The 72,089-nt window shown below is 36.2% G+C and overlaps 1 protein-coding gene across 4 annotated transcripts; it reads right to left on the bottom strand.

Moving 5' to 3' along the window:
* Window positions 1–3,094: 3,094 nt before the first annotated feature.
* U2SURP (U2 snRNP associated SURP domain containing) lies at window positions 3,095–55,101 on the bottom strand. Of its 4 annotated transcripts, none has more exons than XM_002916866.4 (28): window positions 54,782–55,101; window positions 45,981–46,025; window positions 44,443–44,574; window positions 42,444–42,542; window positions 40,360–40,474; window positions 39,758–39,891; window positions 37,332–37,399; window positions 36,655–36,749; window positions 36,536–36,571; window positions 36,362–36,444; window positions 34,514–34,679; window positions 34,119–34,330; window positions 33,145–33,188; window positions 29,957–30,061; window positions 28,793–28,859; window positions 28,555–28,718; window positions 27,083–27,245; window positions 26,579–26,658; window positions 25,580–25,667; window positions 24,494–24,616; window positions 19,607–19,763; window positions 18,774–18,869; window positions 18,032–18,098; window positions 14,156–14,315; window positions 9,561–9,671; window positions 7,131–7,249; window positions 5,662–5,838; window positions 3,095–4,480 (listed from the first exon to the last, which is right to left on the bottom strand). In XM_002916866.4, the coding sequence occupies exons 1-28, from the start codon at window positions 54,824–54,826 to the stop codon at window positions 4,342–4,344; spliced, it is 3,090 nt and encodes a 1,029-aa protein (XP_002916912.1). In that variant the 5' UTR covers window positions 54,827–55,101; the 3' UTR covers window positions 3,095–4,341. The 4 variants fall into 4 exon arrangements, with proteins under 4 accessions (XP_002916912.1, XP_011220166.1, XP_034517761.1 ...); XM_011221864.3 differs by having other exon boundaries at window positions 36,539–36,571; window positions 54,782–54,930; XM_034661870.1 differs by lacking the exon at window positions 5,662–5,838 and having other exon boundaries at window positions 54,782–54,931.
* Window positions 55,102–72,089: the final 16,988 nt, after the last annotated feature.

Raw genomic sequence — 72,089 nt, forward strand, 5'->3', positions numbered from 1 at the left:
TTTTTGTATGTTTGAAATCTTCCCCAATGAAATAAAATGGAACAAACTAACCCTTTGAAAAAGGGGGAACCAATAAGAAAATTTCCTAATCAAAAGAATTATCTATCATGAAAATATTTTATTAGAGTTTAAACATATAAAATGTAACCTCTTAGCTACAACTGATAAATGAGACACATCACTTATTTCACTTGAGAGAAAGCTGCTGAAAACCAGACATGGTTTACTGGGCTTGCATTAGAAAAACTACATGGAGAAAATTACATGAACAGGCTAAAGTTTGCTATGAAAACAATGTATTTTATTAAAGTAATTAAAAGTCAAAAAACAACAACAAAAGGGAAATTCCACAACCTTTGCAACTATATAATCTTTATGTAGAAAAACTATAAAGTGACAGTCTGGAAAGCAGCTCCACAATAAACTTAATCCTTACATCAAGAGTAACTAAATTACGGAATCAGTTCACCCAAAAGAAATTGTCTTGCTGTAAAATATTTCAGCTGAGCTGATTTCAACTATATTATTCTCATTCCTGAAAAACTGTCTTTCCTGATATTTCAAATCACCAGAGATGTAACGTACAAGAGCCTGTTGAAGTAAAAAGATAAAACAAATACTCCAAGCACAATTACATGTGAAAATGAATGAGGGCATTTTATCTATAGAGCTACAAAACTATATAAATAACCAATTATACACATAATCCATTTACACCGAAGCTCCATGAGGTGGTACTGAATAAACACTGAGGCATTGAATTTTCAACAATGGAACATGGCTCACTCTGAACAGCAGCACATTCCCACCTTTTAGTCTAGCATCACACTTCCCCTGGGCTCTGCATTTGTGGATTATCTAAGTCCTGGGAAGTTGATAACAAAAATGAAGAAAAAAAGCCAAAAGGGCAACAAATTAAATACCCCCTACAATCTGTCTAAAACCTGCATGTGAAATAGGAAGAAACCAAGCACTTTGAGAGTTTTTACAGTCACGTGTTCTTTTAAACGTATACTAGTGTCTTCATTACTATCTGAACTGAATTTTCTGTAATTTGCTTTTCCATGAAAGTATAAAAGGAAAACAAAGAAAAAAGCTCTTATTTTGTAAATGTACAGCCTTAGAAAAGTTACAATTTATTTTTTAAAAACCAACCTTCTCTGTGAAGAAAACACACTGCTGTGGTCATCAGAACAGTTTTAAGTCACTTTGGCAATACAGGGATTTATTTGCTCTCATTTCTTAATAATCATAATGATAGGCTATTATCACGGCCACATAACTTTTCAGAATTTATGTGATCACAAAGGCAAATGTGCAGAGAATATGTCTAATAAATTAAACCATGATTGGAACTTCTTAAAAATATTTTCAAGACTATTAAAATTTGGGGAAAAAATACAGACGTCATAAGCAAGTATTTTTTCTAAGATTCTTTAATTGGGATAAAAATCTCAGGGCTACCTCACAGGAATGGTCTGCAATAAAGAAAAATTAGGTCAGTGTCGAGTAATTTCTGCAAACTTTAGCAGAAAAGCCAAGAACATTCTGAGCATCATAAAAGCATTCTTTTGGGTCAGGGCTTTTTGTTGTTTTAGTTCTTTAATCTCTAACTTTTCCACATGTTACAGTTCAGAAATGCCCATATGCTTAACTAATGGTAATAAGGAAATACAATATCAAGAAAAGATATACAAACATGATCCTTTTCAATCATAGGTCTCTCTTTGGTAAGAAATAGACCACCATTTATTTACTTTCTCTCAGTGGAGGAGAAGGAGACTAAATGGTATTAACCTGGTAAGAAATCCCTGTGTATAAATGTTAGGATAGAGGGTAAAGAGTTTAAGCCACGCCCTTTATGAGAAGAGTAGGTAACAGAGGATTTCCTCTTACTGGTAGTTCTGGTAGAGCACAATAACCATCTATTACAGAGCTGGAACAGGGTATTTCCTGTAACTAGAAAGTCACCATATGAACATTTTAGTCAACCTGTAGAAATTCTGCTATCTAATGAAGAGTGTTTTTTAGATGCAAAACATGAATAATATGCTATTTTTAAAAAATGGTGAAGTATCTCCCTCCTTAGAATTCACCAATTTCTGATCCTGTTAAACTTTCATAGGATCCATGAAGAATTCAACAGGCTTACTCTAGGTATTTTCTCATTAAGTAAATTGGAAATAACCATTTGTAATTCCAGGAAANCCCACCCACCCACCCATCCAAAAGGAAGCCAGTCTGATCCTCCTCCATAAGATATTCGTTGTTACCTGGATTCACATTTAAAGAACCGCTAAATTCCATTGCAGTAGGAAAAATACTACAAATAAGCACCCAAAACTGACCTAAGAATTTCTACTCACTCCTCCTTATTCAGGATATTCTTTTTTAAAGAGAGAGAAATAAGCATTCCTTGTAATTTGACTACAAAAATCATTACCTGCCCAATTATTTCTAAGCCTATACTAGATACCAACTAATGATGGAATGCCCAGATCACCAGGAACTCAACATTATCATCTTTGCAAAGAAAGGTAATATATAAAATTCCCTCCCCCCAGGCAATGAACAGGGGAGGAAAAACACATTACCTTAAAAATGGCTATCTCTGTAGGTTTTTAAAAACCTTTAAAAATGGCTGTATCTGTAGGTTTTTAAAAACCAGCACCAAATGTTCATGTTTAATTATTCTGAGCAACATTTAGGAATTAACATTCCCTAACATTATGGACAAACAAAAGAGTGAACAATAAGGGAGTAACTTTCAAGCAACACTGCATGTTGCTAAGAACCATTAAGTCAAATAATCGGACTGGCTCATTTGTAAAGCTGCTATAGGTTTGCCCAGTTTGGAAATAGCACACCTCACTGTCAGCTGATATACCTACTCCCCAAATCATCCGTACAATCCATACAGCTTATTTTAAAACAAGGCAACATTAAATAAAACAACTTGAAAATACAGTTTTAAAAAGGTAACTCAATCCATTAGAATGGTTTTCTATGCTATTAAGGGGGGAAAAAAAAACAACCATCAAACCATTGCATAAAGTATCCAGAAAAACTGAAAGATTCACAAATAGTAGTAGTGTCAGTTCAAGTCTACATAACCCTTTATTACATTATATTGATAGCAATATTATGATCAACATTATACAAGTTTTCTTATTTCTTCCTCATACTGCAGCAATTTTACTCCCATTGTATAACAGATTTTAACTCTGCAAATTGTTTAAATCAACTTTTTGCACCTTGAATTTACAAACCACTAGATGTTAAGTTCCTGAAAACTATTTTACTTTTAAGCTTTACTTAAAGCTAAACCTAAAACTCACTTCTTAAAAAAAAAAACCAAAAAACACAAAACACTAAGGTGCTTTAAACAGAACTTTGTAGAAATATACTGATACCAGTGTTTGAAAGATAACCTACAGAGTGCTATAAAAGGGCAATTATCATACAAAAAACTTCTATGGCCAACTCTTGTTAGAAAATTTATTTTATAAATAAACTTCTTTCATGATCGAAGATGAAATCGAAAGATGGAGATTTAATTTTTCCCTAAAAATAAGTAATTGCTCAGGACATAGGATGAGTACACTGAAATCATATTGCTTCTTTGATAAAAGATAAAATATTTTAGCCAGGCATTCCGTTAACAAAAAAGACCATGCCACCGTTCCCTAGTCTTTTGATCTCTGGGTAGTAGTATTACCCAAGATAACCTCATCGAAGAAGTTGGTTGGCAAACCTACCAAATAGGAGTCTCAGGTCCCTTAATTTGGATAGTCATCTTAGTAAATATAAAACTTTAGCTACTTGAACAATGGAGCTTATAAAGTGCATTAAGTATAAGAAACAAACAGAAGTGCTAAACTCACTTAGTAGGACTTTAAGGGACTTGATGTCACCAATAGGGCAAAAAAACAACATTATAGTTTTCTGTTCATATTTTATTTGAAATCTAATCCAAATTGTCAAAGCTACAAAAGGGGGGAAGACATCTGTATTATTTTTGCTAAGTCACAATCCTAAAACAAAATACTACTACTGCCAGCAGATCCATTATACACATTTCTGATGAAATTCATTAGCACAATAAAAATCTCATCTTGAGAAACAGCCACAACGAAAGTAATTTATACAATATAAAACAATGACAGGTCTACAGATGCAGTTACTCATGAGTTTACACATGCATTCACAAACAAACAAAAAATCCAGGAATGCTCTTTCATTTGATTTTTTGTTGGTTTTTAAAAAAAAAACAAAAACAGACCATTCAGGCACAAAACAAAATTGCATTTCCAATAAGTGACAGCATCTTAAAAATTTATGTCAGTGTTTGTTTTTCTTTGACTTTTTATGAGACCTGTGCGGAGATCGGGACTGGGATCTGGATTTCTTCCCTGACTTTTTAGGGGATCTAGACCGTGATCGCCTAGACCTTTTAGGTGTCCTCGAACCAGATGGTGATCTGAGGAAACAAACAGAAACAATTTATCAAAGTACTCATATGATCAAAATGGACCATCCTTCATTTATCTAAAATGATCTTTAACAGAGCACAATGAAAGTCAGAAATAAAAAAGACTGTAAACTTCCCAAATTTATACTTTGCCTACTTTATACACACACACACACACACACACACACACACACGAACACACTTGCACCTTCTGTGCACAGCTTCAATGATTATCAGTGGTGTGCTTGCTTAAAAAAGACTGACTCCTGAGCCCTACCACTGTGCTATTTAACCAAAATCCCAAGAGGTAAGGACTGGGAATTTGCATTTTTAACAAGCTCCCCAGGTTATGATATTTCCCGAAGTCCGAACCTCTAAATCTACAAGATGAAGTTGAAAATGGCATCTAAGATCATTCACAAAATTTTTAAAACACGACAGTGCTGCAGCCTATCTTCTTGAAGGAAAAAGCACCAAGTACTGTATATCATTCAAGGGAATCATTTAAGACACCGTAATTCTTTAAGTGCAGTTCATGTAGATTACCAAAATAAATACACTTTATATATATCCAAGTGCTACTTAGAAAAGGAAAAACTTATCTTTTACAAAAATTTTACTAAATATGGTCACAAAAATAAATTTTTAGGATATAAAGCAGTTTCAGTTCTCAGGAAAATTCCACTATATAACACCAGATGAATAAAACATTTCTTAACCACTTTTCTGGAACTACAAGGAAAAAAAGTATATAACACACATTTAAATTCCCCACTGAAGAATGGTATTTATTTCCACAAATCTCTACCCAAGAACTTGCTAATAAGATGCAGGGGCAGGAGGGAGGGGGTAATGTATTTTCCTTTCAGCCTTGACAAAAATCAAAGAATATTCTATAGAAACTGAAGAACAGAATGAAAAGTAAAGCAGCTACTCCTAGTCCACAGAACACACTGGATATGTTTGGAATTCTTGGCTGGTCTTTACTTGTTGGAAGCCTTCTTGTGCTTTAGTCATGAGGAGACTGGGGTGGGGAGGTGGGAAGGAATAATCTAAAATGAAAGTATACTTCTCTGGTTTTCTAAAGCCCTTTAAAAAATGGCTGCCAGCCAAATTATTTTGAAAAGCTGGTGAAATGACAAGGAAACTGGCATTTGAAATATTACCAAAAAAAAATAACTTGCATTTACCTTTTGGCCTTTTTGCTAACATCTCTAGGAGAATCTTTGTGAGAAGACCTGGATCGTGAGCTCTCTTTATGAGATCTTTCTGAACGCTCTGATCGCTCCGATTTGGGTGAAGGGGATTTCACTCGTCTACCACTGCTACTGCGAGATGGGCTAGGGGATGTGCTGTGTCGCCTCTTCCTATGGAACAAAGCCCCCAAAATATTCCATAAGTGAGCAAAGGATCAGGTATTCATTTTCCTTCTACTGAATTAGCTATTAATTCCTATCAGTTTACACTAACTTTATTTTCACTAACCTCGTTAATGTTATTTTCCAACAACAATCAAAGCCCTTTATAAAGAACAAGAAAGTCTTAAAGATAGGTTGATCAAAACAAAAACTGAATTCAACTAAATTGGATTTTCTTTTGCTGTAAGAGATTGGGACAATGGATAAAATTTCATTAAGGTCTCTGGTTAGATAACAGTATTTTTTCAATGTTAATCCTCCAATTTTGAAACTTTTATTGTAGTTATATAAGAAAATGGGGCATCATGTTGGCAAGTTACTCTCAAATGGTTGGAAGGAGGGGAAAGGAAGGGGGGAAATTTTAAGCAAAAGTAGAAATATTTCAACATTTGGAGAATGTGGGTGAAGGATATCTGGGAATTCTTTATACTATCTTTGCAACTTTTCTATAAATCTGAAAGTATATCAAAAGAATAAATACAAGTGGTAAATGTAGCATTTAAAAAATTAGTATACCTGTGTTATTTGTAATTATCTGTAGAGTATCTAAGCCAGAATTTTATTTGCATTCACTTGGATATGAAGAAAATCTCAGTTAACTAAAGCAGTTTTCTCTATTAAATGAGAGATTTAGGAACTTTGAAAGTAAAATAAAAAGTAAAAGAGAAATGATTTTGACTAGAATGAAGACTTAAAGTGAGGAGTGAGTCCCTATGGCCTGTGTACACAGACTCCTTTTAGATAGGATTGGGAGATTCAAGTTCCCAAAGGCAGCAGCCTCAGCACAGACGAAAAGCTTACCAGAGACAACAAGGAGGATGTAGCAAGCCTGTTTAGTTATTTAAACCTTAGGTTTGATACCTAATATGGTAACTGAATTCTTGCATTTAACTAAGGCTAAGGTACCATTTGAAACCATGCAATGGGATGATGTCCCAATTAACTAAGCCACGTGCCAACTAACTGCTCCATTTCTCAGTTAATTCTGCCTCCTACAGGCAGGAGCCAAACATGTTCATCATGAAAAAATACTTTTCAAGTTTGCTGGCATCAGTGATAAAAACATTACAAAATGAAACATCATTCCAAAACTTTATTTATTTATTTTGGGGGGGGCACGTAGTAATGTCATTTATTTTTTATTTTCTTTATTATGTTCAGTTAGCCAACATAATAGTACATCACTAGTTTTTGATTTAGTGTTCAAAAAGCAGTATAGGCATTAAATGAGAAATGTATACCTTTCTTTCCTTGTTGGAGTACATTCATCTTTTTCCTTCTTGTCTTTGGATCGAGATTCCAATTTTTCCTTATCCTTTTTATCTCTTTCTCGTTCTCTTTCTAATTCTTTCTCTTTCTCCTGTTTTATTTTTTAAAGAAAGAATATTTAGTCATTAAAAAATATCAATCTGGGTTAATCTCATTTATACAATATTTTAATTACTTTTTAAATCACTACTGAAGGTATAATGCCGTTTTTTAAAAAATACCTACTCTTCCAGAAAAACTAGCTATGTCTTCTACTTATCCCAAGTGATAATAGTAATACCAGTTACTGAGTTCCTATCATAGACCAAACAATTACTAAACAACTTTCCATACACCTTTGCATGTAATACTTCAAAACATCCTTAGGAGTATTAGTATTATCCTCATTCAAGAGATGAAAAATGAGACTCAGGTTAAACCCATCTCCCAGTCACACTGGATGGTGAAGTCAGGACTTAAGTCCAAGCTCTACAGCCAGGGCTCTTAACTACTTCCTCTGTTCCTCTGCTAAAAACAAAACAAAACAAAACAAAAAAAACCCCGAAAAGCCAACAATACACTGGCCTATCTTAAACTACAATAAAATAATCAGTAGCGATCTATAGCAAGTTGATTTAATCTAAAGAGAGCGCTCTCCAAAGCATTACAGGCTGAAAAGGAAAAACAGTTATTCATAATAATCGTCCATCAGAAAATCTTATTAGTAACAAGTACCATTTTTATTGGAAATTTTACACCCTAATTTATAAAAGTACAAGCTGACTAATGACTATACAATTATATAAATCAGAAAGATGACATATCTGCTTATTCCCACTGCTACAATCGCCACTTCTCACTTGAAATTATTTGTTGATAATATAATTAGGGAGTGGCTACAGAAAATGAAACCACAAAGCCAACTTAGCTCTTCATTAACAGGAATTTAATTTCCCTATGATTTGTATGCATCAGGAAAGCTATCTGGTAGCTGATAAAAGCCTATACTAGATGTTGCAAACAGAAATGTTCTGTAAACAACCAGATAGTAGGTATTTTCTGCTCTGTGGGCCACACAGTCTCTGTCCCAGGATTCAACTCTGTCACAATAGTCCAAAAGCCACTATCGATAATACATTAAGTGAAGGCGCATGGCTATGTTCTAATAAGCTTACTTAAAATGAGGTGATGACCTGTGAGGTGATGAGTCTCCTGACCCTCGGTATATACCTTTAAGAAACATCCTCCTCTCTAGTTACAATCATGGAATGCAAAGAGATTAAAATGATATTACATGCATTACAACCATCAGGACCGGTGAGTATCTCAAGGTGTAGTCTTCCATGCAGATCAAATACCTGCGACCGACTCCAAAGGGACTCATGGAGTACAGATACAACTTTTTAAAAATCTTTTCTTTTTTTTTTTTGGAAATGTAACATATAGAGTACAGATTTAAAAAGGTTATGCGGACACCGTCTTCCTCTAGAGATCTGTAGGATATATTTTCCTGATCGATAATTTCATAGGAATCAAACTAGTTAAAATACTTAAAATATTTTAAACAATTTAATCCGATAAAAGAGTACTAGCAGCTATTTTCTCACAATCCTGCAAACTGGACTATCGACCTAGTTTCACGGAGAAAACCAGGCCTCAGTGACTTTCCTAGGAGCACACAGCAAAGGGAGGCATCAGGAACGCACAGGTCTGTACAGCGCCAAAGCTATTTGACTATACTGCTGCTCCCATCATCAGTTCTACGCCATTAATAGCTTTAGTGATTCTCACCTCTGTTCTGGCTTGCTCTTATTTCTCTCTCTCTATATATATAACCTCTTCTGTAATGATAGTCAAGATATAAGTAAAAATTAATAGCAGTCCCAATAAAATTCCTGGGTTCTTTCAACAATTAACATGTGTTCTAAAATTCTCTGTATATTGCTACATATTTTTTACACATAAAGAATACAAGGCTTAGAATTCACTGATGAGGTATTCTACCACTTGGTGTCCTTCTTCGGAAACAATGGAAAAGGAGTCCTAAATGAACTTCCCAAACTAACTTCATCTTTGTCTTTGTGCCACTTCTGAGGGTTGCTGGTGTTTTACAGTCACAAATGTAGAAGCTTCTTAAGGTCTTCCAGTTTTGAAAGCATGCTTTTAGCAGATTTTCTAGTCCACGGGTAGTATATTCAGAATAAAATAGTGTGCTGTTGCCCTAAGACCCTTTTCCAAGTTGAAATAACCGCAAAACATCAAATTTCAAATGTTCCTAATTGTCTACAAGTATTTAGCATTTACACATGAAAGGGTGTAATCTGAGACATACTTTTCCTTAAGTATCCCAATATACCAATAATCTAGGTAGTCAAACAAATAACTCTGGAAAATGTATATTGTTAAATATACTTATTCCTTACTCGTTGAAGAAGTTTATCTCTGTAGTGCTCTACTTGCTCCTGAAAGCTCTGGCCTGGTTTTTTAGGTCTTTTTCCAGATTCCAATTCATCCTGAAACTTCATAACTTTGAGCTGTGAAATAAGACATTTTAAAAATAAATCTTTTCATCACTATAATTTTTCAAGCAGTGCTTTGCTCCTTTAAAAAATTTTTTTCTTTGAAATAAGTGTGTAAAAAGGAAAAAAACAGAAACACAAAGTAGTAACTGACTAGGACTCAGTCAAAATAGAACATCAACATAAAGCTCCCTTATCTGAATGCCACTTGTTAGACGAGCCCAACCATGCGGAATTCAAGTGATCAGGAGTGGGCCCACATGCTCTCTGCACAGCCACATGAAATGACTAAAAAACCCATGAACTATATAGTTCATGCCCTTAAGAACCTACTTATTATCTCAACACAATAATAATGAATATGCCATCTGCGTCCCCAAATGTGAAAGGCAAGGTTGCTAAATGCAACCTACTTCCAACAAGATGGGACAGCAGGCAGAACACAAGATAAATAATTAATTTTTTTTTTAAAGCAGCATTCTTTAAAGTTCACATAGGACCAAACACAGAGCTGCAGAGTTTGAAGGTTTCACTCTATTTCCAGTAAGTGCAATCACTGAACATCAAAATACCAAGAAAAGGTTAAATCACAGTAGAAATATACTTAGGAGTATACTAATAAAAAAAAGATTAGAAAAACTTCCAATTCCATTTCTTGTAATTTATCCATAGGGCCACAAAACTATTTGTACAAAACTATTCAATTCAGCATTGTGTGTGTGCGTGCGTGTGTATATATTAATTACTTTATGTTAATACATATATTGAAACATTATATATTTATAGATGCATTTGTTACATATGTAAATATAATATAAATATATTTTGTTATATAAAGATAGATATACATCTTTACTGAACTAAGGGAGAACGAGTAAGGTGAAATGCATGAGGACCCAGAAGACGTTGGAGGCAGAGGGAGAAAGCACATATGGATCCCCCAGGTGCCAAACCTGTCCACCTCGTTTCACTCACAGAGGGGAAGAAAACACTCTTGCCTAATGGAATTATTGTATATGCAAACATCTTAACCTATTTTATTGAACTTTAATGTCCTTTAAATGGACTAAATGCTACTATAAATGTTTTATATGTATTTGGAAACAAGACTTCATTTGTTTTAGGTTTTTCCCCTCACTACAAATGAGGCTTTCCAGTAGAATGGAAACAAGTTATAACAACTTTCTTCCATGCAAAGTCTTATTTTCACTATTTTTGATTTATGTACCTTTCTTATACATTCCCTGATTTTTGCCCTTTTTCTACCTAATTCCACTTCTATAACCAGGGTCATTTATAATCAGAGATTTGAGGTTCTAACCTCTTTCAAAACTCTTTAAAAAAATCTTTGCATTTTGTTGTTTTAATGAGGACATTTTAAAACATAGACAAAAGGGTAAGAGAGAGGGGGAAAGGGGAAGAAATGTAAATGTCTCACTCTACCACTGTGTGAAGCCTCTATGACTAAAGTGACACTGTTCTACAGAATGCATTTGTGGCAAATCAGTTTAAGAGTTAAGCGCTCAAAGGTCAAACAGACCCAAGTGTTACTTTGGAGAAAGAAAGGCATTCCTAGAGAATCTTTTTAAAAATCATTATAAAATCCTTATAGTTCCTCCTCATGTGGCCTAACTCAGGTACAAGCACAAGTCCAGGGCACCAAGAAAACAGGTGACAAAGAATCCCAACTCAAATGAAAGCAGCCCATGTAACGGCTTGTTTGCCAGCTAGCTATCTCCCTGTTGCCCTGAGACAGTGGCAAGTAGCAACTTCCCACTCAACTATCCACTCTTTCTTCAGGGGTCAGGGCAAAAAAGGGATCTTTCTGCTCCAACAACATAGAAGACACACCCCATACCCCACCACCAACCGACCCATGTGTTCCACATCTCCAACCCTTGTTGGTAGAAGTGGGGATGCCCAAAGAATAGGAAAAGACAACTCCAGCATAGGCCAAGCTCTAAACACGGTATCTGAAAGACTAAGAAACTTCTTCCAGCCAACACCAGTAATACCCTATGCTGGCATGTTTTGTAAGTGCTTTGTGAAGAATGAAGAATGTCAGTATTTTATAACACAAATTCTTTGGTTTTTATTAATCCCATGCTAAAAAATGTTCAGCTATATAAGTAAACCAGTCAAAGACAGACAAATACCATATGATTTCACTCACATGTCGAACCTAAGAAACAAAACAAATGAACAAAGGGAGGGAGAGGGAGGGGTGAAAGAGAGACAAACAAAGAACAGACTCTTAACCATAGAGAACAAACTAACAGTTACCAGAGGGGAGGTGGAAGGGGGAGATGGGTGAAATAGGTGATGGGGATTAAGGAGGGCACTTGTGATGAGCACTGGGTGTTGTATGGAAGGGCTGAATCACTGTATTGTACACCTGAAACTAGCATTACACTGTGTGTTCTCTAACTGGAATTTAAATACAAACTTAAAAAGTGTTCAGCTATAGACATCTTTATGATGATATATTAGGGGAAGAGAGGAGTTTTCAAAAAGAAAAACTACAGTAATATTATAATAATTTATAGCAATATAACAACATATACTATGATAATGTAATAATGACTATATATATCCTTATTGAACTAAGGAAGGACATATAATGTGAAAAGCATGAGAACTTAGAGGATGCTGGAGGCAGAGGTAGAAAGTACGTGGATCCTGGATCAAATTTAGGGGCAGAAAGAGGACAGGAATAAATCTCATGAGCCCTGAGTTCTAGTTCAAATTTGCCACCAGTTGTGAACCTTTATTCCACATGACTAAATCTCAGAGTAAACAATGGAGAAGAATTAGATCAGTCTAAAATGAAGCCAAGATCTAGATTTTAAAATTAGGGACTTGGTTCACAATTTAAATCTCGAAAGGGTAGTAAGTTGTGAGAGGTAGGCACTACATGAACAGGAAAACAATCACTGAGTATCTAACAATGGAGAGGCCAGATTATCAAAGAAGAGCACAGAAGTATGGAAATGTATGTATGTAGATGCATCTCTCTCTCTCTCTCTCTCACACACACACACACACAGATAGTGTGGAAATAATGTTCACAAAAACCATCCAGGTTACCAAAAAGCTAAATTATATGTTTTTCTTCTCTAATTTAAGCCAATAAGGAAACAGAACATTTAAAAACTATTCAACAGTCGGTTTTGGCATTTAAAGGGGGAAACTTCATTATCAAGAAAATATATTTTTATTCAACTCCAGCAAGGCAAAGTTAGGTAAGCTTGGGAGGAGTTCTGAGAATTAAGGGGCATGTGCAGCTTGGAAAAAATCCACAGGTGGAGTACATTCACTGATACATTTTTGCCCCTAAGAAATTTATACAGAATGTATATAAATAAATACATCCCAGGAAAAAGGAATCAACATGTTAACTCTGAAAATCTCTCCTCTCACTTATAATAGACAGTATACTAATTCTGTGTAAGGTTAAAACAAAATATTTTCCCTGTTAACGTTCTGGCTTGGTGATATCCAAGAAAGAGTCGGGCAAAAACTTGGACCATCTCAACAGTGATTAGAGATCTGGAAACAAGGTAACTACTATGGCAGATACTATAAAGTAGTAAGAGAAATAGTACTGACACATAGTAGGCATGCAAAATACTGTTATTTAAATGAACAGATAAAGATTTAAAATACACTCTCATATATACTTTTGAGACTCTAGGCTGACTGCTACACCAAAATTTACTGGGAATGTTTAATCTTCTTGGGGCAAGGAATGAAGGTTCCCATTACAATACCCTCACTTCTATGATACGTCTAACTAGTTTTGGTAATAAAAAAGGCATTAAAAAAGGAGAGGGGATTGAGGGAGGGAAAATTTTGTTTGAGATAGCTTGGACTCATTATCGTAAGTTTTCCCCCTTCTTACTGTTATGTCCCACTTAATGTCTACTCTCCCCATCACAAAAGGATGCATACACTTAAAAATGAGCCCAGTATAATAAAATGTACACATAACTTGAATGTGCCAGAAAATCTCTCACTCTTCCTTGTTACATACTATGTGCGCTCAAATCTTATGGACTTCATAATGCCAAATGTAATCTATTCATTAGAAGAATTGGTATATTCAGAGGACATCCTCTGTGCCAGGCACTGGATTTACGATGATGAACAGAAAACAGACACAGCCCTTTCCCCTTGTATAAATCACAGCCTCGTAGGAAATACAGACATTAAACAAGCAAGCTAAGAAAACAAAAATAAAATAAAACACACACCACGATACATGTAAAATCACAAGAGAAATAAATAGGGAGAAGTAAGCAAACGCAGAAGTTTAAGAAAAGGAGAGCAGTAGAGAAGGGATGCGTGAACTAAGAGGCCTGTGGAAGTTAGCTGGCATGAAGGTTTCCAGGCACAGAGAACACAGCGTGCAAAGGAATGATGCCAAGAGGGAGCCTAGGTCAGTGGAAAAGTGAAAGAAGGCCAGTGAAGTATAGTTTCAACTTCATTGCAATACTAACCTCAATTTCACGAAGTTTAGCTCGTTTTTCCTCACTCATTTCAGAGTACTTAGAGAACTTGGACTCAGTCATTTCTTCTTTGATTGGATTAGAGTACAAATGATGTTCTTCTGATTTGGAACTTTGAGTATCTTCTTCATCTTCACTTTCTTCTTCTTGACTGGAAACAGGCAGAAAATATCATATGTCAAGGCAGAAAAAAATGCTATATTTTTCAGTCTGGCTTTATTTTTCACTGTCTTAGACTGTAAATAATGTTAACAAAACATAAGAGACCAATTCATCACTAAAACATTTCTAGAAAATATTTTATCAAATAATACAATTTTATAAAACTCTTGTTTCTTCCACATAAAAAGTTTGAGCTCAACATAATCACTTTAAAAAATTCTGTGTATGTTATCTGTGTGCCTTTCATTCTGCAACAAACTTTCCTTGCAGTGTTAAGTGAAATGAATAATCAGGCCAATGATTCCCCACATTTTCCAGTTCAGCGTGAGTTCGGGAAGCTTAACGTTAAAAAAACCAAACATATTTATCCTTTCTTCAGCAGAGGCTATACACTAGAAAATACATGAGTTTGTGTCACCCAGTTAACTAGGAAACAATGTAGCATGTAAAGACCTTATCTGATTAGCACATAACCTTGGAATAAAGCAATGTATAAATTTTAAATATTATCACACATGAGTACTCATGTCAGAATTGCTTCTAAAAATTATACTAGTTCTACGTCAAATAAAAAGAAAATGAAAAACTAAGTGACTGCCATGGGTAAGGATACAAAGATGAAAAAAATTTCCTTTCCCTCCAGAATACAGTGGAAACAGGCAAGCAAATATGGGCAAAGTTGGTCCTCACAGCTAGACTCGGACTGACAAAATGTACTTGAAACACAAATGAAGGGCCCCCCCCAAAAAAAAAAAGAAAAAGAAAGTTGTATGCTCTGGGACAGGGCTTTGGTGTGTACATATGCCAAATTTGGGCAAAACACGTCATCCACACACAAACTCAGAATGTTTATGTATATACAAACGAAATTCCTTTTATAAATGAAATTGTGACATTAACATTACTGGCATAGCCTAGAAAATATGCCATTTCCCTTTAATATTTGAACCTTATTTGTTGGGATTTGGGAACTAAATACATTCTACCATAAGCAGGAGTCCTTTCGGTATATATTTAAAACTATTCATAATAATGTAAAAGTAGTTATAATCAAATTCGTTCCAAATAAAAATTATTTGAGAGACTGGCACCAGAACTCACACACTGATGAGAAAAATGTAAGCAAGGGAGATAAAAATGAAGTGCTGGCAATTCAGAATCAGAAACATGGTACTAAGAGAAGACTATGCTCCTAGCTTTGTAATTTCTTACCCAAAGGTCCTTTCCTGAACATTACTAAAATGTTTTACAAACTTCACACTCTCAGAGCCCCACAAATCATTAGTACCACATAAAGGTACAACTCCCTATAATACTTGAAGAAGAAAATAGTAATATCAAACCATTTCTAAAGAAATTGATTCTTTTTGGAGATAAATCTTTTACTTAACACTTCTCATTAATTTGTCAGAAACTTCCTAAATGCAGTTTTTAGTTAATTTTTTTAACCACAAGAATTTCTTGTTTTATGGTGCATAAATTTTTTACAAGTGTTTCAGATGCTTTTAAATGGTTAAACTATATGCACATGTGAATACAGAGGTTTGCTGGGAGATTATTCCAGAAAGGGTCACTCAAAAAGGATGAGACACAATTAAACTGTGGTATCTATGCAATGGAAATTACTTAATCAATTCCAGCCTGTTATTTACAAATTTTCAATAATTCTTTTGCAAATTCAAATATTCCTTAATAAACATCTTTGAACACTTACCTGAATGCTTTCAACTACAGATAAATACAGAGCAGACAACTATATGGGTTGACACAGAATAATGCCCATGACACTTAAGTGAAAAGCAGGGTCAGAGAATAGTATGTGCAGTATTATATAATTTGTTTAAAATAGATACACGTTTTACGTATACAGAGAAGATCCAGACAGCAACACCAAACATTAATCACATTATTTACTTTTAAAGTGGGCTACACTTGATAATATAAAATACATATTCATTTTACAATTGCTATTTTAATTTTTCAGGGCCCGAGCAGTCTAACTGGTTTTGACTTTAGCTCTTAGTTACCAGTTCTAGGTTCAGATCTCATCATAGCTTCATCTCACTCTTTTAAAGAAATGGAAATTCAAGTCTATAAAACCATACGGAATTCATTATAAATTAAATTACTATTGGGAAGTTTTCTACAAAACAATAGTCAGGCTGTATTGTTTTTAATCACCTTTCTGCCATAAAAAATAATTACTAGTTTCAAAATGGCATTTTGGATTCAGCCACTAGAGAGCAGTAGTGAGGCATAAGAAAATTTCAAAGACCAAAAAGTTGTATATGAAAAAATATCTTTTCCTTGCTTTGTACTTTCATAAAGTTATTTTTATCTTATTGTGATTTATTTGGAGCTCTTAAGAAAAATAAGAAAATAAAAATGGTATTTCCAGTGATCCAGGTCTCAATCTATAAACATGATTATTCTGTCAACACTAAAATGTAGTCACATTCCAACATTAACACAAATTATCAAATTTATGCCAAAAAAAAGTTAATACTTTTAGAAACAAAACCACCTGAAGAAATATTTGAGTTCTGCAATGGCCTTTTCTACCCTTCCTTCCCTCTAAATTAAATAATTATCTCATGAATATGCAAAATTAAATAATTTTCTCCGTGATACAATAGTGACAGATATTAATAATGATGTATTATAGACATTAAAAAAAGGTTAAAGCACTATTTTAAAGCAAACTGGACTGTCTCAATTCCTGTACTCCTAAACAGCCCCAGAGAGGTATTTCCACCAGCAAACCACATCTATATTTTGTAAATACTCTGTCATAATCATTGCTGACTTGTTCTGACCATCCCAATGGAAAGACATCATTGCTGCCAAGTTTTCCTCAGCATATCAAACTATGTTCCCACAGATGCTGATCAATCGCATTTCTGAATCCATAAAAAAGCCCAAATTGTGCTGGGACACAAAAAGGACTTTTTCCTATGTTCACTCTTTCCTTTGAGAACCATTAACCAAAAAAAAATTTTTTTAAAGCAGACACCTCTGCTTTGTGTTCTTGAGGTCATCTGTTCTATTTAATAAAATCGACTTCCTCGCAATGATTTGAAAAGGTGTCAAGATCTACGTAAAAACTACCAATACAAACTTGCCAGGAGAAACTGGGAGAAGTGTTCCTATAGTCACATTCAGTGTTAATGCAAAAACAATCTTGGGGTGATTACCAAAGAGCAAAATACAAAATTATAATTTCTCTACATGTTAAAAGACAGCTTTCTTTTCTGCTACTTATTCTTAGTTCTTTTGAGATGTTTACATTTAAATAATAGAATGGCCATCAAGCAATGCTTAGCAATGTACAATTCAAATAAAAAGCAGCATAACTTTCCCATTCACATTTTAAAAATCGCTTTTTGTGGAGCTAAAACAATACCTGATGACAACGATTTGAAATAAATGCAGTTGACCATTCAGTAATTACCAACTGAGAACATACACACCCAGCACAGAAAAATCAACTCAGTAGCAAAGTGAAACCAGATCCATCAAGACCAGAAACCAAAAGCTCTTTATTCACTGGAAAAACAATGACAAACTAAAAATGATCCTCTCAACAAATTTTTTAAGAGTGAAGTTTTCCTCTTCACAATTATTTCAATCAAGCATACCTCTTAATGAAAAAGGGAGTGTATATGCAATAAGAAACTAAGTATGTTTGAAACTTAAGATTCTTACTTTTGATTTTCTTCTTCTTCTGATTCTTCATGCTGGTCAAATAACTCCCATTTAGAAGTTGTTACAGCTGAGTGGAAGGAAAAAAAGGATGTAATTCCACAAGGTAAATTAGCATTTTTGCAGTAACACAGAAGCCCAGCTTTAGAATCGAAAGTTCTTATTACAGAAGTTACCTACAATTATCTATTTTTTAAATAGCCATTTCTATGTGCTAAATTTCTTTCCTCAAACCTATGCTATAATTTTATTTAAATTCATGAGGTGACAAATAACATTATCATTCTTATTTCTGTGCTAGATGGTTAAAAGTTATTTCATTAGAACCTACAAATATTAACAATTACAGATTATACACACTAAGGACACATGTCCAGGTAAGTGCGAAAGCCCGTCTAAACTGCATCTAATAATTAGTTAAGCATTATGGGAAGATCAAAGCCTGGTTTCTCTGAAAGTGACCTCTAAATAGATTCCCAAATAGGTGTACCTTCCCATCTACATTTTCTACTGAAAATGCCTTAACCTGAAAGGTTTTAGTGATTTCTCTGATTACTCTCAAAGCATCCAAACTGAAAGATCTAAGAAAATTATAACAGCAACTATAATGAAAACTTAGCCACTAGATGTAAAATACAGTTAATTCTGGGTCTTAAGGTTGAAACATCATGAAAAACAAAAACACATAAACTAATGATAAGTACTCAATTTTTTAAAGCTTAATATTCACTGTACTTTTACTCACCCTGTGCTTCCAATTCAGATTCATCTACAGCTTCCCACTTTGATGGGGCAACTTTAAATATGGGCTCATTCTTCTTTGAGTCCTCAGTTGCATCCACTATTGAGGAAAGATAAGCCATTAACCCTGACTACTAGGGGATGACTTAAGTAGTTCATGGGTATTCACTATATTATTAAAAAGTAAAATAAAATAAGGCCACACATGGACTAATAATGCTAGTGTCAAAAATTATGACTAATCCAATTCTCTGTGCCTGAGGTCCAATTTTTAAACACACATGTCAATGTAGAATATACAAGTTATTATGATTTCAAGCACATGGAAAAGTTGCGGCAGTAAAAAAAATCTTTATTATCTCTACGTAATTACTGTTTAAACTACACAATTCTTGTACTATTCAATCTTTTCATGTAATTCAAATGTACTAAAGACTGTGTACACTTCCTATTTCCAAAAATGATTTTAGGCATCTAGGAAAACTGAACCCATAAACTATAAATAAAAAGAGAACTGACGAAATGAGGAATCTGGGATTATGAATAAAATTGAGCACAAGATCTTGCCTACAGTTTTCCTGACAATCAAGACAAAAAGAGAAACTTACTAATACTATACGAGGCTGACTATCCCAACAGAGAAATGTGACCAGAAAGAAAACCTTTTTCTTGGCAGAGTCAAATACTGGGTATTTGAATTTTGAAAAGTCAGAAATACACGACAGAAAAAAATTAAAGACTGACACCTTAAACTTTTTCCATATTGGCATGTGTGGAAATTAAAGAGTTTTGGAATCCAACTCATTATTAGATCATCAGTTTGAAATCTGAACTTACAAGGCACTCCATCAAGATCATCATCAAGACTCTTTATAGGGACCCCATCAAGATCATCAATGGGAGTGGCATCAATAGGAATCCCATCCACATCTTCTAGAGGTGCACCATCAAGCTCTTCCTCAATGGGGGCACCATCGAGGTCATCTGGTACATCCTATGGAAACATACATGCTGTTGTAACATTTTCCTTTGCTTACTAGTCATATTGCTACAAGATTAATTTGCAATCCAGTTACAAACCAACCAGCTGGATACCCACATTCCCAGGTAAAATGTGAGGACATAACTAGGATATAATCTATCCTCCTCCTGTCTGACAAAGAAGCAGTCATTCTTTCATTATTTATGAAATATCTACCAAGTGTTTACTGAAGCCAGGTACCATGTAAGGCACTGAGCATACAATGATGAGAAAAAATTAGTTTGTTCCCTTGGTCCCTCCTGTAATAGGGCTTACGAGAATTTTTTTCGGTGGGGAACGCAGACAATTATATAATCGCAATATAGGAAGAACTGTAACTATGTTGACTGCTACAACAAAGAGGTACATCATACTATTCAAGTATGATAAGTAGGTTTCACCTAAAGAGGTCTAGAAGGCTCAATGCAGTTGCTTAAACTGACATCTGAAGGATCTCAGGTAAACAGGAGATGTTTCAGAGACAAGGAGAAATGAATATTTACAAAGGTCTATGGTAGAAAGAAATGTGTATTTCAGAAACTGAAATGAGGACCATGTGCTTGGAACAGGAGGGCCAATTAGGAGGATCTTGTAGGAGTGAAAGTGAAACTATAATTGGATTAGGATTAGTAGAAATGAATATAAAGGATTCACGAAACACTGATGAGGTGAAAAGCAACAGAATCGCAATGAACAGAATCTGTTACCATTGTGGTGCATCTCTTCATGTACTTATTTACTTGTACAGCTACTTTAATAAAATTAAATCATGCTGTATATATTGCTCTATTACTTACTCTTTTCTAATACATTAAGTATCTTTCCATGTCATCAAATAAAACACCAGTCATAAGAAATCAAAAAATACATGGAGACAAATGAAAATGGGGAAAAAAAAAAAACAACAAAAGGGTCCAAAATTTTTGGGGCTTAGCAAAAGCAGTTCTAAGAGCGACATTTCCATCAATACAGGCCTACCTCAAGAAACAAGAAAAATCTCAAACTATCAAACCTTACATGTAAAGGAACTAGAAAAAGAACAAAGCCCAAAGCCAGTAGAAGGAATAATAAAGATGAGCAGAAATAAACAAAATAGAAACTAAAAAAACCAAAAAATAAAACAATAAAAAAAAAATCAAGATAAACAAAATTGATAAACCTTTCGCTAGACTCATCTGGAAAAAAAGAGGATTCAAATAAAATCAGAAATGAAGGAGAAGAAACAACAACCAACACCACAGAAATACAAAGGATTATAAGAGGACACTATGAAAAATCATATGCCAACAAACTTGACAACACAGAAATGGGGAACTTCCTAGAAACATACAATCTTCCAAAACTGGAATCAGCAATCAAAAACCTCCAAACAAAGTCCAGGACCAGATGGCTCTTCAGGTGAACTATCAAACATTTATTTGTGTTTTTTTTTGGGGGGGGGGGACAGGCAGAGGGAGAGGGAGAGAGATAATCCTAAGCAGGTTCCACACTGGGGAGGCTCCACGTGCCTGCTCCACGATGCAGGGTTCAATCTCACAACTCTGAGATCATGATCTGAACAGAAATCAAGAGTCAGACGCTTAACTGACTGAGCCGCCAGGTGCCCCTCTATCAAACATTTAAAAAAGAGTTATTACCTATTCATTCATCTCAAACTATTCCAAAAAAAACAGAAAAGGAAGAAAAACTTTCAAATTCGTTCTACAAGACCAACATTATTCTGATACCAAAATCAAAGACACTAAAAAAGAAGAGCACTACAGCCAATATCCTTGATAAACACAGGTGTAAAATCCTCAATAAAATATTAGCAAACCAAATTCACCAATACATTAAAACAATCTTTCACCACAATCAAGTGGGATTTATTCCTATGACGCCAGGGTGGTTCAATATTAGTCAATGGGATACATCACATTAAAAAGAGAATGGACAAAAACCATATGATTATCTCAGTAGGGGCAGAAAATGCATCTGACAAATACAATATTCATTCATAATAAAAACTCTCAACAAAGTGGGTTTAGAAGGAACATGCCTTAATAAAGGCCATATGTGAAAACCCACAGCTAACATCATACTCAATGGTGAAAAACTGAAGGCTTTTCCTCTAAAATCAGGAATAAGACAAGGATATCCACTCTCAACACTTTTATTCAACGTAGCACTGGAAGTTCTAGCCACAGCAATGAGGTAAGAAAAAAAATAAAAGGCATCCAAATTGGTAGGGAGAAATAAAACTGTCATTATTTGCAGATGACACCATTCTACACATAAAAAGCCCTAAAGACTCCACTAGAAAAATTAGAACAAATGAATGCAGCAAAGTTGCAGGATACAAAATTAATATACAGAAATCTGTTGCATTTCTATACACTAATAATGAAGTAATCAAAAGAGAAATTAAGAAAACAATCCCATTTACAATGGCATCAAAGAGAACAAAAGACCTCGGATTAAATTTAACCAAGGAGGTGAAAGACATATTCTGAAATCTATAAAACACTGATGAAAAAAACTGAAGATGACAAAAACCAATTAAAAGATATTCCATGCTCATGGACTGAAAGAATATTGTTAAAATGTCCATACTACCCAAAGCAATCTACAGATTCAATGCAATCTCCATCAAAATACCAATAGCATTTTTCACAGAACTAGAATAATCCTAAAATTTGTATGGAACCACAAAAGATCTCAAATAGCCAAAGCAAGGAAAGAACAAGGTGGAGGTACCACAATCTCAGATTTCAAGATATACAAAGCTATAGTCATCAAAACAAGATGGTACTGGGGTGCCTGGGTGGCTCAGTCAGTTAAGTGTCTGACTCTTGGTTTTGGTTCAGGTTCCGATCTGGGGGTGGTGGGACTGAGCCTGGCATCAGGCCCCACACTCAGCAGGGAGTCTGCTTGTCCAAGACTCTCCTTCTGCTCCTTCCCCTGCTTGTGCTCTCTGCTAAAATAAATAAATAAAATCTTAAAAAAAAAAAAACCCAAGATGGTACTCACACAAAAATAGACACATAGATCAAAAGAACGGGATAAATACCCAGAAATAAACCCACACCTATATGGTCAATTAATTTATGACAAAAGAGGCAAGAACATATAAAGAGGAAAAGACAAGTCTCTTCAATAAATAATGCTGAGAAAACTGAACAGCTACATGCAACAAAACAAAACTGAACCATTTTTTTACACCACAAAGTCAACTCAAATGGATTAAAGACCTAAATGTAATAAGATCTGAAACCATAAAACTGCATTAAAACATAGGTGGTAATCACTTGGGCACCGGCCTTAGCAACAATTTATGGATATGTCTCCCCAGGCAAGGGAAACAAAAGTGAAAATCAACTACTGGGACTATATTAAAATAAAAAGCTTTTGCACAGAAAAGGAAACCACCAACAAAACAAAGAGGTAAGCTACCAAAGGGAGATGATGTTTGCAATAAGGGGTTAATATCCAAAACACATAAAGAACTTACACAACTCGACAACAAAATAAAACAAATAATCCAATAAACAAATGGGCAAAGAACCTGACAAACATTTTTTCAAAAGACGACACAGAGATTGCCGAGACACATGAAAGGAGGCTCAAAATCACCAATCATCAGGAAAATGCAAATCAAAACCACAAGGAGCTGTATCACCTCACACCAGTCAGAATGGCTAGGATCAAAAGATAAGAAATAACAAGTTTTGGCGAGGATGTGGAGAAAAGGGAACCATCGTGTACTGTTTGTTGGTAAGAATGTAAACTGGTGCAACTACTGTGGAAAACAGTACGGAGATTCCTCAAGAAATTAAAAACAGAAATATTGTATGACCCAGTAATTCCACTGGTAGATATTTACTCAAAGAAAACAAAAACACTAATTTGAAAAAATACACACACCCCTATTTTTATTTCAGCATTATTTACAATAGTCAAGATATGAAGATAACCCAAGTGTCTACTGACAGATGAACTGGTACGATGTGATGTATACACACACACAAATGTTAGTCATCAAAAAGAATGGATTCTTGCCACTTATGACAAAAGAGATGGACCTTGAGGGTATTAAGCTAAGTGAAATATATCAGAGAAAGAAAATACAATCTCATTTATATATGGAATCTAAAAACCAAAACAAACAGACCAAAAAGTAAAAACAACAACAAAAAAAACTCAGACTCTTAAACACAGAGAACTGGTGGTTGCCAGAAGGGAGCAAAATAGGTGAGGGGGATTAAGATGCACAAACATCCAATTATAAAGTAAATAAGTCACAGAGATTAGAAATACCGCATAAGGAACAAAGTCAATAATACTGTCATAACATTGTCTGGTAACTACACTTTATCATGGAGACCATCAAGTAATGTACAGAATTGCTGAATCACTATGCTATACACCTGAAACAAATATAACAATGTATGTCAACTATACTTCAATAATTAAAAAAAAAAAATGCAGGGATTGGGGGAAACGCAGTCACCCAGTTTTCACATAAGGCCACAAAACAGAATTCCTATTATACATCATTTCATCTCCTGGGCTCCCAACAATTCCAGCAACAAAAACCCACAAGTTAGTGGTCAATAGTAGGTATTTTTCAAAGAAATGTTACTCACATTCGTAACATACCACACCCCCACAGCATCCCCAGAAATAAATTCTAAAATAATCACACAAAGACACTGAGTGCCTACCTCTGTTTCCTTTTCTTCAATAATATTTACAAGTCCTAAGAAAATATTTTGTAGTTTGATCAAAAATGGTTCTGGATAAATTGCCCAATCCTCCCATGCTCTGAAGCAGGTCATTACCCGTTGCTAAATAAATAGGAAAAAGACAACAAATGATTATTTAGGGCAATACATTTCAAACTTCATCTCATGAGAATGGCCACCACAATTTGCTGAATTTTCCTTTACACCAACATCCTTGATAGAAAATAACTACCAACATATTTTTAAAAATTCAATGTCACCTAACTAAAAGGGAATGAAATAAAAAATAAATATAATGAAAAAGAAACAGTATCTTTACGTTTAGCTCTTGACTACCTAAAATCAATGTCCCATACCACTAGTAGTACACACAGGCCACATTCTGGGAATAAGAGTTAGAAATTTATGAAAATTGGTATTAAGGTAGTTTTGACCCAAATTCCTTTATGATCCAATGAAGTACTTTCCTGATTCTGGCTAATACTACTTCTCCTTCCCATTACTAAACTTTTCTATAGGGTCTGATTTATGGTCAAAATTAAGATCAAAAAATTTTTAACTGGAGTTGTTTAAATTCCCAGGCTAAAAATTCCCTTAATAGAAGTCTTCCTCCCATGAAAATAGTACCTAGTTATTCCATTACATGCAAGGTATTTTATTTGGCTTTTCTTAACATTGGTCCACAGCTAAGAGGTTATAAAAAAGTAACTGAATATAAACATGAATAATAAAATTATGTTCCTACTCTAGCCAAATTATATATACCATTACAAAACAAGTGATGTTCTGAATGTTTTTTTGTGAAAAGACTAATATTTAGAACATTTAAATAAAACACTTCAAACTAAAACAAACACCCAACAAAGTAACACTACATAATATATTTCAAACTCACAGGCATTTTTGAAACTCAAGATAAAATGCCAGTAAATTTTAAAGCAATAATTTCTGAAAGATGCATGTTATGTCTTATACTTGCCCTATGTACTTTTCTAGCCCTCCAATGTGCTTGCCAGCCCCTACCCTCTGTTTCACACTAGGGAAAAAATAAAACAATAAACATACCTTAAAGTTTTCAGACTGTAAATGGCCTTGAATTGTACGATAGGTAGCATTGAGGTCTGAAAATATCTGACATAACTTTGTTTCAAAACTGAAATTCAAACAATACATATTAACAATAGAATTTATTTAAAAACCCCTACCTACTTCAGCATGCTAGCCAATGAAAACCCCACCTGAACTTAAAAAAAACCAAACCTTATAAATAAATTAATCAAGTAATTCTTTAAAAATCAAGAACTAGGTATCTAAACTCTTAAAACTATAACTAAACTCCTTATTCTGAGTTATTCTCCTGCAAAGAATTAGTTCCCTTGATTAACAAGAAATTTTACATTTAGGATACTTTATGCTACTTAAACTGATCTCTTTGTTTTATAACGGGAAAAGTGACTTGGACAAGGTAAAAAAAACAAAAAACAAAAAACAAAACCCTAATAACAGAGCTAAGATTAGGACCCACATCTCCAAATTTCATTTCAGAGTCAGCTCCTAGAGAAAAGTTTCCCTGATTCATAAACACCAAAAATGAACTCTGTGGAAGAATTATATATTAATTACAAGAGAGCAACATAACTTCCTATTGCCTAGGAAAATAACCACAGTGAACTACAACCAATACAATGATGATCAAAAGAGAACACAGATTCTATAAACAGTAAATGTTCTGTCTTTGGTCTCTTCCTTTATGCTTGCCACTATTTCTATTGTTTCAGTTTATTTACTACATAAGTGGCTAAATACGCAATAAAAATAAAGTTATTTTTTTAACTCTTAATTTGTTCTAGTATAATTTATCAAAAAGCTGATAAGAAAACTCTAAACATTTAGCTTAAAGTGGTTTAATGAATGCAAACCAATTTTTTAGAAAATTCTACAAACTACGAAGAAATACAAATTAATTATTACTGAGACTATTAATTAACAAAACAATCCTCTTTTCTGAATTCCTTACCCTTAATGTTTTATTTCAGGGATATCAGCTTATACCATTATACTTACAATTTTCTATAATATGAAGCATTGGCAACTTTGGCTGAAGAGTTATACAAAACATCAGAAACCAAATATAATCTGGCAATCTAGAATACCAAAAGATAACATAAAAGAGATTAAAGATAAAAACCAGCAGCAAATAATGTATCTAGAAAAAATTTCATATTGAAATTTTTTGCAATCAGTGGCATACAGCTAATGTTTGGCTACAACAATAACAGCTAATTAGAAGAGTTATAAGAAATTCAACATTACCAAAGCCACTACTTTGGCAGGGAGAAAATATGTAACTCATTTACATTTCAAACTGTTGATAATCTATGTATTGATTAACCTAACAAGTTTCCCCAGCAGGAGGAAAATAAGACTGCATGGGAAAGATCTCTTCAGTCAAGTTCTTCATGCAAAAACAAAACAAACAAAAAAACACCAATTTCAATAAAAAAGAAGTCAACTATAATTCCTCTTTTACTTAATTAAATGTTCCATAAAGAGAAATCATTCCCATACCTTTTTGGGGAGGGGTGTCTTTAAGATGGACAGTGACTCAGTAATGCAATCCACTATTTCTTCAGCAGCTTCAGCATTATTAAGACAGAAAACCATTGCATCTCCAATATCATTTTTCCTTGGAGTTAACCCCCTCAGGATTTCTTCTAACTTGTCCCTCTGTCTGAATACAAATGTTTTTAACTTGTAAATATTTATACATACAAATTTCAAATGCTATTATAGTTTCTGCTCACAAACTGATTTCTTTAAAACCAACTCGGACAAAATTCTGAAAACTAAATTGTGTTAAATCTGATTTAAATCCCCCAAATATATTACATTTCTTTGAAGAGCTTACATGGGAGAAGAATATTTTCTCGTGAATAAAGGATCTCAGTGACTTTTAGCTTACAAATAAAGTAAATTTTAAATTATGGGCATTTTTTTTAAGAGTATTTGAGTGTCCCAGTACCATCATCCCATTACAGTGAGGGAATTAAAAAAAAAAAAAAAGCCTTCATGTTTTTCACTCTCTTTTGAAGGAAGTCAGTTACTTTAGCACTTCTGCGTCAGACAAACAGGCTTAAAGCAGGTGGTGGCAAACTTTGTGAGAATCAGAGAGTAAATATTTTAGGCTTTGCAAGTCATACCATCTACCGTCTCTCTCATAGTTACTTGACTCCACTGCTATTAACACCAAAGCAGCCACAGACAACATATGGGGGGAGGGAACATGATTGTGTCCCAATAAAATTTTGTTTACAAACACAGGAGGCAGCCAGATTTAGCCTGTAGGCTGAGTCTGCAGACCTGGGCAAAAGTAATGATGAAAATACATTTGCAGAAGCAAATATGCTTCAAATATATATAGGTCTCCATTAGCAAATGCTCTCACAAACAATGCATCAATGCAACTAGTATTAAGATTTAGACTACTCAGTGGAGTATATAATCCTATGTGCCTAATTTTTCCCATTGAGGTATACAGAGCTTCCTCTTAATAGTTATATTTGTTTCTGCTTCTTAAACCAGACTAACTTCACTGTACTCATACTGACTGAGCACTAAAAAATGTTTTCACGGTGGCCACACATTGCAACTCTTGCGGAAAGACTGCATAATCAACCATGTGACTTCACAAAGCTCTACAGAAATTTTTTCCTCTTTAATGTTGCATTCAGAGAGGCTAGAATTCTAAGGGTCCCAAGGTAATTTCTGTAAGAGTCACAAGTATTCCACTGTTAGAGAATCACTGCTTAAGAGATTATCACTATTTTTAACCAGTAGGAAGAGAGAGGTCAATAGGACACATAATTATACTTGCGGAGATGTTTAAAATTACAAAATACATGAGAAATGTATTTTAAACATTCACAAGTAAAAGAAAAAACATTTTATTTTAGGGTTAACATCTTAGTAATATCATTAATTAAAGCGATTATTAAAGCAACTTTTCTGAACATGTAACAGGAAAAGAAAAAAATTCTTACTCTTCCTTAAGTGCTCCCTTTTTACTAGGCTCCTCTACAAAAGCTTCTGTTTCTTGCTCTTCTGACATCCCATGCAGGTATGGATTTAACGGTGGTGGCCTCCAAAAAGATCCATTTTTGAACATACGAAAATCTTCTGTCCGCCACTTAGTCGGAGAATCTCCCTAATAAATGTCCAGAATGTTATTAGGTGAAATACTTCAAAGTCAAAATTAACAAAGTAATTGATTCCACTTGCCTGCAGAATAGAATAAAGCTTCCACCTATAGTAAACATGGGCCGGTGTCTGGTTTTCAAATAAGAACCTAAAACAAACCAAACAAAAAAATAAATATATTCTTTAACAAAGAAGTGTCTTCACGTAAATATAAACAAATGAGAAATACTATTTGCCTATTTCATTTGAAATAAAACCAAAAGCAAAGATCCCTGAAGAAAAATCCCCACCCACTGCCTTCTGCCATCTATCCCCTTCCTCACCCTAGCCCTCACACTGCCTTTATGACTGACATTAGTACTCAGAAGGTATGCACCTTACTGAGTCTTACAATCAATTTTATTGAATGCTTATATGTCAGATATATCTGGCAATGGATTTTTCCAAGATAGAAATTTCAAAAGCAGTGGTTTTTAAATGACTTAGAAGTGTTAACTGAATGTCTTAGATACTGTTATCTGTTCAGAAGATAAGCAATATTCTATGAAGCTCTATTGTTCTACTATGAAGGACTCTTTCATCGAAAAACATGAAGAGTAGTATTTTCCTCCTAGAGACTGCTAAAAACAATGTTATTTAATTAACTTAAATCAAAATCAGATAGAAAACTGACCTAGGTATATCTAGTCTAACTACTAAAACTACCTTCTCATCCCATTGCAAAAATAACCCCATACTTATAGAACTTTATTCTTGGAAATAAAGCTTCTAGTAAAGAGCTCCAAAAAATAAGTAAAAAGTATTTTTTAAATGCACACCTGAGGATTAAAAAAAAATGTGGTATATACATGCAATGGACTATTACTCAGCTTTAAAAGGTAAGGAAATTCTTACACATGCTTCAACATGGACGAACCCTGAAGACACTATGCTAAATGAAATAAGCGAGTCTCAAAGTACTGAATGATTCGATTCCACTTATATGAGTTGACTAGAGTAAACAAATTTAAAGAGACAGAAAGTAGAATGGTAGCTACCAGAGGCTGGAGGACCCAGGGAATGGGGAGTTATTGTTTAAGGGGTACAATTTCAGTTATGGGAGATGAGAAAATTTCTGGAAATAGACAATGGTAGTGGTTTGCTCAAAAATGTGAATGCACTTGATGCCACTCAACTATACATGTTAAAATGGCAAAACAGTACATTTTCTATTATATGTATATTTTACATAATGTAAATGCACACCTGAACATAGGATTGTTGATTTCTCTGTTCATAATCATAGCTTCAAACATTGGCCCTTCACGTACAACAAACTCTATCATTCGATGTATCAGGGCGAGCAAATTCCTACAACAACAACACAGTTAAAGAAAATGGATTCAGACCTACCACTATATAAAACTATACTTGAACTAAGTTACTATAATTGTGCAGAAAAAGATTATTCTGCTAATACAAAATTTTATACCAAAAAAATAACCTTGAGCATGTTAATGCCTTGTGCATTAAGAGGGAATGGGACAATGGGGATAGGGGAGTGGGAAGGGAAGGAAAGATGAAGGGAGGGTGGGAAACCACAACACAGCTTCATAGCAATAAAGATTTTTTTCTAAATGCCACTTAATTTTTATTTTCCAAATGCAAAACATTAAATTATGAATCACAACTAATTGGAAAGCTGCAAATATATAAAATGAGTAAACTCAGAGCTTACATGTTATCATAGCCATCTAAAAACTTACACACTATCTCAGTTTTAAAAGACAATATGTCTAAACCAAGCACCTTTGTGGTGGTACTGAAATGTTATATACATGACTATATAAAAAATGCAAAACTATTTAACAAGTGTTAAGGCCTGATTCAATAAAAAATCCATCCAACTCTTGTGCTTTTCTGGTACACATATAGCAGATGGAGTTTTTATTGAATCTGACCTTTAATGAGGCAACATCCCTTTGGATTACACTTCAAACTGGTTCACACAACTCATGACATGTATAATTCTGCCTGCGTATTATGACTCAATGAAGCAATTATATTGCCAAAGCCTTAAATGGAGTCCTCTTTCCAAAATATTCCAAAATACGGGACATGGTGAGATGCCTCTCCCATTTTTCATAACAATTACTTTCCAATATTTAAGCCAAGAAGAAACGTGTAACTTTTTAGCACAGTCATTTTATCGGTTGGGCTCATAGAAAATCTTTATTTTTAAAATCTAGGTCCTAAAATCATGTGATTTAAACATTATTTTAGACATTAATTATAGCATCAAGCAAAATGACTCAGCTTATTATAAGCTGCTTTTGATTTCTCACTTCACCAGTCCCCCAGCATACAGAGTAGGCAAATAGAAATTGGGAAAAGCAAAAGGATATTGGCTCTTGGTACAAGGCACACACTAAATTACACCTTTAGCATCCCCAGCTCAAATTAAGTTCATGTAATTGCTGGAATATAAATAAATATATAGTTATAGAATAAGACAGATTTTTTTGGCTCTATAATGCCCTGCTGCAGAGTACATAAACAATAAAATAATTTATCTCATGGTCATTGTAATTATTTTCTCCCATTTCAAACAAACCTACTTAAAGGACACTAAAATCTCTATATAGTGAAAAAAATTAATTTTTTTGACCTCCTCTAGATCAAAAAAATTATATGAAAGTTTAAATCTTTAATAGAGGGGAAACTAAATATTTAAAACTACTAACTCAACCTCAAATTGTTAAAAAACCAAAAGCATCACTTAATTTTGTATCTAAAAATTATTTTTCTTTCACAGAAGTATTAATTACTCTGCAAATATGCAGCTCTTATTATCCAAATGACAATGTATTCTCAGCATCCATATAGTTAATGATATTATTTGGAGGGAATGGAGATAATATAAAGTTAAGATTCAGTTCCAGAACTCCCAATGGTATGTGTCAAATTAAAGTGAAGGGAAATTTAATGTAAATATCATAATATATAAAATCAATTACTGGGGGACAAATACTATACATCCAGAAACTTGTATGAATTAAGTCAAACGCAACTTGACTTGCATATTATAAATGAAAAGTGGTTTAGCAAGTTTAAAACAAAGGATTCACTGTAATGGTGAGTTAAGACTTTTCAACAAAATGTATACTCAAAATTTAGTTTAGAAATAAGCTGAGCCACATGTAAAGCTACTACTGGAATATGCTTTTTGAATACTACAAAAATACTTTCCTGTGAATGCTTTTTTATCAGTGGAAAAATAACCCACTATAGTTTTAAACAGGCTTGTAAACTGATAAAATGTATTTTTTGGAAATTTAAAGCTTAAAAGTTTTAAAATACTTCATGTGATTATTTAAAATCAAAATCTGACAATTAGTTGTTGCTAACTTGAATTCAAGATGATTAAAGAATTGTAATCACACTTTTTCCTTAAAGACTGTGTATTTAACATCATTTTTAAAAGGGTGACTTTTCTATCAGAATGAAACAGTGTAGTACACAAAGATGATATATTTTAAAGTGCATTATTTTATTTTAAAATGGCAATTATCTTACTCTGGGCAACAGTAACAAAAAAAAAAAAACCAAAAAATTGTCTCTCAGTTATAATAAAACCACATTTATTGGAGTCGATCGTACCAATGTCTGGTCAAAAACTGTATACTTTCCCAATCCATCCCATGATGTTTTCCTGGTCCCCCGCTGCCGCAGACAGTTCAGCTGGTGTTGCTCACCAAGGCCAATGTCAAAGAGAATTTGGTATTCTTTTGTGTTCATTTATTATTCAACCAGTGTTGTGTTCCTGTGTTTGGGAAAAGGCTTAGCTTGACTGAGCAAGAGCATACCTAGAGCATGAATTCTTCTGCTTTATTATTATGTTGAAAAAGAAAAAAAAAGGGAAGAAAGGAAAATAAAAGAATTCCAAATACCTTTGTTACCATGAAAAAAAATTTCTAGTATGCTGAGTGTTCATGAAAATAATAGGAATTCCTAATCAATTAGAAAAAAACCGAAGCTATGCCCTTCAGTAAGGAGAACTCAAACTAAGGTTGCATATTAAACAGGAACCAAGAGAAAAAAACAGATTGGGTCAAATTGTAACATAATATACAATTTAAGATACATTTAAAACATCTATTTTCCCCATCACAATAGTCTGAATATTATTAGACTAACAACTCCAGATTAAATCTATCGAACAAATTCTAACTACTAAAGCTATGAAATTCCCTACTTTGGTAACAATAAAAACAAAAAGATAATGACATAAAATTGCAAAGTATACTAAAGTTAGTCACATATCCCCCCAAAAAGTACTGGGAAGGAACCATTGCTCAGTCAAGATATTACCTTTTCCTCAACACCATTTTTTTTTAATTCAGAAGGGGATATTGTCTATATTTAGATCAGTAATAATAAAGAAAAACATGTACCTTTCTGTTGGGATAACCACTTTGACTATGGCTTGCGACAGAGTCTGTATATGAAGTCACATCAGATAATAAACATAGAATATGTGAGTATTGTTAACAAGTAACAAGCAAAAATATACATAATGCATTGAAAACACTACACATCTAATCACAAGTTTTGCAGGCAATCACTGCATTTGAAGTAATTATACACTAAGCAATTACATAAATGCAAATGGATGTGTTCAGTGAACAGTAAATGTTCACCAAATGCAAAGAATCAGAACATTCCTGCCAGAATGCACATCAATGCACTGAAATAGGTACTACACTGAGAATTATCAGATAAAGATTTTAATTTGTGAAATAATTAACTGTTTGCCTCTGACCATATAGTTTGCTACTTTGTTCCCAAGCCTTTAAAACCAGCCCTGTCATTTTAAGTGTAATTATTTCATAAAGAACCAACAAATTCTTATAAACTTGAAATTAAGTTGGTTTTATGTTTAATAAAAAGAAAATACTCACCCTTTGCTTTTACTAGAGTAGTTAACTGCTTTTTTAAAAACCACATATGCTCTCAAATACTCTAATACCTCAGATCTTGAGAACTAAGTTAGCTAGCAGCCATCCAAACAGTTTAACTATTAAGATCTTTCTAACTGAAAAGCCACTTAACCAAATACAAAGTAACACTTTCTCAGAACAAAGTAAATTTAGATACTGCACTTAAGCAACCTGGGTACAACAGTGGACAAAGAGAAAAAAAACTTAAAATCGTCAAAAAAGGAATGGTAGCCACAAATAAAAAATATGACCTAGTATTTCAATACAGGGTTTCCATGGGCTAAGGCAGGGAACACATCTACTTATTTCTTTAAGAGTTGTCAAACAGAATTACACACACATTTTCTATATAATTATTGAAAAGAAATACTACCACAGATTTAGTATTTACAAATTAGATGCGGCCCTATGTACATTTTTTAAATTACCTTCTCAAAATCCTCCTTGTTTTTAGGTGGCGGTAACATTGGAGCATTGGGGTTTTTTAACCTCTCTCTAGGCTGCGCATTAAAAGGCAGTCCTGATGGAGGTGGGGGAAGCGTATGTTCCATCATAGAAGGCGGAATGTATATTGGATGTGGAGGAATAGGCACAGCTTTACCCCAACCTAACTTCATTTCAAAAGACATAATCATCTTTCCTGCAAAAAAAGAAAAGAAAGGTCACCCTGGTAATTCTCGAAAGAAAATAAAAGACTTCCGTTAATTTGAATTAATTTCCATGTTCAACCTTTCCATTTCTGGTCCATTTTTTCCCTAGAGTTTTTATACTTTTCAGAACCAGGAAAAAGTCTGAATTCTGTAGTAGACAATAAAAACTTTACCATTTAAATTTTTTAAAGCTCTTTCAGCATCTCTTCTATTCATAAAGGCCACAAAGCCACAATTTCTCTCTCTTGCTCTTTCTTCATCAGTTCTAGGCCACATAATTTTCACACTGGCTAACGGTCCAAATCTTCCAAATTCCTGACAAAGCATTTCTTCATTCATCTATTAAAAGGCATAAAAATAAATATATAAGGCATAAAAATTTTTCCAGTATGCAGAAAAAAGGGGGGAAAAAGTCTATGTGACAGAAAGCAAATTTTTACAAAATCAACAGTAAGACCTATTAATGCCACAACTTTCCATTCAAGTACTAAGACCCTATATAGGTAAAATCTTGCCCTCGGGAGACATTCACAAATCTTTTCATACCAGAAACACAAATAAGTGGTCAGGGTGAACAGGCTGGGTGGCTAAAGAAAAGTACACCTCTATCTCCCCTGCTGCTCCTTTTGAGATCCTGCATCTGAAATAAGCTGTTCTTCAGCAGTGGTTTATTTAGAAATTTAGCAACAATTTTTAGTCAGCTCTGATTATCAGATTTAAGGCAAGGAAAAGTACATCATGATGATGAAAGAGAAAAAGCACCTAATCACTTTTTCTTTTTCTAGCATCCAATGTAATTCAGAAGAGAGAAAAGAGAAAATGGTAAATACACAATGAGGTCCAAAACATATATAATTTTGGGTGCCTGGGTGGCTCAGTTGGTTGGGTGTCTGCCTTCGGCTCAGGTCATGATACCACGGTCCTGGGATAGAACCCCTTGTTGGGCTCCCTGCTCAGCGGGCTTCTCCCTCTCCCTCTGCCCCTCCCCCCACTGTGCTTGTGTGCTCTCTCTCTCTCATTTGACAGACAGAGAGAGAGAGAGAGAGAAAGAGAGAGAGAGCACAAGCAGGGGGAGTGGCAGAGGGAAAGGGAGAAGCATGCTCCCTGCTGAGCAGAGAGCCCAAGGCGGGGCTAGATCCCAGGACCCCCCAGCCGAAGGCAGACACTTAACTGACTGAGTCACCCAGGTGCCCCATCAAATAAATAAAATCTTTAAAAAAAAAAAAACATGGGGCGCCTGGGTGGCGCAGTCATTAAGCATCTGCCTTTGGCTCAGGGTGTGATCCGGGCATTCTGGGATCGAGCCCCACATCAGGCTCCTCTGCTGGAAGCCTGCTTCTTCCTCTCCCACTCCCCCTGCTTGTGTTCCCTCTCTCGCTGGCTATCTCTATCTCTGTCAAGTAAATAAAAAATCTTTAAAAAAAAACCCATAATTTTTTTAAAAAGCATATTACATATAACAACCACTATATTCTTCATAACACAAGTAACACTGAAGTGATGAAAAGAATTAAAATATAAAAGACAGAAGAACAAATTACTAGTTTGCTATCATGAAGAGAAAATAGAAAAAGCATGTCCACTAAGGAAGCAAGCTATGAATAAGAGGGTAGTCTCAAAAGAACACTGTCCACCATTGGTCACATCCTGATTTGATAAATAATAATATCAGCACACAGTAAGACATTTCAAATTCAGATAGTCAAGTTACAGAAAGAAGAGATAAGCCCTTAAGAATTGTAGCAAGACAATTCAGCCCATACCAGTAAGGCTCAATTTTATAAGATAATTTTATAAGATAGTCTCTAGGTCTTTCAAATTTGCTTACTTCAGATTTTTTACTTTATTTTTTATTGACAAAGTTTTCTTCCATAATTATAAAGAATNTTTATAAGATAGTCTCTAGGTCTTTCAAATTTGCTTACTTCAGATTTTTTACTTTATTTTTTATTGACAAAGCAGTTTTCTTCCATAATTATAAAGAACATAAGCTAACATTCATCTAACTTTTCTAATATTACCTGTGGATTAATGTTTCCAAGATATAAATTAGTAGTGCTTGGATCTCCCACATCATGTGAGCCAGGTGCATAATCGTCAAGAACTAGGACAAAGAGGGGAGAAAAAAATTACAACCTGCAAAATACAAAGTTTGGACAATTTCTACTAATTAAAAAAGCAAAAAACTGTATTACCACCAGATGATCTATTTCTTCTTGAAGGCGCATCCACTTAAAAAGGGGGAAAAGAAAACAATTCTTAGTTTTTAGAATAGTTAATCACAAATATAAACATTAAAATAAATGCCACTTACTGGAACGACGCTGACCATCAGAATCTGACTGAGGTGGCTCAAATCGGCTTAACCTGCCTTTTGTTTTATGTCTCTCATCACGCTCTTCCTGAATTCTGTTGAAAACATTTATAATCACTAATAATGAGGCAAAAGTCACTCATTCACATTAAGAATACAACTTATCCAGGTACTATGTTCATGTAACTTGAAATATTTGTGAGTAATTAAATGCCAGTACTAACAACCAAGAATAGAGAGTCCCTTATAAGCAATAGAGAGTCATTATAAGCAAATTTCTGACATGTCATGCAAGCATTAGAATACAAAGCTCACTTCTAAGGTGAGAAGGAAATTCAACATTAAAACCGCTGATTTTTGTCTTTTCTTGGTTAAGTTTGCTTGCTCCTCACCCCTATCTCAGTGACTACATTGTTTCCACTGCAAACAGGACTCCGGACATTAGATAAGTCAATTGAATTGCATCCGTATTATGCTACCAACCTAGACGCTGGATGAAATGCTCAATCATTTCCAAATATACCCTAAAAAAAAAATCACTATAATATCTAAAACAACCTCATCATTGGTAAGGCAGTTTGTGATAACTAACCGGTACACTACATTCTTCATACCTGCATCTGTAAGTATCAGTTCAATATACCTATGGCAGCCATTCTCCACACTATAAAACTTACTGTTTCAATTCTTCTTTGAAGAGTTCCAAATTGCTTTTTTTCTTTTCTTTCTCCCCTTTCTTCAGTGGCTATGAAGGATATGACAAGTTATACTTCAAACAAAACACGGTCAAACAAAACTAATGGCTCAATAATCAGGTCATTTTAAATAATTTTTATTTTCTTGTCAATTATGTTCTATTATTTAAATTTAAAAAGAATGCTTCTGTTCTCACTGCACTTCCTTCCTGTTCTCTTGAATTAAGAATATAACAATTCGATTATTAAAGCAATTAAAGAAAATGACAAGCAATAGTGTTAAAGTAAAGGAACCACAGACTTTATTTCCCAAAAGCCTGTGCTACTTAGACCTGAATATTATCAGAGGGCAACAGGGAGCAAAACTAATGAACATAACTAACTGCCAAGTAACTGCCATGAGCAACTACCAAAAATATGCACTTCTTCAAAACAGTCACCTTAGGAAGACTATGAATTATTGAAATAATCAGTAACAGCTTTGGAACTCCTCTTTTAAAACTGCTTTTGAAATCCCTCTCTTAAAAGTGCCAAAAAAATTCAATGGGGAAAGATAGCCTTTTCTCACAAATAGTGTGAGAACAACTAAATATCCACATGCAAGAAAAAGTGAAGTTGGACCTCTTCTTCACACCACACACAAAAATTAACTCAAATGACTCACATACCTAAATTAAAGCACTAAAACTACAGAACTCTAACAGAAAAACACAGGAATAAATAAATCTTCGTGATTTTGAATGAGGCAATGGTTTCTTAGATATGACATCAAAAGCATGAGCAAAGTAAAAAAAAAAAAAACTGATAAACTCTACTTCATCACAATTAAAACCTTTTGTGCTTCAAAGGACACTATCAATAAAGGATAAAGACCAGTAAGATGACTGAAATTTTTAAAATAGACAATTTTAGGGGCGCATGAGTGGCTCAGTCGGTTAAGTGGCTGCCTTTGGCTCAGGTATGAATCCCAGAATCCCAGGACTCTGGGATCGAGCCCTACATTGGGCTCCCTGCTAAGCGGATAGCCTGCTTCTCCCTCTCTCTCTGCCTGCCACTCTGCCTACTTGTGCTCTCTCCCTCTCTCTAATCAATCAATCAATCTTAAAAAAAGAGAGAGAGAGACAATTTTAACAAGTGTTGGTAAAAACGTGTAAAAATTAGAACCTTCATATGATGCTGATGGGACTGCAAAATGGTACAACTAATTTGGAAAGAGTTTTGGCAGTTTCTCAAAAGGTTAAACAAATAATCGTCGTATGACCCAGCAATTCCACGTCTAGGTATATATAAGAGAATTGAATATGTAAGTCCACAAATGTTTATAGCAACATTATTCATAATGGCTAAAAAGTGGAGACAACCCAAATATCAAGTAATAGATGGATAAACAATATGTGCTATACCCATAAAATAGAATATTATTCAACTATAAAAATGAATGAAGTACTAGTTTGTGCTGGAATACAGATGAACCTTGAAATATTATGCTAAGTAAAGAAGCCAGAAACAAAAGGCCACATGTTGTATGATTCCATCTGCATGAAATGTCCTAAACAGGCAAATCCAAACAGACAAAAAGTAGATTAGTGGTTGCCAGGGGTAGGGGATGACTAAAAATAGGTATAAAGTTTCTTTCTGGGGTAATAAAAATGTTCTGAAATTAGAGATTAGTGATTGTTGCACAACTGTGAATATACTTTAAAAAATAACTATATACTTTAGAAGAGTAAATTTTATGGTATGAGAATTACATCTCAATAAAATTGCTTTTTTCCATTGCATTGCTTTCAGAGCTATTTTAAAAGTCACACAAGAAAAGTCAGTCTCACCATTCAGTGTAATCATATTTCTTCACCAAGTGTGGCTCCAAATAACATGACCCACCTCTATCTTCCAACCCCCATGAAAAATCCCACCATCAAAAAACTAAAAATCTCCTAACACTGAGAATATTTAAAAGAAGGTACCACTAGCTGACAGTAATTCCAAATTAATTCCAACAACGTTCTAGGCAAAAGATACATTATTGGAATACATATAGTCTTCCAAGGTAACTGCCACTACACATGCTGACATTATTTAAATACCACAGTTCAGAATTGCTTAAAAAGATAATCCCATTATTTTATATTTATGCCTAAAATATACTCAACTTTTTACTAGCAATATACTAGGAATATAATAACGCCAAAGGTTCACTGCTCAAAAAACCTAAAAAGAACACTGTCTACATGTTCTACTCTAATTTATCACCTCTTCTCTAGGAAGATTAAACACCAAAACTCAACAACTATTCCCAAAATAATTAAAAACAAGAAACCAAAGTCCTGCTTACAGTGGAAGTACTGAAATATCATTGGCAGTATCATCTCTGAACATAAAAAGTCACTTATTTGGGTCTGACTTACAGGTTTTTTGGTTTCTATCACAAGAAGAGATGGTGGTCTTTCATTGGATGACTGATTTGGAGGATTTTTTTGATCTGCAAATCTTGAAGACGGCTTATAAATTTTACCTCTTTTTTCATCTGTTTCATGTTCTTCTGAAATTTAAAACAGTAAGATTTAAAACTAATTTTCAAAAATAATTTCATATTATCTGATTTTTTATTTTTTTAAATAAACAGAAATTAGTAAAATGCTTTTAGCACTAAAATATACAACTACTGACAAAATATGAAGTTAAATTCATATTACCATCTTACTTTCAAAAATACTAATTTAATCATTTTATAGTAAAACTATGAAATATATTAAAATTTTCACAAAGTCTTTTGCTGTATTCAACGTTGAAAGGTACAAACTATTTTTAAAACTTATCTGGCTCCAAGTTCTCATTAATACACATCTGGCCATTTATTCTGCTAATTAATAATTAATATCAACACTAGAGGGTGCTGATAGAAAGGAAATATGAAATTCAAAAGACACCAAACATCCTTCATAATTACCTACAGTTATTCTACCAAGACTTTTTGGGTTTGCTTAAGGACAATAATATTCACACTAACCTTTAGCTGCATTAACAACACCTCCACGCACAAATGTCTTCACTTTATTACCATCACTTCCTTCAAAAGCAGCAAGAAATTCCTCATAAATCTCAGCAGCTGCCTTTTCATCTTCCTGAATACACATGAAAATACCATTTCATATAAAAAAAATATTGTACACAGGGCGAAACTCATCAAGGAATAATGTAAACAAAATCTTTCTCTTCTCTAGGAAAAGCAGGTTAGGCAGTCCTAATGGGTAGTATCTAATCTTTAGTAGATATTAGAAACTAATTAACACTGAAACTAAGAAAGACTTCGATCCTCTACTGGCAATTTCTGGAACTAGAAAAGGACACACCAAGTAAGTTTATTTAGAGACATCAAGAGTCAAACTGTATGACAACTATATATTATTATTCTATTAATGTTTCTGATGTTCCCAAAACATGATGATTTAATTCACTGATTATAAATTTCCTTTGCAAGCCAAAGACATGAGTATTAGAAGATGAAGCAGCAATAACTCCACAGCTGGCATTAGAAAAAAAGCTCAAAAGAACCTTGACAATTTCAATTATAACTCTTCACAATGTCCCCAAAACATGTACGCATAAAGGCCAATAGAACAGATCAGAAAATAGAGAAATAAATCCAATAACACTTGGAAATATAGTATTCAATAAAAGGAGCATCTCAAATCAATGGAAGACTAGATCGACTTTTCAATGAATGATGTTGGGATAACTATTTGAAAAAAAGATAGAAATGAACCAATTCTTCACATCATATACCAGGAGAAACTGCAAATGAATCAAATTTAATTTTTTTTTTTAATGAAACTGTTTAAGGGACACCTGGGTGGCTCAATCAGTTAAGTGTCTGCCTTTGGCTTGGGTCATGATCCCAGAGTCCTGGAATGGAGTCCCACATCGGGCCCCTTGCCCAGCGGGGAGTCTGCTTCTCCCTCTCCCTGCTGCTCCCCTCCCACCAACAAATAAATAAAAATCTTAAAAAAGAAGAAGAAGAAGAAGGAGAAGAAACTATTTAAGTATTAGGAAAAAACATGAGGAAATTCCTTTATAAGCTAGGAGGTAAGAAAAACACTGAAAACTAGAAATCATAAGAAAAGACTGATAAATCTGGTTACATAACAATAAACAATTTCTGCATGGAAAAAACGCCAGAAGCAAAATAAAAAGACAATCGACAGACTGGGAAAAAACACTGCACCTTGTGTCACAAAGTGTTAATATACGAAGTTTCTAAAAAATAGAGATAAACTACTAATTTCTAGAAAGATTGGTTTAGATATAAGCAGACAGCTCACAGAAACAAACACAAAAGCTGTTCAACCTTACTTACAAGAAAATGCAAATTTAAAACTACACTGAGATATCATTTTTCAATGAGCAGATAGGCAAAACTTCAAAAATATCCTCTGCTGGCAAGGCTATCGGGAAACCACCTCTCATACACTACTGAGAGAGATGCAAAATATCCCTGCCCTTATAGAGAGCAACTTGACAATATCCAACAGAGCTACATTTACGCATTTACCATTCAACCCAGTAATCTCACTTACAGGAATATATCCCAAAGATAAACTAGCAAAAAAACCACATGCATAACATTATTCGTTAACAGCACTATTTGTAATGGCAAAAGACTAAAACAAAAATACCCTCAACAGAATTTTAGTGAATAACTACTGTATGTCTACACAGCTATTTAAAAAAACAAGGAATATTTCATTATATCTGCAGTAATCTCTGAGATACAATGTTAAGTGTAAAAAGCAAGATGGAGAAAAGTACACCGTATATGGCATATTATTGATCACCTAAGAGAGAGAGGTACAATATATATTAACACACACTTGCTATACAAAAAGAAGAGACCAGAAAATAACCAAATTTTACATAGAAGAAGCAGTGAAACAGGAATACAAACTGGACTCCTCTAAATATAACTTGTGTTACATATTTGACTTGGTGGTGGGAGCTGAGAATACCCCAGTCAAGAACCTTCGAAAAGCATTTCTCTACACACTTATTTAGACACATTTCCAAGGATAACACAAAATACAATTTAAACATTACCTTTTTCTTTAGTTCTTCTTGCTCCTTCTTACTTAAAGTTCGCTTAGCTGTGCTCATTTTTCCAATACTGAATGCTTTAAGTTTGTTTTCTAGAAGAGGCTGTGAAAAGAAAAAGCATACAATGACATAATTCTTAACACTATCTAACTCAACTGGTACAGCTCAACTGATAACCAAGTCTTCAGATTAGATGACTTTTAAAAAGAAATTTCACTCTAAAGCAGAAAAGCTGAGGCTACTCTTCTTAAGCATCAAGTGCCTACCTTGGGCTTGATCCTGATGTAAGTATTCCTTAAAGAATGTCTTCATTTGCTAACTCAAGGTCAATAACAAACAAAAGCCATTTTCTTTAAAAAAGGTAAAAAAGCAGAGAGAGAGATGCCAAGGCTTAGAACTCACTCAACCAACTTCCCCGCACCAAGAATAAAAGCACTTGAGAAAAAGTACAGATGGTTCTGGGTAAAGAAGCAGTGATGGAAAACAGACATTCAAATAGGGAGAAGGCAGCATGTATTTCCAAAGTTCAGTAGCAGGAATTGAAATACCATCTATAACCTCCATTCCAGGTACTACAAATCACATCATTTCCGTCAGTAATTCAGTAAATGGACTCATTCTTCAACAATGCTGATGTTTAGGGGCATAATGATAGTATTTCAGGTTTCAGCACAAGTAAAATCATCTATAGATCTTTAGTTGTTCAGTTATTCATTTAAATGTTAGATTTCGATTCATAAACTTAAAAGAGAGTAGAGTCTATTAAATACAACCTAAAATATTAATCTGTAATTGAAATCCGAAGGTTTTGCTCTTGCCTACCAAAATGAGAAGTTAACCAATTACAAATCAGACTTTACCAATCCCCTGGTTATAAATAGGCTTGCCCCTGAGAGAAGCAGAATAGAAGAGTAACACTGCTACAAATTATTTTAAAGTTACATTAAAATCACTTTGAAAAAATAAAAGTTTATAATTCAAAAGTCAAAATGAGGTTTCAGGAATAGATTCAAAGTAAATTTTTTTTCCTGAAGTAGAAAGAAAAATTGTCATCATTCAGCTATCTTTGGTTTTAATTTTAAAAGTTTAAACAAACGGTAAAATTACATATAAATTCAATGAAAAACATAATTTTACAAAACAAAATCAAAAGGGCTCAAATTTTATTTATATCCTAAGAGCTAAACTTACACACCAAAAAGAAAAATGGTTAAGGAAATTATGGAATGTTTACACAAAGAAATATAATCATCCATTAAAAGTTTCACAGAATTTTTGCTAATTAAAAAAATTAGAACTGAAAAGAGTATTTTAAAATATATTCCTGTAATATGGATCTCAGCAAAATAAAAATATATTTATGCTTAGAATATTAAACAATAAAAATAGTGTTATCAATGTTAATATTGGCTGCTGTCTTTATTATATTTCCAAATTTAATTTTTATTAATTTATTAATTTCACAAATTTAATCACAACAAAACTGTATGAAATAGAAAAAAGACTAAAAGAGCATGAGAACGCTTTGCAGATACACATCGTAAAGAAGCTTCTTCTCTGGGTTCTCATACCGCCCCGGGCACTACACTAATTAGAGTAAATAGTACCTGTCCCTGTTTACTTCCCATGGTGAGGCTATAAGCTCTCTAAGAGCAAGAACTGTGTTTTACCCATCTATTTATTTCCAGTGACTGGCATGTGGTACTTGGTTCAGTAAATGTTTGGTACAAGGGAAGAACAATAAATCTGACCATTAACCATTTTATATCCAAAACACTCCTTGGTTTTATAAATAAAATTTCAAATTTTAAATGAATCCTATCTCACACACAAGCTTTAAAAAATTTCCTTACATGAACTTGAGTTTATCATTAACCCAAATATAAAAAAGAATGCTATTTTCAAATAGTACATGATGAAAGAATAAGTACAAAACCAAAATATTCAACCACCAAATTTGATCAAGGACAGATTAAAATTTCTTATCTTTATCAACACTTACTCTTGAGAGATTCTGATGAGGAGAATCACAAAGGCTTTCACGGGCACTCTCATTCCTATAATTATGTTTTCTTGGGCTCTTAGGTCGTGTCCGACTTGGCATGTCACTATCTGAGGGTCCAGATGCATCCATCTTCAGGAAAAGTAAAACAAGTTTTTAAAATCACATATGTAGTACCAAAACTACAAACAACCCAAATGTCCAACTAGTGACAAATTTCACTACATACTATCAAAATTCTCATCCCTTAATATCACCAATGATTTCATCAGAAAAGTCCTTCAGTACTGGGAAAGTTTTCAATAATTCTAACTTGTACCTGAAAGCTCAAATTTTATATCAGTAACAAATAATTGTTTTCTTTGAAGTAATAGGTCTGTTTCCTTTATTTTTAAGAGAATATATCTGCCAAACATCCAAGTCTGATTAGCCACAGTTTGTCAGTTGTTCCTTCAAGTAAAAACAGTATTCCATCAAAAAAGGAGCCAGTTTTCATTTCTCAACTTAATCAGACAAGTACCTTTCTTCAAGACAAACATACCTTGAGAAGAGGTAGTGCCTTATGTGTACTTCCCATTTCATCACACAAAACATTAAAAAGACCCATACACAAGGACAAAATTTAATATTAATAATTTTTTGTTTCATCAAGAAGCAATAAATATTTGCTTCATCAGGAAGATTCTTAAATGAAACTAGCATATTTTTACTTTTACTGTGCCAGGTGGGGAAGAATACAATGACTAATACATTTTGACAACACTGGCTTGATTCATGTTAGATGTCAACAGTTTACCCATCAATTGCCTTTGCACCATTAATGCAAAGGTCAAAACGATGAAAAAGGCAAATGTCTCTGTATTATTATAAAATAGATGAATTCACAAAACCCATGAAAAATTCTCAGTAATCCACAAGGGTTTGAGCACTGCTATAATGACACGTAAAGGAATGTTTATTGAAGAATTCAAAATATCAAAAAGTTCTACACAACAAGTATATGCCCATCAACAGAGAAATAGCTTTAAAAAATCATGTGTACTTTCCCCTATGGAATATTACACTACCAGCAGAAAGACTGTATTAGAGCTCTAACTGTTGACTTGCAGGGATTTCCAAAAGGTATCTCGTGCAGTGAAAAAAGAACAAGTGTGTATAACTCAAATCACAGTCAATGTACAAGTATACACATCTGCATATGTACAGAACTTTATAAGCACAATAAAAAAATAAAGATACATACATACTTGGCTTCTAATATGGTCTGAGGGGGCCAACTTAACACAAATAGAACACAAAAAAAAGAGAGCACCTAGCTAAAAACATGAAAGAAAATAAACACATACAATATAATAAAAATATTAAAGAAAAAAGACAAGCGGTGCCTAGCTGGCTCAGTCTGTGGAGCGTGCACCTCTTGATCCAGGGGGATATGAGCTGGAGCCCCACACTGGGTGTAGAGATTATTTAAATAAATAAATGCTTTAAAAAAAGAGGAAGAAGAAAGAAAAAAGACAAAGACTGCCTTTTATACTCACATGTGCATCTGAAGATCCAGATGAATGAACATCTGATGATCTGGTCTGCAATTAATAAAAAGTCAGTATTTAAATGATCTGAAAATGTATTATGCTAACAAAACAAGTATGTCTCAAGTTATACAGACTTAATCTTCCCAAACTTGCAGCAATTTCTCCTCAGCTAATAAAACCAAAGGAAATCTAGAACTTACAAAAAGACTGTGATCCAAAATAAATGTGCAAGTCAATTCTTTAAAATTCAGAATGCATATGTGCCAAAATATGATACAAATGAGTGGCATATATTTGAGACATAAACTTTTTAAACTGTAGACTGGAAACCTAACCACTATTTTTACAAGAGAATTTTAATGCAAAAGCTCTTCCCAAATCATAAGATACACTGTTTACTGTCACAACACTGACGGAGCAGCAACTTCTTGCTATACAGCAAAGAAACGTGCCCTCCTTCCTCCAACTACCCAGTCACATAAGCAGCAGATTCGCCACACATAAGAAACTCCACACATAAACCCTTAATATAAAAGGTACAAATGCTACCGGAGAAATAGTTCAAGAAAAAGAAAACACTTTCATCAAATCCACTGCTGGCCACCATTTACAACTTGTTTAAAAGGAGGCTGCTTCTATTTCAGCATATCACTACTGCTGACTGTTGGACAGAAGAAGTTCAGTCTTCAAATAATGGCACTTTCCAACAATGTCAACTGTTAAAATTTCATCCTATTTTTTCTTAACTGATCTACAGATCACGTTACATATGGCATACAATATTTTGTTTTTTCACTACGCAGACAAAGCAGCCAAGCTGCAAGACTATTAACTAAATAACATGTGGTATCTGTCTGAAATTTTTACTTGGAGTCCCAGAATCAAACTCTGTCATTGAGTTGTTTTTATTTTGCAAGGTATTGGGTAGTGAGATTTTACTTATTTTTATGTATAGTCAAATGTTAAAAGTGAAACCAAGAATCTTAACACCATAAATACTAGACCCTAGCTCCGAGTTCTAGATTTCAAATAAAATGCACAAGACATTGTATTAATTTTTAAGAGAAAACTAAAGATTTGTAAGATATACAAAAGAGCAAACACAGTAAAACTCATGTAAGTCTACACAGTATTGCTTTACTTACCTTCTCTAAACTTAAGGCTAAGAACTGCTGGTCAGATTTTCACACTGAATCAGTATGTTCCTCTGAACTCCACTGTGCCGGGCCCTGAGCAAAATAAGCTCAGACAACCAAGCACGGAGCTAGCTACCTTCCGTCACTATTCTTTCTATCCATCTTTTCTATCTCCAACTTTTATTGTGTCCTTCCTCATTCACTTTCTTCTCCCATCTAACCTTTCTAAAAAGGCAAGATGGTATGGAAAAAGAAATTTTTTAATATTTAAATTACACAATTATTTTTATAAAAATATTTAAATTAACACACTCAGACACAGTTTGCAATGTGCCCATTTGCACACACTTAGAAACTAGAAAATCCAAGAGAGTAACTACTCTTAGAAAAGAAAAATTCAGTCAAGATGCTGAACAGATTGGGGGAAAAAATCAACTGCTTGCCAATATAATAGTATTAACCTGCTAGGTAACAAAAATGATATCCTAATTACAATAGTCACGACAAGTTTAAAACATCTAGAAACCAACAAAAGAAATGTACACAACCCAGGGGAAGAAAACACAAACTTTACAGAAGGATTCAGTTATTCTAGTCACCTTTTGAAAAGACTCATCATATTCCTGGATGGGAAAACCCATGAAGACAATGTCAATTATACCCATATTTATCTACAAGTTTAATGCAATTTCATTCAACAGCTCGATACCCCAAAGGAAAATCTTTGCAAGGGGGCATAGGGGTTGTCAAAAATAATTCTAAAGTCCACCCAGAAGAATAATCATGCAAGAGCAGCTAAAACAGTGCTAGCCTTTCTTTCTTTAATCTCCTATGCCACAACATCCAAATCATCATTTCTAGGATTTAAAAATTACAGCATAGCTTACAAAGATGCATCAGCTGATTTCAATTAACCTAAGATGGCACTGGTCACATTTACTGCAAACCAGACATTTTCCACTGATTTGCAGCTATAACTACACAGCGTTCAGAATGGAGCTTCTTTAAGCTTAAGAGTTAGAGAGATGCAAATAGTAGTTAATAAGATTTTTTAAATACCCAACATCTAAAGCTAGTGGTCCAAGTAAACAGTAAATGTAATGCTACTTCCGAAGCTGAACCTCTCCCTCTCCCTCTTCTTAACCTAGACCTGACTATATTATATATGTCTTGGGTTTGGTTTTTATGTTGTTTTTTTTTTTTTAACTGAGGAACGACAAATTATTGATGCTTACAGATCTTCTGTAGAACACAATTCTTCATCCATATGAAAAGACCCAAAAGCAAGAAATGAATGGGCAGAATTAAGAGAAGCTTAAGACAATAAAGAAGCAGACACAAGACAAATTTATCTCAGGATAGAGAAAGCAGATAGTATAGATGTGGTGAAGGATGGCAAGAAAATCCAAAAGAAAAAAGGATCACTCTTATGATTGCTAAGGAGATAAAGGTGAAGCCAACTACACTATACTATATGGCCCTATATGTTGGTGGCTGAGAATAAAAACTTTTTTCAAATTAGCAACCTAGTCACAGGAACATTCATTCCTCCATCACTACCATTCTGCATCATCAGCTTTTTCCCATTACTGATTCCTAAAATGTCTTCCTTCTCCTTTTGTCCTCTAAAGCATCAACTTACATCTCCACAAGTTTAACAATCTCTTCTGTACAGAGATGACTTCTAATTCTTTATTTTCAACCTTAGTTCCGCTCCTGGGTTCCCCTCTGTTCTCAAACTACCTCCTGGACATCTTCACCTGAATGTCTGCCAGCTCCTTAAACTCAATATATTTAAAATTCCTTCCAAACTAGTTTCTCCTATTGAACCTTATTTCTTTTTTTTTTAATTTTTTTTAAAGATTTTTATTTATTTATTCGACAGAGATAGAGACAGCCAGCAAGAGAGGGAACACAAGCAGGGGGAGTGGGAGAGGAAGAAGCAGGCTCCCAGCATAGGAGCCTGATGTGGGGCTCGATCCCATAACGCCGGGATCACACCCTGAGCCGAAGGCAGACGCTTAACCGCTGTGCCACCCAGGCGCCCCTATTGACCTTATTTCTGACAATGGATTGTATCTCTCAATCACTCGTAATATGGAAGTAGTAAAATGTTTTTAAGAGCACAGATTCTGGAATCAGACTTCCTGGTTTTAGCACTTACCAGTTTCATAACCTTAGCCCTAGTTCCTTTATCTGTAATGCTGAATAGCACCCTGCCTCATAGGATTATTGTGAAGGACAAAAACAGGTAAAGCGCTTAGAACAACGTCTAGCACGTAATAACTGCTCAATAAATGTTAGCCAGCAACAGCATTATAACAGGATCATCCTGGACTCCTTTATCCCCTCATAATCACATGAGTCAAATTCTGTTCATCCCGCCTCTAATATAACTCTTCTATGGGGACTCTTCTTTTCCTTCTTTTCCTTTCTAAAGACACAATTGCGGTCCAGATCTTCCCTTAATTCAACCATTTACTGGTACTATGCTTTACATTAGAGATATAAAGTAAGGTAAGACATACCTCCTGCCTTAAGAGCTAATAAAAGAGTTAAGTAAACAATGGCCTCTAGAGCAGAGGGGGCAGGCAAATCTTAATGGGTGCGGGGAAGAAGTTAACAAAGCTTCCCAGAGAAGATCTGAGGTGAGATTTCTGCAACAATCCTTCAGTATTTATCAGGAGCACTGCAATAATCTTCCAACTGGTCCTCCTCACTCCCAAATTCTTCCTAAAGTATGCCCCAAGAATTCTATCCTAAAGGATTTTCCTGCCTCAAATTTCCCAAGGCTAATTTTACTCCGTAGCATTCAAAATCTCCACAATTTATCTCAAACTTATCTTTCCATCTCACCAACTTTTATTCCCTACACAAGCACTCTATGAACTGACTAAAAGAGATCACTTACCAATCCATTCCCAGATTTACTTTTCCTTTACTTCACCCATCTCTTTTTATATCCCTATCTCTACCCTTCAAACCTCTGCTCATTGTTCAGAAGAACTCAAATTCCTCCATTGCTTGAAGCCTTCTTCCCACTCTCCATTTAACCAGCTGTCACTTCTCTCTGAACTTTTAGATACCTCTACTCTGCACTATTATTAGCTGACTTTTTTCCACTAGACAGCACACTCCCCAGTTTGTATAGCCTCATTTAATGTTTTCTTCCTCAAAGTCAAGCACAAGATCTGCGAAGTGACGGGGAGCCTCAATATACTTGTTGACTTAATCTACTGAACAAGTACTTATCCAACAAAATTAAGTTACACTCCACTGCCAACATACTTTGTTGTCCACTTACTCACAAGTAGCAGCTACCTACCTTAATACCACTCTCCAAGGCAAACCAAGGGCCACCTCTCAAAAAAAACTTTATAGATCACAAAGACACATACCATGTAAGATAAAGTTAAATAAAAAACCTGAAATGATCTTTAAAGTTATAGTCAAAACACTACTAATACATGAAGAATTCTAAGTACATTTTGAATATCCTGTAGCTAATCTAAACTGAGGAAAGTCTAGTGAAAAAAATCTAACTCCTGAAGACAGAGACAGCTAACAGTACCAAACAGCCTTGAGTGCTACTGGCAATGGCATCCTGCTTTTTGAAAAGTTATTTCAGCACAATATCTACATGGCTGGTCTGCAATAAAATATTAAAACTACTTAAAAATAGTATAAGAGGCAAGTTATTTATAATATTAATGTTTTCAAGTTTAATATCCTGTACCCAAGTTTTTATTTTTATTTTTAAAAAATGATGATCTTTGTGAAAAAGTGGTAGAGAGGCAGCAGTCTTCAACTTGCACACCAAATGAACCCCTCTTTCATATGCCACTAAAGCAAATGAGAATATTCCATAGGTTTACTTTCCAGGAAGAAAAAAGCTTCAGGAATAAAAATCAAAAGAAAATAAAAACTGGACTTTCAGAAAACAATCAATCTAGTAAAATGGGAATTTTTAAAAACCATATCAAGAGTCATATTCAAGCACCAGTGCTGCAAATACTCAAGTTGCTAAAAGAGTACCAATCAAGAAAACAGAAGTTCATAATCTCACTCTCCATCCAAAAAGGACAACCTTCCACCCATAAAACTATCCACCTTATATTTTAAGATAAAGTTACAATCATACCATAACAAACTTTCACTCTAAACTAAAACTAGCAAACCATGAAGAACCTAATTTTCAAGATTTGTGTTTTGTTTACAGTATTTTACCACAGTTAAATCTTAGGTATCTTCAGGTACCATCAAAAGAATGTACACAAGCAGTAATAAATACCTAAGGATCACAAGCCTTGAATGAAACCTCATTTTACCTATTTCTTAAAAGTGAAATATTTTGTTAATCAGCAATCAAAGCAGTTCCCTAACCAATTCAGCACTAAATGTCCACGGAAGCCCAGCAACATCCTCTACCTGTTCATTTACCTAACCCAATTTTTGACAATATGGCAAAAAAGAAACACTGTCACAGAGGGAAATAACAGGGCACATAATTCCATTATATTAGCAGTATAACCCACACAGGAAATATAGAAGGAAAGAAAATACTGCATTCTCTTTATATCCTCATTTTGCTGTGCCAGCAAACAAAATTCTTAAAATCAAAATAAACTACTCTTTATAAAATTAAATTCTAAGGAAATATGTTTAACAAATTTCTAAGGGAACAGTTATTATCTCTCTTCCCAAAATCAAAGCTACAACACAGTACCAACAGCCCTCTCCCATTCTAAAGCAATATTTTCATTTGGTAATAAACACATAAATGCATAGAAAATAATTACAATTAAGACACATCAAATAATTTTGCCATTGTCAATGAAGAAATCCTGAATGTTGAACATTTTTTTTTAAGATTTTATTTATTTATTCGACAGAGATAGAGACAGCCAGCGAGAGAGGGAACACAAGCAGGGGGAGTGGGAGAGGAAGAAGCAGGCTCATAGCAGAGGAGCCTGATGTGGGGCTCGATCCCATAACACCAGGATCACGCCCTGAGCCGAAGGCAGACGCTTAACCGCTGTGCCACCCAGGCGCCCCTGAACATTTTATTTTATTTTTATTGAAGTACAATTGACATACAAAATTATATTCATTTCAGGTATACAACATGATTTAGTATCTGTATGTATTGCGAAATGATCACCACAGTAAACCTAGTTAACATATTTCACCATGCAGAAATTTTTTTTTCCTGTGATGAGAGCTTTCAAGATCAACTCTCTTAGCAACTTTCAAATACGCAATACAGTATTATTAACTAGAGTCACCATGCTGTACATTACATTCCCTTGTACATTTTTAAATTAACATTTAACTTAATGTAGAAATATGACTAACAAGCATCCCAACCCATATCAATGGGAATTTAACTACCGAAGAATGAGCATGAAACAAAAGAATCTGTTCATTCCATCTGTATTGTAGAATGCGTCACTCATCTGGTTTCCCAGAAGAAAATCAAACCAGAGATCAAAGGCTAGAAATTCAAAATACCGTAGTATTAGCCAAAAATATGTGATACTCTCTCCAATAAATTCTGGACTTGTGTGAGAAATAGAAAGCAGCAATGTGGGCAGTCATTATACAGTAGCTGACAACTTAAGAGTCTAAACCTTAGGGTTAGAATTTATCCAACATCTTGGAAAGTAAGCACTTTTTAATTCCTCTAATAACAGAAAGGAGAGGGTAAAAGGAACTAAGATTTATTATGTACTTTATAGACATTAATTTATTTAATCCTTACATCAACCCTGTAAAAAAGAGATTACATCCATATTACAAATGAGAAAACTGAGGCCAGAGAGTTTAAGCAATTTGCCTTATTATCACAAATATAATCAATTTCCAATTCAGAATTTGAATCCAAATGTCTTTTGCTTGTTATCAAAATCCATAATCTTTAACTGCATCATGCAGCCCTCCATATTAATGAAGAAAATTACATCAATATCATTTGAATCCTGGGATACTCTGATTCCTTTTACAGACATCACTAAGGAATCTCTTAATAGCATGAAATGATGATAATCTAAAGCAATATATAAATTGAAAAGATACTGGAAGATCCAACAATTTACTTATAGGAACAGCCACACACTCACAACCATGAGAAATACTATTTTAGAAGGAAACCTTAATATATACATTAGAATGTTTTCAATGTATCCAAGGCGTCAAGTAGGAGATACTTAAAATATTACTTTGAAAGAGACTAAAATTGTGAAGCTTATGTGTGAATTATTACGGGTGTAGTAGCTTTAGTAATAGTTCCCTAACAGCAGCAAGCAGGGCTGTTTTTGTCCATCTATTGAGGAAGTGGCGTGAGTGATGTACCCAACTATTCCGCTCCACACCGACGGGAAACGAACGGGGAGGAAGAAACTGACAAGGAGTAAAGTAGGACGTAAAACAGCCAAAACTGGCCCTCTACTATAGTTTCTACAAAATTAAAGGATGAGGGGTAAAGACATTACTAATGACAAACTAATTATGAACATCACTCACAAAATGTTATAAAGACTATGATTTATTAGACACTGATAAAACAAGTATAAAATGGGTTGTTTCTCAGAACAAACTAAATGCAGGACTCGCCCCTTCCACCGTAAACTTCACTTCCTAATAACTGATTTATAATCATACACGCTCTGCAAGATATAACAGTCCCTAGAACCTTTAAGTGTTACACAACTTCAAAAAGCTTAATAACTACTTTGGGCAGTACCTATTACTTTTAATATCGTGTTCGAGATGAGAAACTCAAAGTAAAAAACGATTATATGACCGGCCCAAGATGGCAACTAAGACCTGATGCTAACCACCACCTAACTACTGTTAAACTACTTCTACAGCTCAATGGTTTCACAATACGTGCACACGGTTCCCTGTTAACTCAAAATCAATTTAACAATCCTGAGTGGCTTCCAAGTCTTTGGAAATTCTCCCTTCGGTGGAACACACAACATGGAGATGCAGGAGACCCCGAGTCCTTGAAAACGAACCCTCAAAAAAAGGTGCTCATTTTATACTTCCTCTTAAGTAAGATAAGACCACGTGTAGAGCGTAGCATTAACCTTGGCGATGCAGCTCTGCAAAGAAGAGCTACTCCCGCCTCTGCACTTCCCACCCCGCGTCCCTCCACCATTGATTGGTCCTCCCCTCACAACTTGCAGCCCTAGATGTTATTTATTCCCGGGAGGGCAAGAGAGAACCTGAGGGACACCGGATGCGTGTGAGATCTAAAACCAAAGAACCGAGAAAAGAGAGGCAAACACTTAAGCACCGGGAAGCGATTCCCGCCTCTCCCAGGTGCTGTCCGGCGGCCTTAGAGATCAACACACAGGAATACAGGGGCGCGTTTTCAGGCTTCAAACCTCAATCTAAATCCCTGACTTCACTCCAATGCCAAACGCAGGCCGAACTACTCACGCCACCCACCCTGGGCCCGCCAGTCTCGAGCCGAATTCAGGCTGGGACTAAGGGGAGATACCAGGCCTCTCAACCTGCGCACCACAGTGCGTTGGGGCCCGGGCCTACCGTCGTGACCAGAACATGGAATCCCACCCCAACCTCCTCCCGCTGGCCAGAAGCGTCGGTAGGCCCCCAGATGACAGTGATAAACTCACTGACTTATGAAGTCCTCTAAGAAATTACCTTCGAACTGGCCTTCTGAGATCCGCCTGGCGTTTTGTCCGCCATCTTGAGCTTTGCCCCTCCTTCGGCCGCCGCAGCAGCACGGGCGAGTCGAGCGCCGAAAGAGTGGATCTCAGCGGAGCCCGCCAGAGGCGCCTGCAAGACTGAATAGTCGACTGCCGAGATAGGGAATTCGGGCGGAGCTGTGTCACATGACTTCCGCTGGCAGTAATTTCCCCCGTCCAGACCACTTTGCTGCCTTTCGTAGGTGTTTCGGTTGCTCTTCGTACGTGTGGGTTCGGGAATTTGGAGAATCTTCTTGTCCTGACTTTCAGGGCCGGCTGATATTTCACTTTTTTCTCAGCGCCCGCCCTTGATAGGTGCGAGCCCGTTGAATTTCCTGGGTGAGGAAGGAACGGCTCCTTAAAGAAGACCTGTCGGCCTGGGAGCTGACTGGGGCGGGGGGGGGGGNGGGGGGGGGGGTCCCCCGCTCCAAGGCCAAAGAGGGTGTTTGCTCCAGCCCCGGAGCTTACACCATAGTGCGAAAGGCAAACTTGCAATTTGCTCAAGTTACTTTCAGATAGAACGGTGCCGGCGGCGTGGAGAAAAGGAGCGTTTGACCCAACCTGAGAATACGGCAGTGGCGTCATCCGATAGACTCTTGGGTTATCTACAAAATGGGTGCATGCAGAGAGAGGGAGAATGAGAGAAAATCGTAGACAGTATTCTAAATCTAGCATACATGTAAGATGTGTGCCATTTAAAATTACATTTCATGGTTTAGTGTTTTCATTTTTAATCACATAAATGGAGGGGAGCACCATAAACTTTTCTGTACATAGTACCTTTTTTAAAGTTCTCAATAGGATCTGTATTCAAAGAAGGAAAATTTGGAGTACCTAGATGACTCTGGGTTAAGCGCATCTAACTTTTGATCTCAGCATAGGTCTTGATCTCATGGTTGTGAGTTCAAGCCCGGAATTGGGCTCCACATTGGGCATGAAGCTTACTTTAAAAACAAAAAGGGGGGGGGGGGGAAGATTTGCTTGAGACGATCATGCCTGAACTGAGCCAGGCAAGGAAAATGGAAAAGGCATTCCAGGTAGAGGGAGTAGTTGAAATAAAAGCCTGGTGACATGAATCAGTACAGCCTATTGTAGAGAGACGGGTGGGAGCAAGTTCACCGAGGGCCCTGAAGTGAACAGGGTCCTTAGGAGTTAGAATTCTAGTCTGAGATGAAAAGTGGCCTTCAGCAGGGCTGTGATGTCAGTCAGACTTCGAATTTTAAAAGAGTGTGCTCAGGGCTGCAGGAAGGGAAGAAGGATTCATCACTTTCCCTAATTCATTTATTCAAAAATATTTTGAGCCCATTTTGTGTATAAAATCCTGTCCAAAGTGTTGAGGGGTCCACAGAGACAAATAAAAATCACCATCTTCCTATGACTTAAAATTTTCTTAATGAAGAATGGGGGAAAGTAACAGCAGAATTAAATTGATGCTGCAAGGAGAGATCAAAGTGGTGGAAACCCTGAAAGAAGTAATTCTGAGAGTAGGGGTTGGGTAAAGAGATGGGGAGGTTATTTCATAGAGAAGGGAGCAACTGAGCCAACTCTGAAGAAGTAAGATTTTGTCTGCTGGTTGGTGTTGGGAGGAGGGGGAAGGGAGGTAGGGGTGGCCATGAAGGAAGCACTTATTACAGAATCTGACCCATGGCAGGCCCTCAGTAAAGGTTAACAGTCATATGTGCCTGGCACTGAGGAATCTGCAGGTTAGGGCTTCTGTGTGAGCAGATGGGGATGGAAGAACAGACAACAAATAAGCAAACAAGAGATGATCAGAAAGTGAAAGTGCTATGCATTGAAATTAAAATTGAATGATGCTTCACAATCTCCAGTACAAATGAATTTATTTCCAATCTGAGGTTTTATCACACTTTTTCAATTCCGGGCTGCTTCTCCCACCCTCATCCTGGTCTCTAACTGAAAAGCTAATCAATTTTACTCTGTTACTAAAGATGTCACTTCCTCCAGTAAGGGTTACAGACCTCTCTCCCCCACCAAACCTAAGATAAGAGACTGCTTCTGTTTCGATAGGAACCTAATACTTTCCCACTCAAAATGCTCATCACACTAGACCTTAATTGTTTACAAGGTAGGGTTAAAGTGAAATCATCAGCTGAGATGAAGGAAGAAGGAGTAAGAATGGCTGTGCCTAGTCATGTTCCGGCAATGCTGCAGGCTCATTTTGTGTATAAAGTGAATAAATGCATGCTTTTCATTCAAATCCCCAAAGTTCTACTCACAGAAACAATTTTTGCCAAATGTTTATCCCTAAGGAGTTAGAAATAAAGGAACATAGACTTCTTCCTTCTCTTCTTTTTCATAAAGTCCTAAAGAAAGCCAGACAAACGTGGCCTGACAAGAAGTAATACATAGGCCTTTATTAAGGCCTAATTAAGTACACTTTAAAAAACTCACGATCACAGTTATAAGCAAAGTTCTCCTCAACACATATATGTCACAAAATCTTGTCCCTATTACTCAAACCACAAATTAAGGAGGATGACATAGCATGAATCATCCAAATGGAATATTACAGAATCTGAAAATTTTAATTAGATTCACAATTACTATTGCCAAGGGACTACACATAAATAGTAATTCTACAATTAGTATTACTTTTTTACAATCACACTAAAACCATGCTATTTGTCTCCTAATATGTTGGTTCTCTAGTCCCTGTCATCTGTTTTAAAGGGCTCTCCCTGCAGCCACGTTCAACGGAGATTGCAAAGTAGTGCCAGATGCAATCCCCAGAGGTGTTTTGTTTGGTTCAACCCGGGAGGTTTTTGTTCCTTAAAATCTGAGCTAGCATTTTAAAATTGGGACATTTTCTGTTTTTATACTCAGGGTTTTCACTGTTTCTTGAAAAATGGGAAAGTCTGGCAATAACTCAGTGGAGGTGAACCACTGCAACTTTTGGAAAGGGAGCTGTGCACTCCAGTTCACCAGACCGTCACCACACACGTGGTGGACAAGATGCCCCACACCTGGCCTGCTTGTAGGCATTTGAGTTTTCTACTTCTCGGGTACAATTTAAGTCTTACTAGTGGTGATGAACACAAAACATTCAACAATCAGTCCCCCAGCACCAATGAGAACGACTTATCCATTAGGCACAGAAGGCTCAGTGCCCAGGACCCACATTACTTTTACAGACCTCCCAAATGTTAGATTTCTTTTAAAATAAGAGGGGGTTAGAAAGGGTGGATTGGAGAGGCTGAAACAAAAGCAACATTTAACAATACACAAAATGAAAGAGAGAGACCTTACAAATGATTGCCCCAAAGCCAGAATCTCCTGTAGTGTGGCAATGGACTGTTCCTACTTGGTGGCACATTCATGCTACAGAACCTTTAAAAGCAGCTTCTCCCTGCTCTCTAGACTTCAGGATAGAGGCTGGTGAAAGCACAATCCCATCCATTTGTTTATTTGGCAGTTAATAACTTTCTAGCATGTGCCAGTGATGAAGAATAGTTGGAAGGCAGGCAGGCAGGGACAAGGGGCCCCCACCCTAAGAAAAAACCAGCCTTAAAAGGATTTTACACCATCCTGGAAGGAGTCCTCCACCCTTTCCCGTGTGATAGATAGATGACAAAAACCTGATTGGATGACAGGCGCAGGGAGGGTTAATCAGATTAAAACAGCAGCAACAACAAGCCCATAAAACCCCCCAGACTTAGAAACTCTGGTGGCAACCCTCTTGGGTCCCCTTCCTCCTTAGGAGCTTTGTATTATCACTTTGCTATCGCTCGATAAACTTTGCTTTGCTGCCCACCACTATGTCTGGTCTACCTCTTCATTCTTCAAAGCAGCGTGACCAAGAACCACCGGCACTAACAGAGAAAAAAATCCTGTAACGTCCAGCTGAGAAAAAGAAGATAAAGAGGGAGAGAGAAACAGCTAAAAATCAGACTTAGCTCTTCGGCTGAGAGAAATCCCAGCTGCTTCTAGGAATAGTCAGGGATCAGCCTTCAAGAAGGGTATGTTCTGTGTGAAATTAAAGATTCTTTCTGACAAACTTGATTGCCTGCTCACCCCGCAATGCTAGCCTGACAGGATTTCAGTGGCAATAGCAGCTTCTCCATTTTCTCCCCTCCCCCACCAAAAAAAACTATTACCCGACTTGCTTATTGATGATGTCTAGAATTCCTTTGACAATAGTAATTAGCAGAAGCTTTTTTTTTTTTTAATTAAAAATGCCTGGGAAGTAAAAGATATGTAAAAATGGTGTCAACAAGCATAGAGCCCAAGAATGGGCTGGTGACATGTTGAAGATAATAAAAACTGCTATTTTAGCTATGATCCTGGTGAGAAGATTACCAGGAGCATGCCACCATGAAACAATTATTTTATCAATGAGATAAAACGTAAGATGGTCTAGGGGCGCCTGGGTAGCACAGCGGTTGGGCGTCTGCCTTGGGCTCAGGGCGCGATCCCGGCGTTATGGGATCGAGCCCCGCATCAGGCTCTTCTGCTATGAGCCTGCTTCTTCCTCTCCCACTCCCCCTGCTTGTGTTCCCTCTCTCGCTGGCTGTCTCTATCTCTGTTGAATAAAAAAATCTTAAAAAAAAAAAAGTAAGATGGTCTAGATGGGGTATTCTGGAAATATTCCTAAGTGAGTGAGTATGTGCATAGGTGTGTGCGTGTGTGGTTGTGGCAAAGGTGTATGTACTAAAGGACCCATGGCAAGTCAAGACAACTAGCAAAGGGCAACATCTCCTAGGGAGCCCTTACTGGCCATGACCTGGCAGTCCAAAGGTGGGCTTGGTTTAGATCACCAAGAGATCAGGCCTCAACTTGTGACCTGCTTTCTGCCAGTGGGGAGGCTGCACATCCTCATGAAGACTGAAATTCTTAAGATAAGACCACGTAATATAAAGGCTAAGTGAAGAATGAACTTATGAAGAGAAAATGAAATGACTATTTCCCTTATCAATTTCACTTGGTTGCCAATAAGAAAAGTCCAAGTGTAGTGGTCTTAAACACATAAGGCAGGAGCATGGGTGGCTCAGTCGGTTGAGTGCCTGCCTTGGGCTCAGGTCATAATCCCAGGGCCCTGGGATCCAGTCCTACATCGGGCTCCCAGCTCCGAGGGGAGTCTGCTTCTCCCTCTGTCCCTCCCCCCCAATCATTCTCTCATTCTCTCTCTCTCTCAAATAAGTAAATAAAATCTTTTAAAAAAACTAAACACATAAGGCTTTATTTTGACCTTGTTATAATGGTAAGTCTCTCAAAAAATATAACACACCTTTCTTCTTTTTCAAGTTTTGTTCTGTTTCCTTCACATTGACTTTGCCTATGTCTTATTTTATTCTTATTTATTTTAGGTTTTCTGTTGTTACTGTAAATAGATTGTTTTTCCACTATTTATACATGTCCTAAGTAATTGCTGTTTATATATTGATTACTATACATTAATGTTGTGTCCAGCCACTTTGCTGAATTCCTTTATAATTTGTATAGTTTTTCCATTTTTTCCTCTTAGCCTTTCAGGTACACAGTCATGTCATTTGCAAATAATTGCAAATTTACCTCCTCCTGTCCCTTTCTCCCTCCCCCCCAATCTTTTGTTTTTCTCTTGTGTAATAACAGCCAGACCTCCAGAATAACATTAGGTAAGAGTGGTACTAATGCATGTCCTTGTCTTGTTCCTGACTTTTATAAGAATATTTTTAGTGTTCTTATCAGGATAAGGCTGACTTTTGGGTTCTGAGTTGAATTATATGTTTATTTTCTACCTACCCATGGAACTGAAAATACATAATTTAAAACTCTCGTAGAAAAGTTGGAGACTCTGAGGCTATGCCAAAGAATGCCAATGGTCAGACAAGATGGTTAGAGAAACACTTACGGGCTTGTGTCAAGAAAAACCAGGACATCTCAGTGACTTGGGAAAATAAAGGAACAAAGTAGAAATGCCCTGCTCCCTGTACCAGGGAGAATGGGAAGCAAGGAGGGCAAATGAGAGGGAGGACATGTAGAAATCTATGTTAGCTTCCTGTTGCTGACATAACAAATTACCACAAAGTTAGTGGCTTATAGCAACACAGATGTATTATCTTATAATTCTGGAGGTTGGAGTCTCAAATGTGCCAGCAGGCCTGTGTTCATTTGGAGGCTCCAGAGAAGAGTCCTTTTCCTTGCTTCTTCCCACTTCTAGAGTTCACCTACATTCCCTGATTCATGGCCTCCTTCTCCATCTGCAGTCAGCAGCACAGCATCTTCTCTCCTCTCTGACCTCCTTACATCTTCTCTCTGACTCTAATTCTACTGCCTCCCTCTTATAAGGCCCCTTGTGACTACCCTGGGCCCACCATGACAATCCAGGATAATCTCCCCATCTCGAGAGCCTTAACTGAGTCTTGTCCCAAGTCCGCTTGCCATGTAAGTTAACATATATGCAGGTTTGGGGGACTAGGGTGTGGACATCTTTGGAGGGCTACTATTCAGTCCATCACAGGATCTAGATAAACTTTCTTCTTCTGTATTTTGTCGCTGGTTGGCAGGCACAGCTTTGATTCCATCAGAAAACTGACATGGGAAATGGTCCTAATAAATATGGTCATGCTGAACCAATTGAGTTCTAAAACTGGTATTGGGGAATTCAATGGCTGTGGTTCCAGTGAAAAAGGAATGAGACAGCTCCCTATTGCCAAAGACTTACAGGGCATAAAGGAGACAAGTGTGTCACAGTAAGAGTGTCATCAGTGAAGACTGAAATTTTAGTCTCATTTATTTACTGCTGTATCTGCCTAGAACAGAGTAAGCGCCAAGCAGGCACTCAGCAAGTATTTGTTAATGGATGAAATCTATATCAGAGGCAGTGTAGGGGAGCCCAGAAGACTGGCACTGCAGAAGAGGAGAAGGAAGACCTCATGAAGGATGCTATCAAACTTTTGGGCGTGTCTGTCTCAATCTCAAGACTTCATCTCTGGGGCGAACTCCCAGGAGTTAACTAGGAGCTGCTTGGAGAGCAGAACGAGGACCTTACAAAATGTTGTCTCCTTTTCAGAAAGTGCACATTTTTCTATTTGGGCAGGTTTACACGTCTCCCTTCATGTCCCAGTTTTGAAATAATGCAACTCTCCTCTCATCTCCAAAGAAAAAAACAGTTTTCAAGAATTGCGTGATTTCTACACAGGCAGGCTCAACGGACTGCAAGCGTCTTTTACTGTTGGCCACCTGGCAGCACTGCAGCAGCTGGTAAACAGGAACACCCACTGTCCTTTGTAGGGTATCCTGTGAGCATACACAGAACCTCTGTGATGTTGGTGCCCTTGTCACATTTGTTGCTACAATCAGGCTTGCTCTGTTTCTCTAGGAAGGCAGGGACAGGGCTGAATCCCAATACCTATATCCGTGCCCAGCACACAGTGGGTAAACAATATATATTTGTTGAATAAATAATAAATAAACATGGAAGATCACCTATAAGCCACCTGATAGCTCCCAACCACATATATATCCTCTCAGTTCTACCCCTACATAGCGACCAACAAAAAGTTCGTGAAACCAAATTCCAAAATCACAGCAGTAAGTTTCCAAATAGTTCAGCTCAGGTTAGCTGCTCATTTTTGGTCTAATCAACTGTGCCAAGGAAAATAGTGCACATAGTACAAATGGCTCCCACAGGCTTACCATGGGATGAATGAAGATTTTGGGGAGGCAGATGTGTGAGGCACACAACAAGAGATTTCTGTTCTCAACTCAATGTACAAAGTAATTTTTAACTTCTAGAACTATTTAACAACGGGAAAATCTACCTTAATGAAATAAGCATTACTCTGTGAAAGTACAAAGACAGAAACTGATGGTAGAAAGGACGAGGAGTTGGAGGAGAATTATATCTGGGCTCTAAGACTTCTTAGACCCCAGCATTCTCAGTCTTTCTAATGCTTGAAACATCAGTAGAAAAGACAAAAATGACCAAAGCTATAAAGCTGCCAAAGTAAATAATTATTTAGTGTGTACTTGGTTTGATAGTTATTAGTGTCAGGTCCCAGATGAAGTTTGAATCTGATAAGCTAACTGTTGAGTGCTTTTAGAAATCCACACAACCTTAGAGGAGGACACTATCTAAGATTATAGTGACAGGAGCCAGAACAGATTATCAGGGACACTGAGACATAAAACAGGAGTCCCTGCCCTTTTTGTATAATATAGTAGGAAAATACCCTGGTAAATCCAGGTCAAATTAAACAAATGCCAGAGCCTTGTTCCGTTTTCATTTGATAAAAATCAGTGACTCCAATTTGTCCTGTTCATTAGACTTTGGTTTTTAGTTTTTCTTCCATGATTTCTCTTTTCCTTTTTCATTAAAACTTGTGGGGGAAAAATTCCTCAAGGAGCTGTGGAGACGTAGACAGTTCTCATACTTTGGGGTTGGAACATAAATTAGTACAACCTCACTTGAATGGCAATTTGGCCATTCAAAATTACCATATGAAGTGCACATACCCTTTGACCCAGCAATTCCACTTGTAAGAATTTACCTTCCAGATGCATTCTCACACCGGTAAAGAACGTGTGCAGCAAAAGGTCAAAGACACCCTAACTAACTGCCCATCAACAAAGGACTGTTTAAGTTATGGCACATCCAAAAAAAAAAAAAAAACCCCAAAAAACACCTCAGTGTGGAGCCAGGCCTGAAATCCTATGCCACTGCTAGAAGAATGAGGGAGGTCTTTATGGACTGACTTGGAAATTGCTTCAAGATACACCATTGTATGACAAAAGCAAGGCAGGAAAAATTTTTGTGCTTTAAAAAACAGATGTCTATAGATAGAAATATAGTATACACATGTGCTCCAGGCATGACCCCAACCACCAGTAACCATGCCCTATGTAATCCTCTTCCCTTGAGATTGCGTTCAACCTCGTGATGTACTTCTAGTGAACAGCAAAAGTAAGAGGATATCACTTCTGACACTTGGTTATAAAAAACTTCAGGGGCTCCTGGGTGGCTCAGTCAGTTAAGTGTTTGACTCGTGATTTCAGCTCAGGTCATGATCTCAGGGTCGTGAGATGGAGCCCTGTGTGGGGCTTCATGCCCAACAGGGAGTCTGCTTGAGATTCTCTTCCTCTCCCTCTCCCTCTGCCCTTTCCCTACCCATGTGCTTGCTCTCTCTCTGTCTCTCAAATAAATAAATAAATAAATCTTAAAAAAAATTTTTTTTGGCTTCTTGTCTTACTTGACTTTTCTGGCTCTTCTTGGCTATTTGCTCTGATGAAGCCAGCTACTGTGCTATGAGGCGCCCTATGCAGAAGCTCATGTAGCAAGAAACTGAAGGAAGCCTCAGGCCAAAATCTAGTGAAGAAATGAGGCCCTCAGTCTAACAGCCTGTGAGAAGGTCGCTTCTGGCAACAACCCCTGGAGTGAGCTTGAAAGCACATCCTGCCCCTCCTGGTCTGACTCCCCTGAGCTCCTGCCACACCAAGGTTCCAGTTCCCCCATTAGGCTCTGTTGTTTCCAGTCTGTCCCTTAACTCACACCTTCTCTCATTTCGGAATGCTTTTCCTCCCAGGCCCCTCCCCTGACTAATTCCTATCAAATGCAAAATACTAGCAAAATACAAGACCCAACTCCAGACTCCTCCTCTGACACCCTCAGCCCATTCCTGCCCCAACTTGTCTCTTGCCTGTCCCCCTCCCCCATCCTGTAATTCTCTTTCTGGCTATGCATCCCAGATAAGTTAGTCCCTTACTTCTTTAGGCTGTCCCTTATTTTACATAGTTCAGGATAGGTCCTCACCCACTGTACTGCCATTTTTCTGTTTTGTCTACTAGTCAGTAAGCTCCATGGAGGTGAGAAGGAAAGGGATAGAAGGCAGGGACATGGGAACTGTGTTACAACATACCCTTTTCACTTCCCCATTCCCAGTGCATAACCCTAACCAGAGCAGTGGGAGTAGATATGTTTAGCTCGCATAGAGGTCACTTACATTCTTGACCCAAGTTCACAAGAGATATTTGAACATTTATACACACATCACCTTAGGGTGCATGTGTAAAATAACTTTAGTTGAAATTGACAGAAGCTTCCTCACTTGTGTAGCTTAAACTGTAAGGAATTTTATTTCACTCATCAAGAAGCTCAGAGGTAGACTGCTGCAGGATTTGGTAATTTAGCAGCTCAGTCTCCTCAAGGTCCCAGCTCTTTCCATCTCTCTGCTCTGCCATCTTCAGTGGGTCAGCCTGCCCCTCAGGCTAATTCTCCCCTATAGTCACAGAATGGCTGCCACAGCTTCTAACACCACGCCAGAAGAAGTGTTCCTTTCTTCCTGAAAGCTTGTAGAGCTCTTTTTTTTTTTTTAGGACTGAGGAAAAAAGTCCTAGAAACCACTCCAGCAGACTTTCCCTTCATGTTTCATTGGCCATAAATAGGTTGACGCCCATGCCTTATCTAGCTGATGGCAAGGGGAGTAAGATAGATGATCATGATTGGCTGACATGGAGCACCTGGCTGACTAGGGCATGCATTATCTGAACAAAATCTGCCTTCTGCGAAAAAGAAGAAAGGGGGTGGTTAACAACAACACTGTCTTCTATATTGTGTGGGCTCTCTTACTTTTTTTTTTCTCACTATTATGCTAAATTGCATATATTATAATTAGAAAACACTACATCACTCCCAGCACCTGAAGATCTCTTTTTAAAAGTACCACACATGTGACCTAAATCCAGCTCAGAATATGGATTTTTAAAATTTTGAGCATTGGTACTGCTAGTCTTGTTGTTTGGGAAAGATATGACGGGGTCTGAGTGAGAAGAGAGAGGCAGTTAAAACCGGGACCATACGGGTGTTTGCCAAGGGATTGAGGTGATGACTTTCTTCCCTTTCCCAATTGGCCAGGACTCTTCAGAGAGCTTAAAGAACAACCAGACCAGGAGCTGACAAGCTGGGCATGTTGTAGAATAGGACACACAGGTTCTCTAACCAGATTGACTACTTTAAATCCTAACTCCACCACTTGATATCACATGAAATTTGGGCAATGACAGTAGATTTTCTGGGCCTCCGTTTCCTTATGTGTAAAACAGAGATAATAATACAAACCTTGTGAGATTAAGTAAATATCTGAAATGAAAAGCATATGGCAGAATGCCTATAACATAAGAATAAACTATCAAACCTATCATAGTAAAAACAAAACAAACAAAAAACAGCGTTATAATAGCACAAGAAGTGACAAACTGGCCAATGGAATAGAAAAGAGATCTCAAACATAGATCCATTTGCACAAGGGAAATTATGTACAACAAAGTGTCACCACAAATCGATGTGGGAAAGGATGAATGTCTAGCAGATGGTGGTGGGGAAAGTGATTCACTACGAAGAAAAAGAAAACCTGTCCCTATCTAACACCATGCCCCAAAGCAGGTTCATGGGACGTGGCGCAAAAGTCCTTTTTCACTTTCCAAACTAGCAGTATGGTTTCAAGATGAATGAAGGATCTAATTGTCTAAGGAAGAACTCTAAAGGTGATGGCAGAAATTGTAGTAGGGTGTCTTTGTGACCCTAGGAGTTGGGAAGCATTTCCTAAACAAAATTTCACAAGCACAGATCATAAAACAAAAAGTTGTTGCATTTAAGGCACCCCTTAAGACTCAGTCCGTAGAGCTTGTGGCTCTTGATCTCCGGTTGTAAGTCTGAGCCCCATATTGGGTGTTGAGATTGCACAAAGAAAAAAAAATCTTTAAAAGGGGTGCCTGGGTGGCTCAGTCGGTAGATCATGCAACTCTCAATCTCAGAGTTGTGAGTTCAAGCCCCATGTTGGACATGGAGCCTACCTTAAAAAAAAAAAAAGTCGATGCATTTGATTACATAAAAAAGTAAAGAACTGGATTCAACAAGGGCCATCATGGATAAAATAATAGATTACATGACAGAAGATATTTGTAGTATGTAAAAGTGAAAAGGTATTAATATTTAGAATATGCAAGAACTGCAAATCATCAAGAAAAAATAGCAACTTCACAAGAAAAATGGGCAAAGGACATGAACAGGCAACTTAAGACAAGGAAGCCCAAAGTCCACCAAACATATAAAGAAATATTCAATTTTATTAGTAATCATAACAAATCCAAATGAAACAAGATATCATTTTATATCTATAATATAGGCAAAGATTAGAAAGCCAGATGATGCCAAGTGTTGGTAGGATGTGAGATATATCATGCCTTGTGATGAGGAGTTATCAACTTATCTATTTTTTTCCCACTTACCTATCAAGTATATAGCAAAACATCCAAAACTTAGTGGCTTAAAACAACAACCGCTTTATTTAGCTAATAATTCTGTGGGTTCTCAATTTGCACTTGGCTTTGCTGGGTAGCCAAGTCTGGTCCAACTGTTCTCAACTCACTTAGATGTCTGGGGCTTCAGCTAAGGTGGCTGAAGTACCTGGGTCCTCTCTCCACATGGTTTCATCCTCTAGCAGGCTAGTCTGGGCTTGATGACATGAGGGTAGAAGGGCTCCCAGCTCAACAACAGGAGTTGTAGGATCTCTTGAGGTCTAGGCTCAGAACGCAATAATTTTTTGCCACCTTCCATGAAGCAGATCACAAGGTAAAACCAGATTTTAGTGGAAGGGAAACAGGTTCTACCTTTTAATGGGAGTTGCTACTAAGAATTTGGGCACATTTTTTTTTTTGCCCTCTGGTATACGATGTGTGCATTGGTTCATCCATTCTGGAGAACAATCTGGTGTTACAGTCAAATTAAATACATTTATATTCTATAGCACAGCAATTTCCTCCCTGAGTATATATTCCAAAGATATTCTCACTCAGATTCATTAGAAGACAGCATTATTTGTGGTAGCAGGGAATTAGAGACAATCAGATATACCTCACTTGGCGAGTAGATTATGTTAAAGTGCTGGATACACACCAGGAGTATTATGCAACAATTAAAAACAATGGATTAAAAGTATACATAGCAATATAAAGAGATTTCAAAGACATATGCTGAAAGAAAAGAAACAGAATGAGATATATAGTACAGTACTATTCAATTAAAAATACATGTACACAGAACAATATACATTTTACAAGAAACATGCAAGATACACATTAAACGTATTATAATAGTTGACTTTGGGGGAAGTCTTAAAAGGGAGCAGATAAGGAAGAGAAGATAATAAATTCTTTAAGGAATAAACCAATGACCAGAGGAGCCCTGCCCAGACCGGCAATGACGATGTACCCTGAAATTTGAAACTTCTGTATCTGAGGTCCAGGAAGAAAAAGAGATATGATAGCTGCTTTGTCTCTTCCATCCCTTCCTGCACGAGAGTTCCTTTTCATCATAAAACATTTAAGAATTGTCAACTTCAGAAATAATAAGAGCCAAGGAAGGGAAGGACTAACCCAGGGACAAAGTCATATTTAAGGGTCACATCTCTGCATGAGGGGCACTTTCACAGGTGGCAAATTCAAGAAAATGTGGCATGTTAATATCCTTGGCATTTTTGCTAGAGTCCAAGGGCAACAGGCATGGGAACTGGATGTCCTTCCTTGAAAAGTACTCAACACCTATTCTATTTTCCTACCACTGTCCTGGGTGGAATGGTTGGACACTTTCATCAAGATGGTCACAACTCGTCCCACTCTGAGCTGAACTCCCTGTTGGAAAAAAGTGCTTTCAGAAGACTATATCCCAAATATCCATAGGCTTCCAGACCTCTTCAAAGAGGTCCTGGTTTTCCATGATCAGGCCCAAGGACGCTTTGCAAATGAAGAACATTGACCGTCACACTCTTAAAAATTTCTATGAATTTTGTTCTTAGATCATTTACTACAATCAAGCATTCTTTCATTTACCAATTCCAATGGCTATTTACTTTATGATGCATCCTATGTTTCTTTCATGGGCAAATAAAAGTTATGGTTAGTTTAGTTTTTTTACTTCCAATTCAGTTATCCATGTAACTAAATCTAGACTTGGAAAATCACATCCGATCTGAGTATTTGGCTTCAGAAAATTGGATATTAAGGCAAATTAAATACGTTTTCAATCATCCTCTTTGTTAGTTACTATTTGTTTCTGGCTTAAGAAATGTATCTGTTGTAATGGGCTGAATGCTTGTGTCCTCCCCACCCCCCGCGCCCCAACTCACACCAAAATTCATGTGTTGAAATCCTATCTTTCAATGTGATGGTATCAGGAAGTGGGGCCTTTGGGAGGTGATTAGGGCATGAGGGTGAAGCCCTCGGGTATGGGATTAGTGCCCTTATGAAAGAGGCCCCAAGGATCTCTCTTGCCCCTTCTGCCATGTGAGGACCCAGTGAGAAGATAGCTATTAATGGACCAGGAAACAAGTTTTCACCAGACACCAAATCTGCCAACACCATGATCTTCCTTCCCAGCCTCCAGAACAGTGAGAAAGAAATGATTTTTTTTAAGCCGCCCAGTTGCTGGTGTTTTTGTTATGGCAGTAGACATCTACTATGTTTTTCCTTCTCATGGCTTTTTATTTTTTACATTAGCACTTAGAGTTTTCACACAGATTTTTATTTTTTTATTTTTTATTTTTTTTAAAGATTTTATTTATTTATTCGACAGAGATAGAGACAGCCAGCAAGAGAGGGAACACAAGCAGGGGGAGTGGGAGAGGAAAAAGCAGGCTCATAGCAGAGGAGCCTGATGTGGGGCTCGATCCCACAACGCTGGGATCACGCCCTGAGCCAAAGGCAGACGCTTAACCGCTGTGCCACCCAGGCACCCCTCACACAGATTTTTAAATCACGGAAGTCCTTGATTTTTGAGAAAATGAGGGGCTGGTGAAAGACTAGTTTGTCTTGTTTAACCACTAGAGGGCACACTGCATCCGATGTTTGGGATTTTTTTTTCCCATTTTTATTTAATTCAAATGTGTACTTCAAAAGAATGTCAAAGACTAAGAGAAAGAATAAGAGAACTTTGATTTTTTTCAATGTAAATGATTTTTTAAAAGACTTTCATTAACTGAATAATAAATGATTACATACGAAGAAAGGGACAAAATAGAGGGGAAAAATCAAAATCCTTAAAACCTAAAAATAAAAAAATCCAGATACTGTACTTGACAATCAAATAAATAAATACACAAGTTTTTCTGTTCAGTTATTAAGTGGAAAGAGGATAACTGACTCTCTAGGGAGAAAAAGAGAGCATTGCAGCCCCAGAGAAGAGCCATAGTATGAAGTATACACAAAAGAAGCTCTATGAGAGGAAATTCTGTACTTCAACAGAAGTCACTAGCTGTTTTATTTAGTTTTACTGAATTAGCACCATATGTATATCATTAAAAATTCAAAGGTACAAAATACGTAGAGTGAAAGGAAAAGTTTCCCTTCCCCCCACAATACACAGTTCCCATCCTTGGCGGGCGGTTCCCATTACTACTGATTTCTTATGCATCCTTCAGAAAACAAATCTATACATTTACAAGCATAAAACTGAGCAAATATGTTGAGTTTCCCCCCACAGAAACAGCAGTGTGGTATATACGCTCTTCCCACTTTGCTTCTTTTTTTTTTTATTATTATTTTAAATTTTTTGAATCACAGTTGACATATTAGTTTCAGGCGTACGACCTAAGGATTTGATTTTGTAAATATTGCAAGTGATCACCAAAATAAGTCCAGTTAACATCCACCATCACACACAGTTACAGGTTTTTTTTCCTATGATGAGAACTGTCAAGACCCAGTCTCCTACCTACTTTCACATCTACAGGACAGTATCATTAACTACAATCATCACGCTGTTCATTACATCATGACTTGGCTTTTTTTTTTTTTTAACTTAACCACATATCTTGGAGATTCTTCTCTGTGCATTTAGATCTGCCGTATTTCTGTCTCATTATTTTAGTGGCTGCCTGCAATTGAAATTACATTATTATTTTATAATTCTGTTTAAAATATACCCTTCATTTATTTAATCACTCTATTAATGGACATTTAAGTTCTTTCCTATCTGGTTTTGTTTTGTTTGTTTGTTTGTTTGTTTGTTTTTTAAGTAGGCTCCATGCCCAGCGTGGAGCCCAACACGGGGCTTGAACTCGCGATGCTGAGATCAAGACCCTAAGATCAAGACCTGAGCTGAGATCAACAATCAGAAACTCAACTGACTGAGCCACCCAGGCACACTCTTTCCAATCTTTTTTAAAATTAACACTATTGCAATGAAACCCCTTTTACATATGCCATTTTGAACTGTGTATATGAAGAAGCATTGAGGTATTATCAGTCAAGTTAAGACCAAAGTGGCGTACATTTCAATGGGGAGAAGAGAATCTGGGAAAGTCCTGAACTGGCCCTATAAAGAAGGCCCCCGACCTCACCTCTCAACCCCTCTACTCAGGCCTATACTATGCAGGGATCCGCTCCCCTCTGCAGATCTCATAGGATCCCTCACCATCAAACCAAGATTAGATCAGATACCACTTGGGACCGAAATATACGCAAAGCCTCTTGTCCTCATAATCCTTACCCTGCTCTGACCTGATACCCTGCTCAACCTTCCCCCTGCACTTTTTAGATCAACTCTGTCCAACAGAAATATAATTCAAGCTACATATGTAACTTACAATTTTCTAGGAGCTACATTTAAAAAATATGGAAACAGTTGTAATTGTTTGAAATAATAATTTTATTTAACATATTATATTCCCGGGGCCCCTGGGTGGCTCAGTCAGATAAGCATCTGCCTTCAACTCAGGTCATGATCCCAGTGTCTTGGGATCCAGCCCCCGCATCAGGCTCCCTGCTCGGCAGGGAGCCTGCTTCTTCCCCTGTCCTTCCCCTGCTTGTGCTCTCTCTCTCTCTCTCTCAATCTCTCTCTCAAACAAACAAACAAACAAAAATCCCAGAGGATATACATCATAGTGTATAGGTGCTGTCTACTGATGCAGAACATTGGGTTGTTTTCAGTGGTTGTCTTACCGAAAATGCTGCAATAAACGTCCTTGCGTGTGCTTCTTTGTGCATGTCTACCTCTAGGATAAAGAAAATAGAAACCGAAGGAAGCAGTTGTGCTAAGGCTCTAAGAGGGAACAGAGCTCAGAGTGATGAGAAACAGGGAGAAAGCCTGTGTGGTGGTGGGAGCACAAGGGCCAGGGTGGAGACCTCAGGGCAGCAGCCATAATAGGGCCATGGAGGCCATTGGTAAGGATTTGGATTTTATTCTGAGATCAAGATGATATGGTGAACATTTTAAAAGATCACTGTGGCTGCTGCATGGACAATGATTTTGAGGGAAAGAGTAGAAGCAAGAGACC

Source organism: Ailuropoda melanoleuca, chromosome 6 (genome assembly GCF_002007445.2).
Source record: "Ailuropoda melanoleuca isolate Jingjing chromosome 6, ASM200744v2, whole genome shotgun sequence".
Taxonomy (NCBI): domain Eukaryota; kingdom Metazoa; phylum Chordata; class Mammalia; order Carnivora; family Ursidae; genus Ailuropoda; species Ailuropoda melanoleuca.

Coding starts and splice junctions, on each gene's coding strand:
- U2SURP (XM_002916866.4), bottom strand. CDS start 54,826: ATGGCGGACAAAACGCCAGGCGGATCTCAGAAGGCCAGTTCGAAG. Junction 37,400..39,757: donor TGATAGAAACCAAAAAACCT/GTAAGTCAGACC, acceptor TATCCTTCATAG/CCACTGAAGAAAGGGGAGAA. Junction 28,719..28,792: donor AGCTTTATTCTATTCTGCAG/GCAAGTGGAATC, acceptor GACATTTATTAG/GGAGATTCTCCGACTAAGTG.